Raw genomic sequence first — 72,089 nt, 5'->3', positions numbered from 1 at the left:
CACATCACACTTATCCGGGTTGAACTTTATCTGCCACTTCTCAGCCCAGCTCTGCACTCTATCAATATCCTGTTATAACTTACAGCATCCCTCTACACAATCCACAACACCACTAGACACTGTGTCAGCAGCAATCTTACGAACCCACCCTTCCACATCCTCATCCAAGTCATATTTAAAAGCACAAAGAGCAGGGGTCCCAGAGCCCTGTGGAACACCACTGGTCACCGACTTCCAGGCAGAATACGGTCCATCCACCAACACACTCTGTCTTCTGTGGGTGAGCCAATTCTGAATCCACACAGCAAAGTTTACCTGCATCCCATGCCTTCTGAATTTTTGAATAAGCCCTCCGAAATTAGCCTTATCAAACTTCTTACTAAAATCCATGTGCACCACATCTACCGCTCTACTTCGATTGGAGGATTGGAGTTTGAGGAGATTTGGTATGTCATCAAAGGGTCTTGTAAATTTCCAGCGATGAAAGAGGAGAGCATTCTGACTGTTTGCTGCTACGGAGGCTCCAATGCACAGGGTTAAAAGAGGCTGCAAAGGGTTGAGGAGTCAGACAGCTCCATCACTGGAATAACAACACCCCAATCCACCATCGCGAACATCTTCAAGAGGCGGTGTTCCATCAATGAGGAGCCTCACCGTCCGAGAAATGGCGTTTTCGTTACTACTATCAGGAATTATGAATATCCTCACTCAACGATCCAGGAACGGCTTCTTACCCGACGCCATCAGATTTCTGAACGGTTCATGAACACCACATGATTGTTGTTTACTTTGTGTTATATATTTATTTAATAGATTCTCGCAGTTGTATGCCTTTGCACTGTACTGCTACAGCAAAACAACAAATTTCACGGCATATAGGACGGTGATGATAAATTGATTCCGATTGCGAAGATGTGTGCCATCCACCGTGACTTGTCGCTCGTATTCAGAAGTGGCTTGGCCAGAGAATACAGAGGGTACCAATCGATTGCACTTATTATGGTTGCAGTTCTTTGACTATTGGCGTTTTCGAGGGACTGGACAGGGTCCTACGCTCTTTGTTATATAGCAAAATAACCGGAATGAAAATGTGGATGGGTGTGTTAGTAAGTCGGCAGCCGATACAAAGATTAGTGATGTTGTGGATTTTGTTCAAAATTGACAAAGTATGCAGTAGGAAATATGTCAATTGTAGATATTGGAGAAGAATTGGCAGATGGAGGCTCATTAGGTCACATGATCAATCGTCCTTCGTCAATCGTGGAATTGAATTTAGGATCCAAGAGGTAATGTTGCAGCTGTATAGTTCCCTCGTCAGACCCTATTTGGAGTACTGTGCTCATTTCTGGGCACCGTACTACAGGAAGAATGTGAAAGCCATAGAAACGGTGCAGAATAGATTTACAAGGTTGTTGCCTGGATTGGGGACATGCCTTACGAAAGCAGGTTGAGTGAACTCGGATTTTCCTCCTTGAAGCGACGGAGGATGAGAGATAACAGGATAGAGGTGTATAAGATGATGAGAGGCATTGATCGTGGGGAGAAGAGGAGGAGGGGTGGAGATACTGGTCAGAGATACCATTACAGCTGCAGAAAGGGTGGATAATGTGGAATGATCCTCTCTGGATTCAGTATGGGTGGAAGTTAGGAACAAGCAAGAAGCAGTTCCTCTACTGGGAGTATTCTATAGGCCACCCGGTAACAGCACGGATTCTGAGGAACAGATTGGGAGGCAGATTTTTGAAAGATGCATAAATAACAGGGTTGTTATCATAGGAGACTTCAGCTTCCCAAATATTGATTGGCACATGCTTTGTGCCAAAGGTTTAGACGGGGCAGAGTTTGTTAAGTGGGTCAAGGACGGATTTCTGTCACAGTATGTTGGCGGAAAGACTAGAGGGATTCCATACCAGATCTAGTATTATTGTAATGAACTGGGTCAGGTTACAGAACTATCGGTGGGTGTGCATTTTGGGGACAGGGAACATTGCTTCATAACCTTTAGCATCGTCATGGTCAGCGATAGGAGCAAAGAAGACGGTCAGAGAGTTATTTGGGGAAGGACAAATTATGAGGCTATAAGGCTAGAAATTGAGAGTGAAAATTGTGATGACATTTTTGAAGGGAAATGTACTTAGGAGATGTGGTCGATGTTCAGGGATCTCTTGCAGGATGTTAGGGATAAATTTGTCCCGGTGAGGCAGAGAAGGAATGGTCGTGTGAAGGAACCGTGGGTGACAAGGGAGGTGGAACCACTAGTCAGGAAGAATACAGCAGCATACATAAGGTGTTAGCAGCAAGGATCAGACAAGGCGTCGTGATGAATATAGAGTAGTAAAGAAGGAAATTAAGAAGGGGCTGAGGAGACCGAGAAGGGGAAATGAAAAGGCTTTGGCGAGCAGGGTTAAGGAGAATCCCAAGGCTTTTTTTCTCGTACGGGAAGAGCAGAAGGATGGCGAGAGTGAAAGTAGGTCTGATTAAAGACAAAGGTGGGAAGATGTGCCTCGAAGCTGTAAAGTGGGTGAAGTTCTCAATGAATACTTCTCTTCAGTATTCACCAAGGAGAGGGGTCCTAATGACGCTGAGGACAGTGTTGACAAGGTTAGTGTTCTAGAACATGTCGATATAAAGAGACAGGACGTGTTGGAGCTGTTAGAAAATATTAGGACAGATAAGTCTCCGGGGCCTGACGGAATATTCCTCAGGCTGTTTTGCGAGCGAGGGAGGAGATTTCTGAATCGTTGGCTATGATCTTTGAGTCCTCGTTGTCCACAGGGATGATACCGGAGGATTGGACGGTGGCAAATGATGTCCTCTTATTCAAAAAAGTTAGTAGAGATAGTCCAGGGAATTGTAGACGAGGGAGCCTTGCGTCTGTGGTGGGCAAGCTGTTAGAAAGGTTTCTTGGAGATAGGATCGATGAAAATTTACAGCATCATGGACTGATTAGGGACAGCCAGCATGGCTTTGTGAAGGGAAGATCTTGCCTCACAAGCCTGATAGGGTTAGTGAGGAGGTGACCAGGAATATTTATGAGGGTAGTACAGTAGATATGATCTACATGGATTTTAGTAAGGTGTTTGACAGGGTTCCACATGGTAGGCATTCAGAAGGTAAGAGGCCAAGGGGTCCAGGGAGGGTTTGCCGGGTGGATTCAGAATTGGCTTCCCTATAGAAATCAGAGTTTTGTGGTGGAGGGACTGCATTCAGATTGGAGGGCTGTGACCAGTGTTGTACCACAATGATCGGTCCTGAGACTCCTACTTTTCTTGATGTTTATTAATAACTTGGATGAGGGAGTGGAAGGATGGGTGTGCAAATTTGCAGACGACACAAAGGTCTGTAGTGTTGTGGATAGTGTGGAGGGCTGCGAAGCTTACAGAATGATATTGACAGGATGCAGAGCTGGGCTGAGAAGTGGCAGACGGAGTTCAATCCAGAGAAGTGTGAATTGGTACACTTTGGAAGGAGAACTACAAGGTGGAGGACAAGGTTAATGGCAGGATTATGGGGAGTGTGGAGGAGCAGAGGGATCTGGGGGTTCATATCCACAGATCACAGAAAGTTGCCTCGCAGGTGGATTGGGTAGTTAAGAAAGCTTGTGGGATGTTTGTTTTCATAAGTCGTGGGATCGAGTTTAAGAGCCGTGATGTCATGATGCGGCTCTGCAAAACTTTGGTTCGACCAGACTTGGAGTACTGTGTCCAATTCTGGTCGCCTTATTATAGGAAGGATGTGGAAGCATTGTAAAGCATGCATAGGAGATTTACAAGGATTCTATAGTTCTATAGATAGTCAGAGTTTTTTCTCCAGGGCTGAAATGGTTGCCACAGGCTGACACAGGTTTAAGGTGCTGGGGAGTAGGTACAGAGCAGAGTTCAGGGGTAAGTTTTTTTTTTACTCAGGGAGTGGTGAGTGCGTGGAATGGGCTGCCGACAACGGTGGTGGAGGCGGATACTATAGGGTACTATAGATGACTTAGATGAGGGGGTGGAGGGCTGGGTTAGTAAGTTTGCGGACGACACTAAGATAGGCGGTGTTGTGGATAGTGTGGAGGGCTGTCGGAGCTTACAGAGGGAAATTGATAGGATGCTCAGCTGGGCTGACAAGTGGCAGATGGAGTTCAATCCGGAGAAGAGTGAGGTGGTACACTTTGGAAGGACAAATTCCAGGGCAGAGTACAGGGTAAACGGCAAGGTACTTGGCAGTGTGGAGGAGCAGAGGGATCTGGGGGTTCATATTCACAGTTCATTGAAAGTTGCCTCACAGGTGGAAAGAGCAGTTAAGAAGGCCAATGGGATGTTGGCTTTCATAAGTCGCGGGATTGAGTTTAAGAGCCGCGAGGTTATGATGCAGCTTTACACAACTCTAGTTAGGCCACATTTAGAGTACTGTGTTCAGTTCTGGTCGCCTCATTATAGGAAGGATGTGGAGGCATTGGAGAGGATGCAGAGGAGATTTACCAGGATGCTTCCTGGATTGGAGGGTATTGAATATGAGGAGAGGCTTAAGGTGCTAGGGCTTTATTCACTGGAACGGAGGAGGATGAGAGGAGATATGATAGAGGTATATAAAATATTGAGAGGAATAGATAGAGTAGACAGTCAGCGCCTCCTTGCCAGAGCACCAATGCTCAAGACGAGAGGTCATGGCTTTAAGGTTATGGGTGGGAGGTTCAGGGGAGATGTCAGAGGGAGGTTTTTCACCCAGAGAGTGGTTGGTGCATGGAATGCACTGCCTGGGGTGGTGGTGGAGGCAGATACATTGAACAGGTTCAAGAGCCTGTTGGATAGGCATATGGAGGAACGTGAGATAGAGGGATATGCGGGAGGAAGGGGTTCGGTAGTGTAAGGTGGTCTAATGGACGGCACGACACGGTGGGCCGAAGGGCCTGTTTTGTGCTGTATGGTTCTATGGTACCTTCTCCCCATGTCTGCGTGGGTTTCCTCCGGGTGCTCCGCTTCCTCCCACATTCCAAAGACGTACAAGTTAGAAGCTGTAGGTATGCTCTGTTGGCGCCGGAAGAGTCCCGACACTTTAGGGCTTCCTCCAGAACACTGCACAGAATATGCATTTCACTGTGTGACTATAAAGATACCTTATATAATCTTATCTTTTCTTTGGCAATCTGCAGCACTACCCACACCAACAATCATTGTATCGTCTACAAACTTATTAACGCGCCGGTACAATTTTTTTCATCCAGGATATTTTGATATTTCACAAACAGCATTGGTTCATCGACTGAGCCCTGCAGAATACCACTTGCCAACGACTTCCAGAGAGAAAAAGTTCCATTGACCACGACCCTCTGTTTTTCATGGGCAAGCAAATTCTGAATCCAAACAGCGAGGTCACCGCGTATGGCACGCATCGTAATCTTCCGGATGAGTCTACCCTGAGGGACCATGTAAACGTCTGACGAAATTCCATGCAGATACCATCAACATAGAACCATAGGACAATACAGGCCCTTCGGCCCACCATGTTGTGCTGTCCTTCAAACCATACCTAAGACTATCCAAACCCTTCCTCCCACATATCCCTCTAGCTTACAATCCTTCATATGCTTATCTACCAATCTCTTGAACTTGACCAACATGTCAGCCTCCGCCACCACCACAGGCAACGCATTCCATGCAACAACCACTCTCTGGGTGAAAAGCCTCCCTCTGACATCTCCCTTGAACTTTCTACCCATTACCTTAAAGCCATGTCCTCTTGTTTTGACCAGTGATGCCCTGTATAAGAGGCGCTGGCTTTCCACTCTATCTATTCCTCTTAATATCTTGTATACCTCTATCATGTCTCCCCTCACCCTCCTTCTCTTCAATGAGTAAAACCCTTTCTCATTTATCATCCCTACCTTCATCAGCAAAATACGTCACTTCCTCCAAGAACAAAATCAATTTCGTGTATACGTCTTTCCCCGCACGAAGCTGTCTGTCCCTAACTAGGCCAAGCTTCCTCAAATGCTCATAAATCCCATCCTTAAGAATCCTCTCCAATAACTTCCCTACCACTGACGTGAGACTCACCAGTCAGGAGTTACCAGGAATATCCTTATTTCACTTCTTGACATACGGAACAACATTCGCTCCTCACCATTCCTTGTGCACTTCGTCAGTGGCTGGTGTGAAGTCGAAGATCTTGATAAAAACCTCTTCAGTCTCATATCTTGCCTCTCTCATTGACTTGGGATTTAATGCATCAGGCTCTGGGGACTTAACTCATCTGGCATTTGATACTTTCAGCCCAGGATAATGACTATCTGGATGATCTCTGCCTCTCATAACTTGAGACATTTCTATCCGATTGCCCTTTAGCCTCCAACACTCCAGATAAAACAATCCAAGTTTGTCCACCCTCTGCTTGTCGCTATTACTCTCCAATCCAGGCAACATCACGCGAATATCTTCTGCACAATCTCCAAAACTGCCATATTGTTCCTGTAGTGTGACCACCAGAACTGCACACTATACGCTAAATGCGACACAGCTGATGACTTAGACAGCTGCAACATGCCTTTCCAACACTTTCACTCACCGCCACGACCGCAAGCATGCCGTACGCCTTCTTTAGCACCCTATCTGCTTGTGTGGCTACTTTCAAGGAACTGCACTTGAAGCCCAACATCCCTCTGTACATTAGTGTTGTTAACTTTCTTGCCATCAATTGTGTACTTTTCCCTTGCACTTGAGCTCCAAAAGTACAACACCTCACATCTGTCCGGATGAAACTTCATCTGCAATTTCTCCGCCTGTATCAGTAAATGATCTGTATGCCGCTGTATTCTTAGATAGCCGTCCACACTGCCCACAAGGCCACCAATCTTCGAGTCATCCGCAAAATTACTAACCCACCAATCTACATTTTCATCCAAGTTCTTTCCATGTATCAGAGACAGGAGACAGGAGAGGCCCAGTTTGAACCAGATGACACATCCCCAAATTACACGCAGCCAATGAAAGAATATTTATCTGCATCCAAGAGAAAGGTAGCTGCTGAATACAGTCATGAAACCCTTACCAATGTGAGTAAAGTTGTCTGCAGATGTCTCTGAATTGCACTTCCTTGCAGAAAATGTTTAAGATTGTTAATTTTTTTTCAGGGCCGTCTGGCATTCCGAACGTCATTTGTTGAACTGTTCTGTTTCGCCTGCATGTTTTCTTTCAGTCGCTGACACATGGACACCCAGTTCCTTTTGTACATGAACAGATCTCAATCTATCACTAATTAAATTATATTCTGTCTTTCTGTTTCCCTTTCCGCAGTGGTAATTACATACGTATCCATGTGAAACACTGTCATGCAACTGTCCACTCACGCAGATTGTACAATGAAGATACAAGGGACTGCAGATGCTGCAATCTGGAGAAACAAACAATCTACTGGAAGAACTCAGTGAGATCAGCAGCATCTGTGGGAGAGAAGGAATTATCAACATTTAAGATGGAAACCCTGCATCAGCACTGAGAGTGGAGAGGCGAGATGGCCGGTATAAATCGGAGAAGTTGAGTAGTGAGAGAGGATTGGGGGGTGATTGGTGAACTGAGGGGGTGTGTAACGTGTTTGGAAGGCTGTATCAGTTAGGGGAGGTGAACCCAGGGGACGTGGAAGACATTGGCAGCTCAAGGACTGCCTGTGCACCTGTGTACCCGGTCATACACGAACTTGTGCATATGACAATAAATTCGACTTTGACTTTGCCTTTGGTGTCCAAAATGCAACTTGATCTTCTGCTCAGGTCAATGAAAGGAGAATGCGGATGCTCAGTAAAATAATGTGCCTCCGCATGTACAGATTGGAATGGAAAGTATTTAGTTAAGCTTCCAACTGTTTGATGATGATCTGAAATCCGTGCAAAGTTGATCAAAAGCAGTTTCAGCATGGTCATTGAACTGCAGCCTTTGGAATGGCTCACATCAGCACAACACCCACCTACCCAGCACTCAAAGTGCAGCGGTTGCTGCAAATCTGAAAACGAGCAGAGAGAACAGTGGGAGCAGTTCGCAGACGAGGCGCCTTCAGTGTTTATATCAAGAGAATTACAGAATTTAATATTCAGCTGCGTAATCATTCCCCAGGTCATCACAAACCACCTCTCACATTTGATCCCATTGGATTTGCGGGGACCGAGTGTTCGTTCCCCTCCCTTTCATGGGTTAATCTGAATGGTTCTTCGATGCTGTCATCTGCTTGTGTTTATTCTGCAGTATTGCAGACACTGACAATGACCTACTCCTGGACTGAGAAAGTAATAACACGAAAGGAAACAGATTGGAGGTAACTTCAACCAGTTATTTACATCATTCTTCACGATAGAGGATTCATCAGGCAGTAAGTTAACATTCTCTAACGAGGTATACGATATTGGAATCATGAATGAGTGTACACGCACAGGCACCTTCGCTCTGTGGGCTAAAAAAAACAGATCAATGGAAAGAAGACCATAATCCTCGACCTCGAAAGATGGCCACGACGACGACGACGACGTACAGAGTTGAGAGTTGATTTGCATCCTTTGGACATGCAAATACATTGTAGCCATGTATTTGCATGTCTAAAAGATCCAGATAAAAGGAAGTTGCCTCACATAAGTGCGCACAGCACTGAGGATCGTAAATTACCATGTTTTGAAGAGCGGCTTTCAGACAGAATACAAAAACAAATGAAAGGAATAATCCTTTTCAACTTGTAATAATGCTGTTCCTGCAGAGCCCAGGTCCTCAATTCAGGACCCTCAATAATTCTGTATACAGTGTAGTCTTGGAGGAGGGGAAAGCGTGTAAGGTTTGTAAATTCACTGACCACGGTAAAGTAGTTGGAAGACAGGCTGCAAAGAGGACTTTTAGACAGCAACTGGATATGGACAAGTTCGGTGAGTGGCGAAAGCTTGGCCAAAGGGTTTTGATGTTAGCATGTGTGAAGGTCTGCACTTCGATGGGGTTATTCATCATATGAATAGAGAGGGATACCAAATGAGTGGAGTAGAAAAGGGAGAAGGTGTCCTTGTGCATGAAACCACGGAAGGTCAGCAGCCAGGTGCACCAAGACTTTAGGATTGCAAACGGCATTTTCTTTTATTATCACAAGGGTTTGGGGATTAGAAATAACAATATATTTTGGAATTGTACAGGTTTCTAAGACCGCCCCTGCATTAAAGTATACCGTTTTGTTCCACTGATTCAATGAATGATATTGTAGTACTGAAGACAGTCCAGCAGAAAAATACTAAACTAATCCTAGGGATGAACGTGTTGTCCTATCGTAAATGCTGATGATGTTAAAACCGTGTTGTTTAGAATTTAGAAGAATTAGTGGTGATCTTGAAAAAGCGTGCCAGATTCTTGGGGGGTGGGGAAGGGTCAGAGAGGAATGGTCGACGGAAAATCGACATCAGAGAAAGGACAACCAATAACTGAAATTATTCGTAACAGCACGCAAGTCAGTGATCCTCTGGACTCCTCCGCACCGGCAGGCCGTGGAGGCTCAATCATTGGACTATTTACAAAAGATGTGCATTTGTATTTAAAAGGTCAAGGGAATTGTGTCTTTGTGAACTGACAAAGACAGGTGCTGAGGACTGCGGCAAAGCAAACGTGATCACATTGAATGAAAGACTTTTCAGAGACAGGCAGGTTTACTCCTCGTATTGTCCTTGTGCTCAGATGAGTGAGTCCACTGGATTGTCCATTCGTGTTAAATCAGCAAAATGATTGGTGTGTCTCACACCATTAAAAACAGCAATCACACGTCTACTTTGGGCACAGCTTCCAATAAAGCGTAAGAGCATACACAAAAGGAGAAAGACCCCGGCACTTTGTAACAGAGAACACTCAATTCACGCTCATCAAGACCTTGGCTAATCTTTCACCAGAGCAGCACTTTCCTGAGATATTTTCCAAAACACTGTTCTCACATACAAATCTACACGCCGCTGCTGCATTTTAACTCAATGGCTGAACACCCAGGAGCCTCTGCGGTGCAAAGACTCACTATAGCCTCTTTGAAGAAATGTCCCCTCACTTGATTCCCTGGTGGACTCTCTCATATTCTGCAACCGTGGGCTTGGTTCTCGAGCACTCAGCCAGGTCAGCGCACACTCTTCTGGCACAAAGAACTCTCGAAGAATGTGTGACTTTCGGTGAGATCTCCGTACATTCACAGACCTAACTGCAGATTGATACCCAGCTGGTAAACACAGATCACTCCCATTTGCAACCCAGCATTTCTGGCGTCAAATGAACCTTTGATGCATCTACTTTATGGAACTAATGTTTTTAAGATAGAAAAAGAACCAGGCGGTACACATAACTCTTGGATCAATCTGACCGAGGCCCTGTAGAGAAGCAAACAGACACCTCTAATACTGTCTTACAACCCTCCCTTAACTCAGGTCAACGTGCGCTTTGCCTCCCTAGCCATATATCGCAGCTGCATGCTTGCTTTATTGACTTTTATAGAAGGGGGCAACATCACTTTGATTGTCAACCTTACCCATTCACACAGCGTTTAGCACAAAGAACAAAACTGTTCAAATGCAGACGAATTAATTTTGATCCTGTGTAATATGCTGGTTAGTTTACACGTGGAGAGACTTTTGTTCTGATCACTTTGGGAAGAACGACAACGTCCGAGCGAGGGTGCTGAAAGATTCAGTAGAATAGTTTCCTTGATGATAGAATTCAGCAGCCAGATTTGATTGAAGAAACGCGCGCCCATGACAAACCTCATCCGCACACAATGTAACATTGCACCGACCCACATCAAGACTGTTAAGTCTATGTTTCCCATTCAGCGGTTTTCATATCAACTGATTGCACGAGACCTCCAGAACTTCACAATGGTTTCTCATTGACAGAGAACGACTGGGTCATTCCCGTAGAGCAGGACCTAAGGGAACAACGGATATGTGAAGGCTAAACCTTTGTGCTGTCTCTGCAGATTTTCTTTAACAAACATTTGGAAATATTTCGTTTCAGAGAATCATTTTCTAATGCAGGACAGTGCGATTGGAATTCCAGGAACAAGTGAGAGACTGAAATGAAACGGAAGGGTCAGCGATGGAGAATGTGAACGTGGAACGAGGATTCGAATTGGCAGCAAAAGGAAATCAGTTCTGTGTCAGGAAGCAGCAACATTACAGCCGCCGATGTGCTGAGAAAAGGTTAATTGAGGGTGCTCCGTGTCTCTGAAACAGATCTTTGATCTCCGATTCGGTTCCGTGAATTAAAATTCCAAAGCTGTGGAGAAATCGTGGTGACTGCAGATAGCACATTGGTTTGGCAAAGATGCAGCAGGGACATGATGGGCCGAAAGTCTCCAACTGTGCATTGACCGTTCCACTATAACGTAACCGATCGGGTTGCTTGCAGGGAGTTTGAAACTGAGTCAAATTTTCTTGTCAATGACCTTTCATTGAGGAAGGAAATGTTTGTTGACAATGCCACGGGACCAGAATCACCCTCCGCCCTTCATCAACATTTTCAGGTTCGGGTGGCCCAAAACATTCAGCACTTTAGTTGTGAGTTCGGAAGCGGACGCAAAGAAGCTACAAAGTTTGGACAAGTTGCTTGACGCATTAATGTATGGCAGAGTCAATATCTCATGGTAAAATGTGAAGGCATCCATTTCGGAGAAGGAAATGAAAGTTTCGATATAATGTAAATGTTGCCAGTTTTGGAACCAACGTAACACCAACGTGTGAACCAAGCTGCCTGGGCACATACACCCACTTAAACGCGCTGTTATTTCGTCTGTGTTTTCTCTCGTCAATTCACTTCCTTTCACATTTTATCCGCTATTTCTATGCCCATTCGTACACTATCTGGTGTTGTGTGACTGTTTGTTTCCTCGCGGTTTACCGCAGCTGTAATTATCTGCCATCCATAGAATGTTATTTTTAACATTTCTACATCCACCTCCGAAATAGCAAGGTGTGTGGAAAATATATTGTGGGGTGCGCTGATTCCTAGGGACATTTTCCTCTCCACTCCCAGGAAGGAAATCCACTTGTTTTCGCGACACACCACGATGTGTCCTTGGTCCAAGCTGGTATCAATATTGTCACTGTATCATTCAAGCCATTGCTCCCACTTTAGCGAAATAACAATGTGTGTGCTCTTTAATCAAGCGGTTGGGTTTTAATACCATGGATCACGTCCAATGCACACCTTTCATCAACTCCCTTGTCAGAAAACTGATTATCCGGTCAATCAGACACGATTTGTGGATAGAACATCAGGTTTGCCTTTTTATCAACTGAAAGTCCCCGAGCTTATAAAATTTACTTCATCAATAATTCCAAGCGTTCCTCCTCCGGCGAGTTGAAACTTACCAATATAACATCCCAGAAGGTGTCAATACACCGTCAGGATAAGGAGTTCCACTTTTCACATAACTCAGTCCTTTTACAGTATTACTTGAGAAGGGAGGATTGGAAGACTGGAATGTTGCGATCACGCACATAGCCGAGGTTAGTGTACTGGAGTCCACTGTGTGACCCCTGAGTATCCTAACTCTCACACCATTAGACATTGATATTGGCCTCTCGTGATTTAAACAAATTTAATTTTTACTTCAATGAGCTGCAACACATCAGCACAATGAAACCCTGCCAGTTTCATTTTGCTGATGTGTTGCAGGTCATTGAAGCCTACTCGGTTCCTCGGCAGATTATTATAAACACCTGTAAAATCACCAGAAAGAGAAAAACAGAAGGATGTGAGGTCATCCCGTGTTTACCTCCTTCTCCTTAATCCGATCTTCAAAACGAGCTGATAATTACACTGGAAATTCTGTTCTTTACTTGCAAGTATTGCCTTTCGAATATAACTTCTGAGCTTCAGTTGACCTGTGACATTATAGAGAGAAATAAAACCAGGAGTATTAGTGAGCTGCAGTTATCTGTAGTTAAGCGCCGGTACGATCAACCCAGCAAGGCAGTCCCAAGAGGTATCCCTTCATATTATAATTTCGTGATGCTTCATTTTCCAATGTGGCATATTGAAGTAAGTTCGGGTGTTAAGTATTTGCTTCAGTAAGAAGATCCACTGCGCGTAAAGCAATGGAGTAATAGACTTATAGACCAAGGAAACGTGCTCTTGCGTCCAACTCGTCCATTCCGACCAATTTGCCGACCTGATCTCGAACCACTTGCCTACATCTGTGCCGTATCTATCGAAGCCTTTCCTGTCCGTTTAAATGTCTGAATGGCTTTTAAACTGTGGTTGTGCCCACCTCTACCACTTCATCTGGCAATTCATGCCAGGTACCCACCAGCCTGTGTGTGAGAAGGTTGGCCTCTGAACTTAGACGTTTGCACTATAGTTTTAGACTTTCCTACCCTGGGGATAAGACTGTGACCATTCACTTTATCTATGCCCCTCATAACTTTTTATATCGCTGCGATGTTACCTCTCAACCTCCGACGCTCCAGGGAAAATAATATTTCCTGTCTCTGCTTGTGTCGATGTTCAAATATTATCTGAATGTGAAGGCGTGGATTGGCACTGCTTCACTGGATCTGGAAATATATGCTGGCTGGTGAATCTTTGTTTCTGATTCTTCCCCTATCACAACGAACGTGCTGACGATTGTAATACTGTCCCGGGGAAAGTGCGGCCTCTCCAGGTGTGTTTCTCGCTACCTCGTGGCCATGGCGGCGGCAGATCTGTTGGTCGTGATTACTGACGTGATACTGTTCGGTATTAATGGTTTATATGTCATAACAAGATACCTTTACATTACACAAGTGTGCTCAGTCCACACGGCGCCGAATCATGCACCCACCGACATCTCCATGTGCTTGACACTCTCTTTCACATTTGATCGATATGTGATGATTTGTTGTCACAAATTGCGGACCAGATATTGCACCGAGAAAACTGCAGCCAGGATGATAGTCACTGTATGTCCACTGTTCTTTTGTAAAAACATCCCGCAGTACTTTGTGTTAAAACCTTCATTTATTCAAAACAATGTACAATGGGACTGCTCTGTAAACTTAGATGACATCATTGAACCCACATGATTAGCATTCAACTGGATTCATCGCTGTTCTACCCCTCTCTTCCCAATGTTCTCGATATCTCTGCTCAGTGCTCTGACCGTAGGACACATTTTAGCGGCCAGTCGAGTCCGCAGGAATCTAAGAGGCAGCAAGAATGATACCATTCGCAATGATGCCGAGATGGAAAACAGAAGGAAGTCCATCATCTTACTCTTTGCGATATCCGGCAATTTCATACTGCTTTGGATGACGTATTTTGTGTTTTTACTCTGGATGCAAATTACTAAGCGCTATTTTTACACTAGTTTCTATGACCCGATATTTATCGCGGATGAAACCAGCTACATGCTCCTGCTCTTAAGCTGTTGCACAAATACTTGTATTTATGCAGTGACAGTCTACGTTCAGGCAGGAACTGAAGAATGGGATGGAATATATGCGGGAAATATTACTTAAATGTGTTGAGGGAAGAAAATAATGCAGGACTTCAGGGCATCGGACTCATCAGCTTTTCATCTCCCGTTACGCTTGGGATAAATCATTTTCCTGTTTCTTTCAGACATATGAATGGGCAACGCCCGGCGACTCCTGCCATATTTTGAATTGTGGACCAGATCGACGGTTTAGCCTTTGTTATCTACTGAGAGTCCGGTTTGTCACAGAACTAAATCATCAACCGATACACAGGTGTATTTGAAAGCCGTGTTTACAGAATCAGAATCAGGATTATTATCACTGACATATATTGAGAAATGTATTGTTCTGCGGCAGCAGTGCAGTGCAACACGAAAAAATTACTCTCAGTTGTAAAACTAAATAACAATACAAAAGAGGAATAACGAGTTAACATTCATGGGTTCATGGACCGTTCCGAAATCTGATGGCGGAAGAAAAGAAGTTGTTCCTGAATCGTTGACTGTGGGTCTTCAGTCTCCTGTACCTCCACCCCAATGGTTATTACTTTATTGAATAGAGCTTGTCCCAGATGGAGAGGGTCCTTAATGATGGATGCCGCCTCTCAGATTGACATGAAATTGCAATGTTGTTTTAGTTCACAGCAAGTGATTGGAGAAATTCTGCGTCAGTGTGAAAGGAAATATTGATTGTCTTTACAAAAAAGGGGGTTGGAAATATGCACGAGTTCGCTTCAGCACAATAAAACATTGAATATGGTAAACCTAACTATTGAATTTACCTTTCTGTTCGCCGCCAGCAATATCGCCATCGGCCGCACCCTATGGTCATTTGTTTTGGTACATTAGTAATTCTGCTTTGCCGTCGCCAATTCACTCGTGTCTATGTGCTGTGGTTCCAGTTATGTGTCAAGGGCGTGATCTGCTGGTGTCAGGGACAGATGTCAACCTTCGTATCCATTTCCTGTTCCACTGCCGGCAGTGTTGGCTTGCACCATCAGTCCTTCCGGCACTGAACACCTCCCGTCCTCCTGACCTATCTCTGCCGCTCGGTTTTAATATCGAAGGTGAGCTTCATGAAATTGTAACATGCCGCTCCCACGTCGTTCTGTCTACACCATTCACTACCCCCTGCTGCTCTAACTGTTGTCCACGGGAACTGTCGGAGATCCCGTGACGGTGACTCTCCCCTCGACTTTTCCAGTCTCCCCCGAGATAGACCAAGCGGAACCAGGGTATGTTATTTTTCATGCACCGAAGTATTGAATTCTGTTTCCCTGCTGCCTAATGGACCGTTCTAGGAAATGTACTTCACCGCAATGATTACAATTTCAAATTCGATTCTTCATGGGATCAGTGTTTCCGAGGAGCAGAAGCTTTGGTGTGGACAGTGAGTGGTAGAAGCTGTGGGACTCAGAGTGAATGGAAGAGGAGCATATCACAGTGTTCTCTGAAAGTGGTCATTGATTTCTGAACGGTCCATGAACCCATGAACACTACCTCATTATTCTCCTTTGGCACTGTTGATTTATTTTTCGAAACTTATAGGAATTGACATGTCCTTTTGTCTTGCACTGTACAGCTGCTTCAAGGCATCAAATTTCACGACATATGTCAGCGATAATGAACCTGATTATGACACCGATCCATTCAGAGAGGTCCTAAGGTAAGAGCCGGGCTGTGTTGTGCTGTGAGTTTCTGCAGCAACAATTTCGGGAGTGAATCATACATCAACCCGCACTTTACCACACCTGAAAATGCAGGGAATACGTATATTCACCTGGACAGTTTTCTCTTTTCAGACCCACGCTGTTCCCGTCGTGGAGTGGGTTAATGAAAAATGCACAAGTTTAACTCTGCATTTCACATGAAGAACAAATTCGTTCTATACCTGACGGTCGGCGGGAGAATATGATAATACTGCATTAGAGTTTACTTCCACTCTTCCCCTGTGGAATTTGATGAGTCTGTGCAGGAAGATCTTCACTCGTTGCTCAAAATAATACAAAATAAATATACCAGCAGACAAGAGCCCTTCTCGTCACAGAACAATGGCCAAGACATTATCAGGACCACTTGGCTGCAGTAACCTCACACTTGTGATTCGCTTCATGACCAATATAATTCCATCACTGACGAAATTATGTTCAGCGAGTGAGCCTCATCAGGTTTCAGGCGGAGAATTCCAAAGATACTCTTCCTGTTGTTGAAGACAATTCTACTCGTCGCCTCTGTCTGGCTCAGCCCTTATCCTCAGACAGTCGCCACTTGATCTGGACAGTTCCAACTTTACCCGACAAGCATATTTAACGTTAAAACACCCCGACTCTGGCCCTATTATGAGTGGCAGAACTGTCCAGGCAGCATTGACCTCTTTTCAACCCGGAATGTATGGTACCTCATGATCTTTGAAGGGATGGTGCAGAAACATTTCAACGGGAACAAAAACACCTGACCACACGAGTTAACGCTGTTTCTGTTCCATGGAGCCGGATAGCACGGAAATACCATTCCACCCACCGTGACCCATAAAATCCCGATCCATACCAAACTCATTTCAACCATGTGTCACCCGGTCATTCATTGCAATCTCATCCCAAGCTAATAAATCTCACCCAAAGCCACTCTGTCTCAATTCTTCCTCGTCCATTGAAGAGCTGTATCATCTCACATCGACTGCCAATTCCGAGACCTTGTCAGCAGTACCGAATGGCCAATGTGGCCTTCAGTGTGTCATTGAGATCTGTGCTGTGGGGAATCAGGACTGTTGGTTCACATTCATGCATTCTGCTGTAGGGCCAAGGTCACTGGACCCCGAGGCTCCTGTATGTTCGCCCGGGGAAACTTTATAATGACCCGCTCTTCAGTGAGATTCAGCTGCTGGGGATCTGGAAGCAGGTGAGCATTCTTTTTGTACCAGGCGGTAGGATGAACTTTCATTCCATTCTGCAACAAACACGTTCCTATTTCCCCCAGGACCACGCAGAACGCCCCAACAGTTTAGAATAAATAATCTGGATCGTCTGGAATCTCAGCCAACCTCTCCTGCCTTACTGAGTCTCGCCGAAGAGGGAGAGGTGTTTTTAATCACCTGACGACTCACATGGAGCTTATTACTAGTTTTTCTCTGATATTCGATAACAAACTGCCTGCAGTTCCGTCAGAAAGCATCCGCCCTCCTGCCTATGCAGAATCTCGCCTGCCTTAAAGATCAATCCATGTTCTTGACTCGTCCGTTTGCAGGTTAGGTCCTCAATTATCGACAGAGAACGCAAGTTGAAAGCGATTGAAGGGCATGTCCAAGCGCGCTGGCTGCTGAACCCAGAGCGCAAGAGATTCCCCACTTTTAAAAACTAACTGTTCACATGTATATTCGGGGGACTCGTTGCAGTAAGACCACATTCAGGGAGACAGTTAATTCCCGCAGCTGGAAACTTCGGTGCTGACAGACACGTCGCTGGCACTTTCCCATTGAACTGCGGTTATAATAGAGAAGACCGAGATATTTGCCTTTGGAAACAACATCCATCGGCCATCCGTCCGTTCGGCGCGCGGCTGGAAACCACTGTCCACAGACCAAGAGTGAATTCGCGACGAGAAACGTAAATCCCAAAGTTCCAAAATAAATGATCCCAGCACTGCTTCTGGAGGCGAGGTAGCTGGCAATAAAAAGAAAGGGGAATGAACATGGGGCCTTGATCAAAATCAGTGCATTATTGCTCTGAAGTGCTCCGCACATGGTTTGCATTCCCCTTCTGTCCAAAATCTGTAAATGTTTCTTTCGCACGGTAACACCAATTCCTCAACGGTCTGACGGTGGATAAGAAGGTAACGTTGAATGTTCAAATCATCCAAAGGTTTTGAATGCATCTGTGTGCAAGGTAACATTTTACCTCCATAACTTGGTCCGATTGCATTTATCTGAGAGGAATTCTTCGATCTTTTTCCCTCACTTAAAACATAGAAAAGTGCAACGTATATAACCGACATTATTTCTTTCCTTGACGTACTCATTATTCTTAGCGGATGTTTGAGCACAATATTCAGCTCCTGTCTGAACTTAGACGGAGTCACTGCATAAATACAGATGTTTGTGCAGCAGATCAGAATGAGGAGCATGTCGCGGCTTCAGTCCGCGATCAACAACGGGTCGTGGAAACCAGTTGAATAATAATGCCTTTTTAATTGGGATTGACGTGAAAAAATACGAAACACGTCATCCAATGCAGCATGAAGTTGCCGGTTATTGCAAAGAGGAAGATGATGGACTTCCATTGGTTTTCCATCTCGGGGTCATTGTGATTCACATCATTCTTGCTGCCTCTCACCCTCTTGCGGACTCTGCTGGTCGCTCAAATGTGACCTGCTGTCAGAGCGTTGAGCAGTGATATCAACAACATTGGGAGCTGAGAAAACAGCGGTGAATCCAGCTGAATGCCACCTATGCAGGTTTAGTTGAGCAAACTAACTTTGTGTCGCAGCCCCATGGTACCTTGTGTTCAATGAATGAAGGGTTCAAACAACGTACCAGGGGATGTTTTCACAACAAAACAGCGTGATCACAGTCCTTATAACTCTGGTTACACTTTTCTCGGTGCAATATTTAGTCCTCAACTTGTGGCAACAAATCGTCACATGTCGATCAAATGTGAACGAGAGCGTCAGCCACACATAAATGTCTGTGGCTGCACGCTAAAGAACCTTATGGGAAAAAAACACACTTGGGGAAGAAACATGGGAAATACGGGTCATTAATCCGGAACAGTATCACGTCATTGTCAATTCATATGGAGGACAATTAAAATCAGCAGTAGTGGGAAAGGTGAAGCCGCTGGAGTCGTCCGAACAGTGAAAGCAGATTTTAATTCATGAGCAGCAGTGCAGGGGGACGGAAGACGAGGGGCTGAAGTGTACCGGGTTTCCAATCATGTTTTCAGTGCGGGGCTCGTGAAATTGACTATCGGAAACTAGTGGCCAAAACAAGGGGATAGGAATCAAAACTGTACGCGCCTGGACTGAAATTCTGAATGGCGAATAATGAGGCCTTTATGGGTGAAAATGTAACGGACAGAGCAGCGCCCGACTCATTGAGTGCGACACCGCACAAAGGTGCCTGCAGACGGATGAGTGACATTCTGTGTTCATCAGTTTAGCACGAGTTGATACCAAAAAGAACAAACGGATTGGTTGTTGACAAATGGTGTCTGATTGACCTGATGATTAGTTTTACCGTAATACGAGATGAAAATCCGCGAGTACCTCACCTCATCCATTTCAACCAAAATATTTGTCGAAGTCGCATTTACACAGTTACTTCGCAATAGTGAGGCCTGTGAACTGAATACGGTAGCGGCATTTTGTCTCCGGGTTGTAGGGAGAATTAGCCCAGCTGCCCGCTCCTTTTTCCAATATGCCCTGTTATTTTTCGAAAGACAGCGTGTAAAATTGGAAACAAACACGCATGGTGGGTGGCGGAGAACGGCATTTCTGGTCAACCCCGTGGTCGTTGACAATCGGACGCAGTGTGTGAGCAGCAGAAATGGCAGACCAGAGGCGGGAAATGGAGGAAGAGGAATAGAGCAGAGAAAACAGAGCACAAATGACACACACTCAAGGGGTAGGAACTGAGGCAACTGGGGGCAGAAGTTCACAGTTGGGTGACAGTGCATTGACATCATCAAAGCTGGGTTAGCAAAGCATCAGTGATTCATGTATTTCCAAACAGTCGGACAGGGATGGAGACAGGTAAACTTTTCTGATCAGTGTATGACCCAAATGGGAGATTCTAATTCATACATAAACTGTGCCGTAGGTTGGGATGACTGAGATAGCACAGAAACTTTGTCCAGCAGTGCCCTCGCCGCCCCACCCACACCGATCCTGCACTAATTCCACTTTGTTCTCTGCTCTATAAGGATTCACCCTGGACAGACGCCACGTGTCATGAACGAATCGCTGACCCAACGACGTCAGGTTAATAATAACATTACAAAAAGTTGTGAGAGAAATAAGTGCGTTTCCAGAGCTCGACTTGTTGCCAAATTAGAAACAGCACAGATTGCAAGAGTGAATGAAAGGCAGCGGAAGTGGGCGAATTGAAATGTCTTCACAGGGAGAGTGGGGTCCGGCAGATTGTTTTGAAGGTTGCAGCAGAAAGTCGGCAGGTATCTAATCAGTTTGGGAAGGTGCGGTTAGGGAGAGGAGTTGAAGATTCATTGGGGAAACGGGTGACGGTAATTCGGGGATTTTACAGATCTGTCAAAATAAGGAATATTTTAAAATACATTGAGATGGAGCACTGTTTGATCAGGGCGGATGAACTTCTTGAGGGCAATGGGTCCAATAACAGTCTTCAAGGTTCTGATCATAAAATTAAAGTGTTTTGCCTTAAGTCACTCGAGAAATCCCGGCATTTGTCCGACGTCGGGAGGAGAACATGGTGGAAGGATGTCACGGGGGAGGGGCCGGGGCGGGAGGTGACACTGATGTGTGAATCAATATCAGGGCAATGTCAGGGAGAGGCTCTGTCATATTCTATCGCACGCTCCATGCAATTGATACCGCCAGAAGTGGTACTCTCTAAATACCCTGGAGTATAACCCATCAGGCACTGGGGACTTATTAGCCTTAGTGTTCTTTAAGAGACACAACAATACCTCTTCCTTCATCTCCAAATTCCCATCATATTTGCACGCTCCACACTGATCTCAACATCCGTTGTAAATGCCGATGTAATGTACTCATTTCTGTCCTCGCCAACATCCTCTGCCGCGAAGCAGATCATCCCTTCTTTATCTTTGAGTTATCCTCTTGTTCTTGATATATGTTTAGAATCCCTTCGGATTTTCCTGAATACAACTTGCCAAGAACATTTCATGGCCGCTCCTGGCTCTCCTGATTCCCCTCTTGTTCTTTTATCGCTTTTCTATAATCTTCAACTGTTCAGTTTAATGTTGGCTTCCCAAACCTGACATTGGCTTCTTTTCTTCTTGATTAAATTAACCAAATCTTGCGACATCCAAGGCTCCCTTACCTGACTGCTTGTGTGAATCATTTCCCAAGATATTACTGTATTCACTTTGCAAGGCCTGCATCCGTTGTCCACAAGTCACTGAGAAGGAGAAGGTTCCTGCGAGCCGTCTTCACGAACCGCTGCAATAATTCAAGTGATGGTGACCCCACGTGATGTCATAGAGGGAGTTCCAGTATATAGATCGGAAGAAACCGACTGAGGGTGAAAGAGTGCCCTGTGTGTGGTCGTGGTGACAATTGTGTTCACTGGATTATCGTGCTGTGGGCCGTGTGGCCTAATGGAGAAGGCGTCTGATTCCGGTAAAGCACATTGGAACAATCAGAAGAGTGCAGGTTTGAGTCCTGCCCCTGTTGTTCGCAGTTCAACGGACATGAATTTGCAGTGTGCTTCGGTTTTAATGAGTGGGGTGTTATCTCACAGTCTTAGGGATGTAGATTCAATCCTAACATCCGGTTCTGTCTGTGTGGAATGTCGGGAGATACATTTCAGCACATGTTAACTGTAGTAAGGGGTGCTCTGTGATCCGGCACTGATCAGCTGGATCGAATGGCCTCCATTTACGTCAAATGAAACATATAATTACAGAATCCTTCCCAAATGGTCGGCTTACAACGAGGAGGGGGATTTCCATGTGCTACGTTTCCCATACACCTGCTGTCCATTTCCCTCTGATCGGTGGTCCAAACTAGAGCATAGTAGATGTGTGGGACCCGGAGAGATGAACGGTGAGGAAGATGAATGAACTTTTTTCTGGTTGTCGGTACATTTCTGACACAACTACCCATTGTGTTATCCATTTTTTCCCCTCAGGCTCTCGGTATGCCGTGTGCATTGCTCTGTAACCGAGTGAATGAAAAAAGAACTGGAAAATAACGTTCCCACCAATACACAAATGACTACATTTCTGATTTTATGCGGGTGGTTAGTGCCGGCAGCCTTTCGCGACAGTTCAGGACGTGAACATCTTCCCCGTGACATCATCACATTGTTAGATCAATTGTTCCCGCAAGAGTTTGGATGATTTAAAAACTAAATGTGTGTTTCCCTTTCCGATGAGCGTGCACTTCACCAATGATTTGTTTCTGAATGAAAACTGTGCGTGTTCTGGTCCACACTAATGCATATCACACAGATATTCTGCTCAGCCCGATCACGCAACGCCGTTGGAAGATACACTTTGTGAAATGGAGTCGACTTCTTCGTGATCTTGTATGGCTTGGTCTGTGAATTCCCGATGGCAGAGAATGGTGCCGTTTGACGGACAGCAGTTCGGATTCACAAATGTCATGGCCGCCATTGGATGCAAGGACATCTTGTGTGGTCCAGAAGGCTGACAATCAGCACTATCATCGGGCAAAGCAGAACCTTGGGGACATTGTCAAATTGTGTCCCAGGGAAATTGGATGCCCAACATTACATTCAATTCAAAGTAGAATTACGTGACTTTAGTTTCCAACGGCAGGGCCTGATTTCACATTGAGGCAGATCCAAGTCAGGATTCCGTGGCACAGAGTCAAGATGATATTTCCTTGTTCTTTTTTTTTAAGTAACGCCATAAACTCCTCCCACCTCGGGTACTTTGGGATCTCTGACGTTCCATCATTCTTTCGCCAGCAGGTGCATTTTCTCTCTTTTGAACCAGCGATGATTCTGTTCTGATGGAAGACTCAATTTTCGTCAGGGACGTTCCATCAGTGACCGGGGTTGCTTTTTGTTCTTCGGAATAAGTGAATATACAGGATTTTATTGCACTTACGTTGTGTTGGTAGATCCAAGTATTGACGCTGGAAAGTTCTTGTCAGGAAATTCCCTCGACTTAACAGCGCAAAATCACAAAATGGCTCCAGCAAGGAAGAATTCATTTTGCCGGCATGTACCGGCTCAGTGTGAGAATAACCCAGCGAGACCCAATCCATTGCATGCAGCGCATCGCCTCAGAATGTACATTCATTTTATCTTTCTTACCAAAGACTGATGCAGATCCTATCTGAACGCTCGGTTTGATTCTCCCTCATTGCTAGCTGACTCATTTGGAAACCAATTTTTCTCCGAGTATAACGTTTTCGTTTTATTTCAGAGCACGGAGAACTACCTTCCACGAATTTTGTGCACCTGTATTTTCGTGTAAAGATAAGAAAATGCTTCTACTTTGCATGCTGTAACCTAATCCATACGGAAGCGCATTGATAATGCATCCCAGGTTTGAGTTAAAATGTAACGGCTGCTCTAAGATATTGAGATGACAGTCATACTATATCAGGGCGGCAATTTTAAAATATTGAGGGATACCCCCACCCCAAATCTTTAATCAGCCATAATTCCAGAAAGAAATCTGCAATGTTTGGTTTGGCCATTGAACCGGCAGGATTGGATGAGGTTTCCTCTGGCTTCTTGATTTGTACATGGTTTATGGGCGTATCTGGTAATTTGCTGCTGTTGGGACTGATTCTGGAGGTAGAACGAATTCTACCGGTTTTTTTTTTTCTCTGTCTGTGAAAAGGTGTTTTCTCGTATTCATTTCCGCTTATTTGCGTCATTCCTCACAGTAAACTCAGACAAAGCGACCTATTTCCCAACTCAGTCAACTTGTCCAACTCACCTCAAATCCTCCGTGAATCCTGCTCACGTTTCACTGTCCCACCCAGTGTCGTGGTGTCTGCAAAACATTCAAATATTGCTTTCTGTTTCCACCTTTATATGTATATTTCTCGGCCTAAGTACTTAAGCCTTCTAAAACCTGCACCCCATTGCCTCTCCCTCAAACTTCTTTTTTTCAAACCTTGTCTGTACATTTCTTCCAATTCCATGAAATGTAATGCTTACACATGATCTGCTGGTGTGAGACCTTAATCAAAGACCATCTGATAATTCCGCTTCTGAGAACAGTATTACAAATGCAAAGTGATGTGCCCGGGAGAGACAACAAGGCAATGTTACAACATATAAATGAGCATGACAATGTCTTCACTCCATCTGTGGACAGCTCAAGCAGTGCACATTCACCCGTTACTGAGTAAATCAATCATCTACTCGTCCATTGAACACGGATCCTCCTTACCCCGTCGGAACCATTTCAACAAAACAATTGCACGTGTTGCGTCAAGGAAAGTCTGGTCTATGAACGTCGTTAATCCGTCTTCTTTCTCAACAGCACTTCATTATTGGCGGGAAGGTCCCTGACCAGAAATGTTCTCTCCTGATGCATCTCAATGGATGTTGATTGACCTGCTCAACATCTGCAGATATCAATGTCGTCCCGAAGGGCATGTTCCTTGTCATGTAATCTATAACACGTCAGTGGAGCAGCGGAAGGCACTCTGTTTTTAAATGAAAGCTAATGATTTTCAGCTGATCTATTAGGTGCGAAAATTCACTTTCACCGTAAGCCTGCTGCGAGCGGTGTACGAAGCAGTGCGAGGAAACCCCAATGGATTTTAAATACAACGCCTTAACCACTCGGCCAGCGCAGCTTCCGCAGAGAGCTCCAATTGATATCACATATCAAGGTGGAAATTAAATATGCAACGCAGGCAGAGGTAAAATATGAAGAATTTTACTTTGGATTGAGGGAAGTTTAACCGTAAAAAGATTTTCCAAGTGTAGCTTGAAAATTCTGGAGGAGATAAAAGAACAAGAAGGTACATAAACTATCAGAAAGTCTGCGAATGTCACTGAATATTTGCCTTTCCATAAATTGGTCCGTAATTCGGAGAAAGCAGCGCTAACTGAACAGCGTGAAGCACTGCGTACAGCACAGCAGAGCCGATACGTTGGTTGATACATGGATCCTGAACGGACTCACGAGGAGATGGCAAATTAAACCATGATGTAGTTCAAGAAAGTTGACTTTGTATTTACATTTAAAGTACGAGGATGTTTCGCTGAGGCGTTTACAGCAATGATACCATTCACTGCGCTGTCGGCGAAACATATTTCCTCTGCGGGAACCCTCTTTATTTGGACTCTACTCATTCTGTGGTAAAACCAGGAAGAACGTTTTAGGCCCCAGATACAGACTTGCGAGAGATGTTCGCACATTTCTATCCAGTCATGTGACGGTGATAAAATAAACGAGCTGTGACCAGAAGGGAAAATATTGGATTTGACGTCACCGATGTTGACAGATTTCTTGTGTTTGGACATTGAGTCTCTTGTCGGAACACCGAAGCAGCGAGTATTTGAAGAACTGCAAATCCATGGGATGTTCCGAAATCCCCGAAGATGTCGCCGGGGCTGGAGCGACTGAATGTTTCGGCTTGTTGATCGGGAGTCGCTCAAGTTGCAGTTTTTTCCTCCACAGTTTAAGGGAAAGAAGAAGGGAAATGTTGGGCTGAACAAGAGGATGTCGCTGATCGGAAGAGATGATGTGACTCACTGTGGAAGTAAAGTTGCAGATGATGTTTCTTTGTCTGTGTAAAGTGTAACTAATGGGAATTGGAGTGGACATGCAGCTCCTCGTAACAGGGAGCTGGGAACCACGGCACGATTGGCCAAGCTGATCATAGATGAGTGAAAGATCCAAATCAGCAATATTAGCTGAGTCAGACATTCAGTCTGAGCTCGCAGGTTAATGCTACTGTGGCAAGAACATGAGTTATTGACCACATGCAGGCCTTCTGGATAGTGATTGAACATTCGACATATATCATCAAGAAAGAGAAAAAATTGAGAGACAGACTCAAGAGAGCCTCGGGTTTCCAGTTCAACCTTATTTTGAGGGTTGCATTCATGACTTCCCACAAACTCATTGTCCTTTGAAGTGACCATCAGTAGCCCACCTTGTTATCCAACTAGTAAAGGCAAGAGAAGCTTCTGCAAAGACACGACAGCGTTACAAAGAATCCCCATCAGCAGCCCAGGGGAGCGATAACTCCACAAAGTGGTCAGTGATAAAACCGTCTGGGGTTCAGCGATAACTCCACCTACTGGTCAGCAGTGCTTTACCTCGACAGCAGCCAACAATGCCTGTGAAGTCCAATTCTGAAGGCTCAATCCAAGGGGACAAGACGGCAGGGTCACCTCCCTGGCTAGGAGAACAACTTTCGTGAAGAGTAGAGAACTCTGAAATCCGGAAGGCCAGCAAAGACATCTGTGATTGCCCACTCATGATGGATGGTTTTCGGGTCTGGATACAGATAGGTGGGGCCTAAGTTAGCAATTGCACGATCAACAATGTGCGAATGTGTTGATAGGACTCTGGTAGGCGGCATATAGAGAACTGCATTCAGTTCTGGTCGCCCCAGGATGTCGAGGCTTTGGAGAGGGTACAGAAATGATTTACCAGTCTGCTGCCTGGATTACTGCGCATGTGCTGTGAGGAGAGTCTTGATGAACTTGGGTTGGATTCATTGGAGCGGCCGAAGCCGACGGGAGATCTGACAGCGGTTTACCAGGTTATGAGAGGCACAGATGGAGAAGACAGCCAGTATCTATTTTCCAAGGTTGAATCTCTAATACCAGAGGGCATGCATTCAAAGTGAGAAGCGGTTAAGTTCAAAATATATTTGCGGGAAAGTTTTATACACGTAGAGCGGTGGGTGTCTGAAATGCGTTGCCAAGGGTTATGGTGGAGTTAAATACGACAGGGCCGTTCAAAAGGCTCTCAGATAATCACAAGAATGTGCGGGGAATGGAAGGATATGGACAGTGTGTGGGCAGAAGTGTTAAGTTCAGCTGGGTATTCAATTACTAATTTAATTAGTTCAGCAGAACATTCTGGGCCGAAGTGCCTGTTTCTGTGCTCTGCTGTTCCATGTACTGGAGTTCCGTTTGCAACGGGATCCAACATGTGTGCCTAGGAAGTATAACGCACTGAGCAAAATGCACCGAAAGACAGGTTGTTCGAAGTGCTCAGAAAGCGCAGAAAAAATACCTCAACCAATCCCCTTCACCCCGGTCCTGTATATTTATCTGGAATCTGGGATGTGAACCTCCTCATGACTGAATGATTAATTTAATGAAGAAAGAAGGTTGATGTTGATACTTATATTTGCCAAGTAAGAAGAAGCGAACAACGTCGCTCCCTTGACCAAGTCCCCTGTGAACACAGGAGATTAAGTGCCAGTCGCTTCTTCTTCTTCTAGGTTGTACACAACATACTTTTCCTTGCAACTGATTTTAAAAAATACTGAAGTATTTCATTCCACTATCAACGATCCTATTTCAAGCAAACACTTCTGATTGAACAGAAGGAAAATGACCGAGTATTGAATGGATAGTTATTGCCTCTCTGCATTCAGTGAAAGTACAGGAAGGAGGATAAAGACTCAGTTTCTGTGTGTGCTTTAGAGTGAACGTTCAGTCAGTTGATCTCCCGAATTTTCTCTCTGCCCTTCATACAGACATGATATCTGTGTGAGACAAATTACTACCAATGATGCAGAGGATGACTTCCTGGGATGTATGCCAGATCAATTTTAGTAACAAGCTCCATAACACACTGTTCAGTGTCATTTGGCTTCCGATAGGAAAATGTTAATAAATTGTCCGTTTGCAAAATTTTCTCCAGGAGTGAGTGACGATGGTAGTATTAAGTGGACGTGATAATGTTCAGTCTGAAACCAGGGAAATCAATCTAACGAAGGAAAGGATGTTTTATCGAACGAGGAACTGGTCGTCTGCCTGTGTAATATTAGGAAGTTATATTCAAATACATGACAACTGTCAGGTGACGGATTGAATTTCAATATTAATTCAAAATATATAAATTTTCTACCAAGTCACAAATGGTTTAAATCATCAGGAGTGATCAATGGTCACATTAAATTGCTTGAAAAGGTTCATTCTACTAAACAAAAACTAAACTGCAATCATGCGGATTTGGAGAGTGCAAGAAATCCGCAAGAAATGGCCAAGAAATTGTCATGGGAAAGCGAAGGGGGAACACAAAATCAAAAACGGGTGAAAAGTGAAAGTAGACTGTAAGAGCTGGAAACTAACTGAGGCCTTCACAAACGAGACGTGGTGGCCGTGTGGTTAAACCGATGGGCCGGTGATTCAACAGGCGTTTCGGTGGGGGGGGGGGGTTGGAATCGCATCCTCGTCGTGGGCGGGCGGGTTCGACTTATGCTTTTCAGGATAATTGAACGTTTTTCTGAAGGAAGTTTGAGAGATCAACTTTTCTCACCGTCGCGCAAGCCCTGGTCTGGTTTGTGCTTTGTGAAAGCACAAGTTGACAAAGAGAATTTGTCACCAGTTTTGGTGGCGTGGGAATTGAATGGAAAGTCAGCAGTCGATGGGGTGACGATCCAGATCGCCGTCCTCTATTCTTTCCAACGTATCTTCCTGTCTGTGTTGTCCACTCAAGTGAGGATGAATAAATCTGGTCTGTAATCCTTGGAATTTACAAGAATAATGTTGACGTCACAGAAACCTCTCAGAAACTAAGGGGATATGACAGGGTAGATGTTTTCTCTTATAGAGTGTCTCCAAAGAGCAGATATAAACTGAGGAGACGGCGCCAGTCATTTAGAAATGAAGTACAGGAGACTGTAGATGGTGGAATCTGGAGCAAAACTAAAACAAATTGCTGGTAAGACTTGGTGGGTCAGGCTGCATGTGTGGAGGGAAATGGAGAGTTGGCGATTCTGGTCGAGACCTTTCATCTGGACAGAGAGATCTCGGGGAGGTAGCCAGTATAACTAGGTGAGGGTAAGGAGTGTGCAATCGATAAACGGATCCAGTTGAGGGTGTGACAGGCATATGAAGGGGGAAGGGTTTAAATAGCCAAAGAACTGAGATGTGATAGGTGGATAAAAAAAAGGCTGCAGATGACAGAATCTGACCGGAGACGAAGTTGGAGAATCGGAAGCAAATAAGGGAGATAGAGTGTACAAATATGAACTATAGGGGGAGGGGAGCCAGTGAAAGGAGTGCGTGGGTGATGAACAAATGGATTGGGGAGGGGAGGATCGAGTCTGGGTTGGGTGTGGGAGGATCTAGGTAGATCAGGAGGTGAATGAAAAGGGACAATGGGAGAGCAGGTTACTTAAGACTGGACGCTCCAGTGTTGACGCCACCGTGTTGTGAACTATCTGGGGAGAATATGAAGTGTTCCTCGAGTTTTTATTTAGCCTCACCTTGGCAGTGCGAGAGGCCCAGGACACCCACCTCGGAGTGGGAATGGGGAGCACATGGGTGAGCTCCAGTAGGCCATGGTTGAGGGAGTGCAGGTGATCGTCAAGCCGGTAGCTTAGTCTATGCTTGGTCTCGCCGATGCAGAAGAGACCACATCCAGAATACTGGTGTAATTCGCAAAGTCGGAGGAGATGAATGTTAATATCTGCCTCATCTGTTATAACTGTACAGGGCCCTCGATTATGTTGAGGGAGGAGGCGCAGGGCAACTGCTGACTGAGAGCAAGGTCGATGACACTTTGGGTCACTCTCTGTATCATTGACGTCAGAGCGAGTATTTCTGCTGTGAGCGTTCGTGGTTGAAGCTGACAGACTCTCGTTAGTCGGTGAGGTGGTGCCGTATCGATCATGTACACTTCAACGATAATCGTTTAAACAGTGAAACAAAAACGAAGAAATACTTCTGCCTATTGTCCATGTTAAGGGAGAAAGTCTTCCAAATGAATGTCAAAGAAGTAGTTAAAAGATGAATTGAGAACGAAATGAAAGAACAATTGATTCCTGCCTTAGTTGGCCCATTTGAAACACCGATGTTATCTGCAACTTAAGGTAAAATTTCAGTGGATTGACAAGGAAGTGTTTTGAGCATAAATTTGTGTCAGAGTCGTGATATATCTCGTGCATTTGGCAGCGAGATATTAACGGAGAAGCCAACTGAGTTGGGCAGTTTGAGATAATCCTACGACAGGTGGTGAAGACAGACAGGCGATCCAGATGACAGGCGGAGAAAATTGTTATTCGTACATGTGGTGATCTCAATGTTATTGAAGTCAGAGGGCGGTTCACCGGTGTCACTTTAGACTGTGTCATTATTACTCCAGGCTTAAAGCGATTAATTCGAACTTGTTTGTTCAGTGACCGTGAACGACATCAGGTTAATGAGTTATAAATGTCCCAATGCTGAGGTTCCCCTTTCCTTTTAATATGGGAATCCATTCCATGTTCCGCGACAGAATTACCTCCGAATTTGACGCAATTATCTCCACAAAAGCTGGAAGATGTCCGTTCTTTTGGAGATCATTGAAGTCATTTATGTAGTAGGGTTGTAAAAGTTTTTAAGTGCTTGACTGGGGTGGTTGGACTTCGCAGGCGCGGGGCGGGCAGCTTAAAAAGTAGGAAAAAACTTCGGAGGCCATTAGTTTCGCTTCGAGGGGAGTTCGGAGGACCTCGGAAAAGCTAAGTGTTTCTTTTATCCTTTTTAGTGGGTTTTACGTGTAGAGCTTAGATTTTAAGATGGGTGTAATTTACTAGGGTTAGTTTGTTGATTAAGGTGCATTTAGTAGGGATGTAAAAGCTCTTCAGTGCTTGAGTGGGGGGCTGGACTGCGCAGGCGCGGGGCGGGCAGCTTAAGAAGCAGGAAAAAACATCGGAGGCCATTAGTTTCGTTTCGAGGGGAGGTTGGAGGACCTCGGACAAGCGGAGTGTTTCTTTTATCTTAGTGGGTTTTAAGTGTAGAGCTTCGTTTTTAGGAGGGATGTAATTTACTAGGGTTAGTTTGTTGTTTTAAGGTGCTTTTAGTGGGATTGTAAAACTTTTTAAGTGCTTGAGTGAGGGGGCTGGACTGCGCAGACGCGGGGCGGGCAGCTTAAAAGGCAAACAGCCTCTAGAGCGGGCCGCGTCGGAGCGTGCAGCGGAGTTACAGGGAAGCAGAGTGGTCGGGCTTTGGCATAAGGGGCTTCGGCACTCAGGGACTTCGCTAAGAGGAAGCCGGTAAGCCTGAGTACGTGCTGCTGAGATATAAGGTAAGGTCTGGTGGGTACTTTTTACCTGGATTTGTTGTTACTAATCTGGGAGCAGGATATGGGGGAGACAGTTAGAGCTGTGATGTGCTCCGTATGCGGTATGTGGGAGATCAGGGTCAGCACAGTTGTCCCTGATGACCACACCTGCAAAAGGTACGTCCAGCTGCAGCTCCTAGCAGACCGAGTTAGGGAATTGGAGTAGCAGCTGGGCGAACTAAGGATCATTCGGGAGTAGGAGGCAGAGATAGATAAGAGTTATCGGGAGATAGACACACCGATAAGACAGGAGGAGAGTAACTGGGTACTGGCAGGAGAGGGAGGGAGCGCAGGCAGAGAGAGCAGAGCACCCCTGTGGCTGTCCCCTTCAATAATAGGTATACCGCTTTGGATACTGTTGGTGGGGATGACCTACCAGGAACTAGTTGCGGAAGTCTGGTCTCTGGCACCGAGGGTGGACCCTCAACTCAGAAGGGTAAGAAGGAAGAGAGGAGAGCGGTAGTGATAGGGGATTCTATAGTCAGGGGGATAGATGGGATATTCTGTGGGGATGATCGGGAATTCTGGATGGTCTGTTGCCTCCCTGGTGCCATGTTCCGGGATATCTCAGATCTGGTTCAGGTTATTCTCAGGAGGGAGGGCGTAAACCCAGATGTTGTGATCCATATAGGGACTAACGACGTGGGCAGGTAAAGAGAGGAGGTCCTGCGTGAGGAGTTCAGGACGTTAGGTGCTAAGTTGAGGGGCAGGACATCCAGGGTAACAATCTCAGGATTGCAACCTGTGCCACATGCGAGTGAGGAGAGGAATAGGAAGATGAGGCAGATTAATGCATGGCTGAGGGGATGGTGCGAGAGGGGGGCTTCAGGTTAATGGATAATTGGGATTTGTTCCAGGGAAGATGGGATCTGTTTCAACGGGACGGTTTACACCTGAACTGGAGGGGGAGTGACATTCTTGCAGGAAGGTTTGCTAATGCTGCTCGGGGGTGTTTGAATTAAATTTACAGGGGGAGGGGATCCAGAATGAGAGAGAGGATAGTGAGATGGAGGGTAGAGGACAGGTAGGAACTACACAATTTCGGTACATTAATACGAATGGAGAGAGGAGAAATGGGTTAAAAATCCGATATCTGAATGCACGGAGTGTCAGGAATAAGGTAGGCGAGCTTGAAGCTCAGATACGAATGTGTAAGTATGATGTTGTTGGGATAACGGAGATATTTCTGTAGGGATATCAGACTGGGAAATGAATTTTCAAGGGTATAAATGCTATCGTAAGGACATGAAGGTGGGCAGAGGGGGTGAGGTAGCCCTGTTGGTGAGGAATGAGATTCAGTCCCTTGCAAGGGGGGGACATTGAATCAGGAGAAGTAGAGTCAGTGTGGATAGAACTGAGGAACTGTAAGGGCAAGAAGACCCTAATGGGTGTTATCTACAGGCCTCCGAACGGTGGCATGGATATTGGGTGCAAGCTGAATAGTGAGTTAATGTTGGCATGTGGCAAGGGTAATGTCACAGTAGTTACGGGGGATTTCAATATGCAAGTGGACTGGGAAAATCAGGCTGGTAATGGACCCCGGGAAGCAGTTTATAGAGTGCCTCCGGGATGCATTCTTGGAGCAGTTGGTACGAGAGCCGACCAGGGAGAGGGCTATTCTGGATTTAGTGCTGTGTAATGAGCAGGATTTGATAAGAGAACTCGAAGTAAAGGAGCCATTGGGAGGTAGTAACCATAACATGATAAGTTTTATCTGCAATTGGAGAGGGAAAAGGGCAAATCAGAAGGGTCAATTTTGCGGTTGAACAAAGGAGACTATGAAGCCATGAGGGAGCAGCTGGCTAAAGTTGAATGGGCGGGCATACTAGCGGAATTGTCAGTGGAACAGCAATGGCAGGTATTCTTGGGAATAATACGCATGGTGCAGGATCAGTTTATTCCCCAGAGAAGGAAAGACTTAAAGAGGGGGAAAGGGCCACCGTGGCTGACAAAGGAAGTCAGAGATAGCATTGTGTTAAAAAGGAAGAAGTATGGCAGAGCCAAGCTGAGTGGGAAGATAGAAGATTGGTAAATCTTTAAGGTGAAGCAGAATTTAACTAAAAAGGTAATTCGGGAAGAAAAAATGAGGTACGAAGGCAAGCTAGCCAGGAATATTAAGGAGGATAGCAAAAGCTTTTTTAGGTATGTGAAGGGAAAGGAGTTAGTTAGGAACAATGTTGGGCCCTTGAAGATCGAATCGGGTGAAATTATTACGGGAAATAGGGAGATCGCAGTCGAATTTAATAAGTACTTTGGATCTGTCTTCACGGGGGAAGACATAAGAAATCTCCCAGAGGTAAGGATGGACAAAAGGCAGAGGGTGACAGAGGAACTGAAGTGGATTGACATGAGGAAAGAAATGGTGATTATGAGACTAATGGGGCTCAAGACTGACAAATCCCCAGGTCCAGATGGTCTGCATCCCAGGGTACTAAAGGAGGCAGCTCTAGAAATTGTGGATGGATTGGTGATCATTTTCCGATGTTCCTTAGATTCGGTGTCAGTTCCTGAGTATTAGAGAATGGCTAATGTTATCACACTTTTTAAGAAAGGAGGGAGGGAGAAAACGGGGAACTATCGTCCAGTTAGCCTAACATCTGTGATGGGGAATATTCTAGAGTCCATTATTAAGGATGAAATAGCGGCATATTTCGATAGCATTGATAGGATTGCGTCGAGTCAACATGGATTTACCAAGGGCAAATCATGCTTGACTAATCTACTGGAGTTTTTGAGGATGTAACCATGACAATAGACGAGGGAGATTCAGCGGATGTTGTATAACTCGACTTTCAGAAGGCATTTGATAAAGTGCCGCACAGGAGATTGGTGGGGAAAATTAGGGCTCATGGAATTTGGGGGTCGGGTATTAACATGGATAGAAAACTGGTTGGCGGATAGTAAACAAAGGGTAGGGGTGAATGGATGTTTCTCAGAATGGCAGGCCGTGACTAGTGGGGTGCCACAGCGCTCGGTGCTGGGACCGCAGCTGTTTACGATCTATGTTGATGATTTAGATGAAGGCATTGTGAATAACATTAGCAAGTTTGCTGATGATACAAAGTTGGGTGGCAGTGCGACATGTGTGGAGGAAGTTAGGAGAATTCAAGGTGATTTGGATAGGTTGGGTAAGTGGGCAGATACTTGGCAGATTAAGTTTAATGTGGATAAGTGTGAGGCTTTACAATTTGGGAGCAGGAACAGGAAGGCGGATTATTATCTGAATGGTGTGGAGTTAGGTAAGGGGGAAATACAAAGGGATCGAGGAGTCCTTGTTCATCAGTCACTGAAAATAAATGAGCAAGTGCAGCAGGCAGTGATGAAGGTTAATGGAATGTTGGCCTGTATTAACAAGGGCAATTGAGTACAAAAGCAAAGAAATACTTTTGCATGTGTACAGGGCCCTGGTGAGACCACTCATGGAGTACTGTGTACATTTTTGGTCTGCAGGGTTAAGGAAGGATATTCTGGCTATAGAGGGCGTGCAGCGTAAGTTTACGAGGTTAATTCCGGGGATGTCGGGACTGTCTTATGCTGAGAGGTTGGAGAGACTGGGATTGTACACGCTAGAATTGAGAAGATTGAGAGGGGATCTGATTGAAACACACAGGATTATTAAGGGATTGGACAAGATAGACAGGAAATATGTTCCAGATGTTGGGAAAGTCCAGGACCAGGGTGCATGATTTAAGAATAAGCGCTAGTCCATTTAGGACAGAGGTGAGGAAAAACTTCTTCTCCCAGAGGGTTGTGAATTTGTGGAATGCACTGCCTCAGAGGGAAGTGGAGGCCAATTCTCTGCGCACTTTCAAGAAGGAGCTTGATAGGTTTCTTATAGATAGGGGAATCAAGGGATATGGGGACAAGGAAGGAACAGGATATTGATTGTTGAGGATCAGCCATGATCTCAAAATGGCGGTGCAGACTCGAAGGGCCGAATAGTCTACTTCTGCTCCTATTGTCTATTATCTATATCGAGAAGATATACTATCCAATACTGGCTGCCCTCGGGATCCCAAGTAAGTGAATAAATCGGCCGTGTGCGCTATACATTACCTTCAACTGTGCGTCTGTAATATCCAGTTGGTCCCACAAAACCGAGATTCGATTCATCCAGCACCTACTCTCAGTTGAGGTGAATAAACACGCGGCAGTTTCTTGCTCTGATCGAGCAAATGAACAGAAAAGTATGACACGTTGTTCTTTTCTCATTGCCAAATGATATAATGGACATCAGCCATTGTTGGGGTGGACTGCATGTTCGTGTTGAGACTTGTTTTTCGGATGAGTCTGGTTTGTTTGTGTGTGCACTGGATCAATGAACGTGGTCATGAATAGGGACGCAACTGCGTGGACCAGTTTAAAAGGGAAGTAGGATATTGAAAATAGACACCCTGAACAGGAACCAGTTACACGTTGCGCCACTAGAACATATATCTGCTGCTCAGAAGCAGCTGCTTTCCTGTGCAGCTCACACAGGATTTCAGTTCTCATTACAGATGCGTTTTACTTGCCTTTCTTTTTATTGTTTCCTGGATTGTTTTCCAATTGTATTTTAGAAGAGATCAGGCTTTCAGGAAGACTCGGCACAGCTGGGGAATGCTTTATGGTGAGACTGCAAATGGCTCTGTTCCAACCTCGGCTCCATCGCCGTGCAATTTGATGTCTTTGTTGTTATTCGAATCTTGCATCATTTTATCGATACAAACATGCTTCATCTCATGGATACATGGTCTAATTTCAAATGAAGCAGGGCACCATGTCAATTGGGTCAGACGTCCAATCAGAGTTAAATCATCGAAGCTAGGCGAGACCTTCTTGTACGTAGAAAGGCACAATAATATCTCCAACAGTTCTCAGAAGTTATGCTCGTGCCCAAAATACGGAGATCATCTCAACAATCAACAGTCAACAACGGTAACTTGAGTGAATGCATTCGCTCGTCTCCCAGTTCAAAGCAGGTGTCAACGTTACTTGGTTTAGACTGACTTCAGGAGCGTGGTTGACACAAATAAATCCAAAAGAAATCATATCCCGTTCGGTTCAAATCTTCAAACCACAACCGCAGAAACTACAATTGCACAGCCACGGATGGATTAAACTTTGGTTTTGCTTTCGATTTGAGAGCAGGTAATATAATGTGTGATTCGACAAGGGCGAGCATGATACCTTCTTAACGCTGTTGCTGGTAGGCACGGTAATTTAATTTTATCACAGGGAGCTTTGTTTGTTCAAGATCTTTATTCCATGAATGCTGATACTGCACTCATTCTGACCTGCTAATTTGCCTTGTTCGTTTTGCTCACAGTTAACTTGGTGAGGATTTCAGTCTTGTCTCGGGGAAAGTGCGGTCATTCTTGATGTGTTACCCGCTACCTGGTGGCGATGGCGACGGCGATGGCGGACCTACTGGTCGTTATCTTTAGCTAATATTCCGATTGCTCATCACATGGCTTTTGTGAGCTCCATCCGCGCGTGTAATATCCACGGCGTCCTGCTTCACGCCGTCACGGACTGTTCCGTCTGGTTCACCGTCATGTTCACCTTTGATCGATTTGTCGCTATTTGTTGCCAAAAACTGAAATCTCGCTATTCCACCGAGAAAACGGCGGCTACGGTTCTGGGAACGGTGACTGCGCTCAGCAGTATAAAGAATGTTTTCTGGTATTTTATGTACACACCTTGGTACAGGTTGGTGAATACTCCTTGGTTTTGTTGTATGGATGTTCGTGTAATGATGTCAATGTCCTGGGCAACAGTTGAGTTTCTTCATTATATTCTCACCCCGTGTGTCCCCATTGGTTTGATTCTGCTTTTCAACGCTTCAAAGATCGGACACATTTTAATAGCCAGTAGATCCCGCAGGAGACTCCGGGGTGAGAATAGTGGGGAGACTCCGAGACACCGAGAGATGGAGAGCAGAAAAAAATCTATAATATTTTTATTTGTAATCCCGGGAAATTTCATCCTGTTGTGGTCAGTGTTTACGGTGTATTGTGCAGGTTGTGGAAGTTGGGGTATGATGTTGTTTATCTCCACGTCTTTGTATCTGAAATAGGTTTCATGCTCCAGCTTCTGAGTTGCTGCACAAACACTTGCCTTTATGCTGTGACACAGACTAAGTTCAGGAAGCAGTTGAGGACTGTGGTGACAAATCAGTTTCGTATAACTGCAAAATTAATTAAACTCATTTCAGAAATGAACTCTCCCCAGCAGCAAGATTTCTTGCCACTTTCTCTTCCCCCAGTCTCCACCGGAATCTGTGATGCGGATCTATTTCAGTCGAATCTATTTACAAATTTACTATGTATTGTACTTTTTAATGTTGCCTCTGTGTGTGTGTTTTTGTGTGTGTGTGTGTGTGTGTCTGTCTGTCTGTCTGTGTGTCTGTGTGGTATTGTGTGTATCTGTCTATGTAGCCGTCTGTCCATGTGGGAGTGTGTGTGTGTGTGTGTGTGTGTGTGTGTGTGTGTGTGTCTGTATGCCACGGAGGGCAGTGTTTGATAAGTTTTCTTGGAGAACAGAGTTGTTTTTTCATGCTCTTAAATAGTTAAACAGTATAATTAAAATCAATAAAAGTTAAAACTCTTTTAAAAAAGTGGCGTAGGACCAAGAAAACAAAAGCAGTAACTTCTCTGTCCCGCCCTTCGCGTCTCACCTCGTTAGGAACTGGAGAAGCACAATATCTCACCGCTCCCCCTTCCTGTCTAATAACTTAAACGTCGCTTTATCGTAATTAAAGTTCCTTCCCACAACGTACGGGTGGGTCAGCATGGACTTCTCACAGACACAGACTGATAGACATCTGGTAAAGTATCAGCAGGCCACATGGCATTGCAGAGTTTGAAATCAGTTGTGCATTCGTAGAAGCAACGCAAAAATGAGAGCAACGAATGACTTGAAGTATATTCTGCACACATTCTGGTGCTCCCTTATGTCTTGACTTGGATAACACAAGCTCACAGTTACTCTCAGGATCGACGTGTAAATGGGGCGTGTAAGTCCAGAGCCAGAGTGTCCAGACCACTGACCTCATGTGTCCCTAGTTAAAGTTTTCAATCCAAGTGCTTTCTTATGCTTTTCATCGAGGCACTTGATTCTGTCTCTGTGGCGCAATCGGCCAGCGCGTTCGGCTGTTAACCGACAGATTGGTGGTTCGAGCCCACTCAGGGACTTTGAGATGAGGTTTTCCCCCGACATTCACAAGATCACAAGATCACAAGATAAGGGAGCAGAAGCAGGCCATTCGGCCCATCGAGTCTGCTCCAAGGAAAAGGGAAAAAGAAATGGGGTGGGAAAAAAAGAGAGAGAAAAAAAAAACTATTCTAATCCCATTTGCCAGCCTTATCCCCATATCCCTTGATACCCTGACTATTTAGATATCTGTCTATCTCCTCCTTGAACACCCCCACTGATCTGGCCTCCACTGCTGTGCGTGGCAAGGAGTTCCACAATTTCACCACCCTCTGGATAAAGAAACTTCTCCTCATCTCTGTCTTGAAACTGTACCCTCTAATTCTAAGATTGTGCCCTCTGGTCCTGGACACGCCCACCAAGGGAAACAGCCTAGCCACATCTACTCTATCCTTACCTGTCAACATTTTAAATGTCGCTACGAGGTCCCCTCTCATCCTTCTGTACTCCAGCGAGTACAGTCCAAGAGCCGACAAACGCTCATCGTACTTAAGCCCTTTCATTCCTGGAATCATTCTCGTAGTTCATTAGTTATGGGGGCGCGAAACAGGAATCCACTATTCGCTCAGAGGTGAGAGCTTGAAATGGTGTTGACCTTGGAAGCGGCTAAAACATTACAGGTATTTTAAAAAGCTACGTTAGTGCAGTGGTTAGCATAACGTTATTACAGCGCCAGCGACCCGGGTTCAATTCTCGTCACTGTATGGTAGGAGTTGGTACGTTTTCCCCGTGTCTGCACTGGTTTCCTCTGGGTGCTCTTGGTTCCTCCCACGTTCTAAAGTCATGTGGATAGGAAGTTATGGGCATGCTATGTTGGCGCTGGAAGGGTGGCGACACTCCGCAAAAGATGCAATTCTCTGTGTGTTTCGATGTACCTGTGACTAATAAAGAAATCTGCTCTTACTTTGATAACTTAGAATTACCCAGCTCTGCCGCCTTATTTTCACCATGAACACCTCTGTTACGCATCAGCAAAGACTAAGAGTCGTCTGCCTCCTTCTGGAACATATATCGAACCATTTCCTCACCACCAACACTCTCACCCGCTTGTCAGAACTTACACGAACAGCTTCGATTTTGATTCCCCTCACATCGTTCAAATCACAAGTGCAGCCATTGGCACTGGAAGGGACCCGAGCTACGATCTTCCTTGGCTCCCTGAGATAGTCCATGTTCCCAACCTTCTCTGGTACTATTTCCCGAGCCTCTTTCCGCTACCTCCTCGACCGAATTGGTACTGCGACCTCCACCGGTGCGGAACTTGTCAATTTTATCAGCTTCACTGCTGACGTACACCCCGCCATCAAATTAGTTTGTACGATATCTAACACGTCTCTCCCCTTCATGTTCTATCCATCTCAGAAGCCCAACCATCCACAGACATATCCTGCAAACCCACTGACCCACACTGCTGCCTGGAATGCACTTTATCCCATCTTCTCCCCTGCAACGGCTCCATCCCAATATCTCACTTTCTCCGTCTCCGCTACATCTCGAGATGACACTTTCCGTTACACGACATCTGAAAAGCCCTCATAAATCAGTTTCTCCTCTCCTACGGCTGACAGATTGCTGACCCGCATCTCCTCTATTTCCCGCACTCTGCCCATACCACAGGCAGAACAGGAATAGAGCTCCCTGGTTCCTCACCTTTCACCCTACCAGCCCCTGCATCCACCACATCACCTCTGCCATTTACTAAATCTATTCTCCTGAATCTTGAGGTTATGTTCCATAGTTCTTGACTCACCTACCAGTGGAAACAACCTTCCTGCCTCTATCCCTTTAATAATTTTATATGTTCTATAGGATCCCCTCTTATTCTTCTGAATTCCAGCGAGTGTGGCCTCACCAGTACCCTGTAGTGTTGCAACAAACCAACCTTTTGCGATTCATGCGCAAGCATTCCTCAGTCCCTCTGCACAACAGAATGCTGTAATCTTTCACCATTTAAATAATAATCTGATCTTCTATTTTTCCTTCAAAGTGGAGGACTTCGCATTTACCAACATTGTACTCCATCTGCCAGACCCATTACTACTCACTTAACCTATAGATATCTCTCTGCAGACTCTCCGCATCCTCTGCTACATTCATTACTTGGTTTATTGCCTGTGCCATTGTAATGTTATTATTTGGTGACCTATAGATAACTCCCACAAGTTATTGTTTTCCTTTACTGTTCCTAAGGGCAGGCACAGTAGTGTGGAGGCTGGCCTAGCACTATTGCAACGCCAGCGATCCGGGTTCGGTTCTGGATGCTGTCTGTGGAAAGTTTGTACGTTCTCCCCATGTCCTCTGGGTGCTCCGGTTTCCTCCCACATTCCAGAGCCGTACCGGTTAGGAAGTTGTGGGCATGCTATGTTGGCGCCGGAAGCGTGGCGACACTTGCGGGCTGCCCCCAGAACACTCGACGCAATAGATGCATTTCACTGTGTGTTTCGATGTACATGTGACTAATAAAGAAATTTTCTCTTGTCTAATCTTGTCTTGGTCCGGCGGCATCGCACCATCACTCATATCTTTTCCTATCAACCCTTCCTGCTTTGGCAAGATCACCCGTCTCTCCAACCGATACTCCCTGTCCATTAGCACTTTCCCCGAAATCGCAGGAGGTGCAACATTTGTCTCTTCACCACCTCCCTCACCAAAATCCAGGGACCTAAACATCACTTCTCGGTCAGCGGAAGTTCCAGGTGCATGTCCTTCAACCTCGCCGACTGCATCCGATGCTCCCGAGGTGGGCTGTTCTACTGCAGCCAGTCCACGCTTAGACCAGTCGACGGTTTTGCGACACCTGCCCTCTGCCCACGATGACAAATCTGAGCTTCCTGATGCATGCCATTTGAAGCCACTCACCATCCCCACGCTGAGGTTTCTGCCCTGGGCCTTCTCCACTGCTAGGGCGATTCCAAAAATGCACTAAAAGAATCAGCACCACAGACTCCGCCTATGTAGTCTACATCTTAATGCCATGAACAAAGAATTCCCCAATTTCAGGTGAATCGCACCGCCCGCTTTCACTTCTGATCCACACAGGTTCTCCAAAACCTCCCGCTTTAACCAGTTTCTTTGCTGTTCACCAGATCTCCTATGTGCAACACACACTCACTTAACCCACTGTGTCTCCTCTTCCCTTCCTCACAGCTCCCACCCGCCCATCTTCTCTCCCATATCAGATTCCACTGAAAATTTAAAAAAAAACACCAACTCCGAAGGCACTCGGCAGAATAATGCTGACGGAGCAGTTTCTGGTGCGCTACATTTTTTTGCTGATTGTTGAGAAGGCAACGGAGGGTAAACGGTATTAAATCATGAAATCTTCATAAAATGTGTTTCGGCTAATATTGGACGTTTGTTCACATATCTGTTGTCGCACTTTGGAACCTTTGTGAATATCCCAGAGACGGTTGAGCAGAGATTTTCGAAAATCGTACCCAATGTCAGTGATTTCATTTGCAATGTTGGGCTGAGGAAGCTGGGACTTCTTCATCTGGATGAAGAACATTGAAGGGACACTTTATGGACCTCTTGGTGTACATGTCCAAATGTCGCTTGACGTGGCAACACAGACACATAAGGTGGTGTTCACTCTTTATTTCCGCTGGAAATGTGTAAGTTTAACCCTACAGACTCATGTCGAACCTGAGATTATTCATGAAAATTAGCGTCCCTGCAGTGGCGTCTGGGGCGGCCAGTGGTTAACACATTGCAGTCTGACGTGACAACCCTTTAGCACAGCACTTTCCAGTCTGTTTTAAAGAAATATTGGGTGGGTTGAGAAAAGGGAAAGCGCATAAATACTCAGACACAGGATCTGGGAGAAACAATTTCAAAACCTCCATGATTAACATTTTCAAACGATCAGCGCAATTGAGTAAAAAATGAAAAGGAAAAAAAGAAACAGATGGAGCCTGCCTTCAGCACACGGCAATTCACCCCATAAATTAAAGGCTCTGCTAGGAGTTGAACCCAGGATCTCCTGTTTCCTAGACAGGTGCTTTGGCCAGTTAAGCCACGGAGCCCTCGCACGGCCCAACAGCTGTTGTAATGAGATGCAACTTGCATTAACTGCTCTTCTTCGTCTGCTGGTGGGGGAATTGCTTCATATTTTGCTTATTTCTTCAGATACACTGCTCCACCCACTTCCGACCATTGTATCACCGGATCAAAGAACGGATTCTCCGCAGTGCCAATTCCGCCTCATTTACTGAACACTTCCTCGCCTCCACTCGCACCTCCCTCAATCCCTCTCCCGCCACCTCACCACAACATTCAGCTCTTTATGTCTGATCGCAACACAGCTTCAGAATAGCCCTGATAGGTCACATAAAATGAACAAACTAATCAATTGGCATGTCTTTCAACCTCCTTAAATGGGAAGGACCTCGAAAACAATTGTTCATCTTTCTGTTGAACGAGACAAGAACAGTGAGTACCGGCAGGCAACCGTCATGAAATCGCTTCCAGCGAGGGAGGTGACTGATTATTCGAATTTATTCACCTTTGCGAACACATTTCTCCGCGCATGACGCAGGCAAACACAATGTATTATGACCTCTGGCTATCAAGCACGTCCAGATATAAACCCGTCCGGTTCTGCACCGTTACCAGAACGGAAGAGTTGAACTCCAACGTTCACTAATACTATTATGACCGTGCTGGGCTTGGACAACGAGACTTCTGCCTCGTATGACGCTTTGAATGAAGTGAAATCATGTAACTTTCCTCGGGACTGACGACGCGCTCTGATTAGCGAATGTGACGAGTCCAAGCTGTCGCAGCCACTCACATCCCATCGGCAATTTAAACAAAACCGAGTTTCAATTTTACCTCAATTTCTTTCTGATGTACGATGTTACCAATTTGTGTGCGAATTATTCCGCGTTAACGGCAGCGGCCTCTTTTGGTGAAGAGAAAATATTTCAATGTGCGAATTGTTTTGTCAGAATCAGTTTCTCCGGAACTGTCTGGTCATCCTCAAATAACAGAGTGTTGCGGCAATGATCTCCATTCAGGTTGTTGTTTCTACTGTGTGTGAGAAGCGAGAAAGGACATTTGAAGATCCTTAATCACTATACAGTTTGCATTTATCGGTGTTCTTTAGATTTGTAACAAGGTTGTACAATAAGGATAATTCTACTTCAAAGTTTGATCTCGTTATCTTCTTTTGGTTCCATCTTCTCTTCTTCTTCTATATTCTCTGTATTTACTTCTCTTATTTCAGAAAAGAAACGGATTCCTAATTCTTTGCTGTTCCTGATGATGATGGCTGATGACGGTCAGTATTGAATATTCTTCCTCCTTCTGTTCACTCTTTCCGTGTTGAGTTCAGTCGGATGCTACCCACCATATGGAGATTGCAATCATTATGGTAACATGGTGAAGTGGAAAAAACCTCCAACAAACACAGAAACCTAAGGTTTGAAATCCCATAAAATATCTCTGCAGAACTCCGGAGTAGACCTTCTGGAACCCGTATTCAACCGTGATGTTCGGCGCCGTCTGCATCAGCTTTGCACGTTCTCCCTGTGGCCACAAGTATTTCTGCTGGATGTTCCGTCTTCCTCCCACATCCCAATGATGTGCAGCTTGCAGGCTAATTGGCCAGGGTACAATGTCACGTGTGCAGATGAGTTTCCGAATCTGGGGAAATCAGTGGGAACGTAGAAAGGGTAAAATGGGATGTGTGTAGTATCTGTAAAGGTGGATAATTGATGAACGGTGTGCATTCGGTGGGACCAGTAATCAGTGTCTGGACTGTATGGTTCAATTGCATCAAACTTAATCGTCACCTCTGACACTTCCTAACTCCACAGGAGCTGTCTGACGTGAGTATTTGTATGTTCGGCGTTATTAAGACCACAACTGGATGCTGAATAAAGAGATACTGCATCTGCCACGTATTTGCCCACCCGCACATGTATCAATCGCCTCACAGTCTCGTTGCATACTCTTTGGAACACACGATTCCACCCATTTTCGTGCTGGAGGCGTATTAAACAATCACGCATTTGGTATCTTTCCACAAATCATTGTGGAGCACAAGCACTATGAACCTGTGCGAAAGATCAATTTGGTCAGTTAATGTAAAACAACGATAATCTATCTGATGATTTTATGAGATACGGGGACAAGTTCTGTACAATGCAGTAGAATGATGGACAGGGCCTTAACCCCATCAAGTCTTCTAGACAACTAGGCCAAATTAAACGAATTCCGTCTGCTTTCACTTGCCCGTTTCTTTCTGTTCTCCCCCTGTCATCGGTCATTAAAATATTACGTGTTTCTAAAATGCAGCACTGAGCTGAAAAAAATCTTTGTTCTTAACGACCTCACGCCTCGGAAATATACCTTCATCTTTTCATTGACTGCAGCAGCGAAGTTAACCATATCGATATCGAATTCGTCAGGATGGCCGAGCGGTCTAAAGCGCTGCATTCAGGTCGCAGTGTCCGCGGGAGGCGTGGGTTCGAATCCCACTCCTGACAGTTAAACATTTTATGTCTTGATTCTACCCCTCTTTGGTTTCACTGTTTTCTTCAACTGGCCGGCAGTCTTGCCTCGCTCATTCTTCGCTTCTGCCATTGAACAACCCTGCCCTTCCACAGATCGTGTCTTCCCCATGTCTGTTCTTTTATTTGTCCTATCGCCCTTCGCCAATTTCTGCTGGTCCCTCTCGTCTGTCAGCAAGATCATGGTTCATCCTCTTCCCACTCTCCCGTTCCATCTCCAGATCCGTAACGTTGCATGCAGTCACAAGTCAGATGGAGAATGGTGAGTTGGACAGTTGAGGAATGAGAATGCTTGTGTGAGCTGAGTATCGAAAGAGACTGAAAAACAGATAAATACAGACAGTGCAGCAGTGGAAGTGATTTACGGTGAGGTGACGGAACACTTGCAGGTTAAGCGAAAAGACGATGGAGGTAACTGAGGGAACGTGGGACGGAGCTGAGCCAGTTGTTCCCAGTCCGAAGTCTTCTTCTGGGCCGTGTATCCAAACCCCTCTATGCCTTGATCTACCAAAATATCATACACCTTCACTTGAATTAATTCTGATGATCAAGCTTCTTCCTCCGGCCGCGGCGTGGAATTCCAGTGATTCCCTGTCCTGTGCAGGAAGAAAATTATTAGGAACCTAGTTTTAAATGTCCGGTCCTTCATCTTAGTGTTCTGTCCCCTTGTTTTAGACTGTCCCGTTCTTAAAACATAAACATCCCGACGTCTGCCCTGTCAAGCTCCCTGAACGTCTTATTCTCTGAACAAGGTCACGGCACATGATTCTAAACTCCAAGAAATACGGGCCCAACATAGATCGACAGCAACAGCCACAAACAGCAACAGAAATGACAGTGGGCTTCCAATAACTAAATTGGAACTGTTTCATTGTGTAATTGTGTCACAATAGTGGGATGTGGGCTCGATGGTCTCATGGTATGATTCTCGCTTCTGGTGCTGAAGGATGACTAAGATACAGATATCAGCAGGTCCAATTTGCCTGTGTTCGGCCCATACCCTAAAATTTCCCAGTCACGCACTTTATTGCACAATCCCTTTCCAAACAAGAAGTGGTCATCCTTATTGTATCTTTCAACAGTTCGTAATTTTCAACTGCATGACACTATTTACGTTTCATAAAGGCCAAATTCGTGACTTTCTTCCCAATATATCACTGCACGCACACTGCAGCTTTGCCTTATCCCTCATTGTACTGAACTTGGAAATGGCCTTGTGTTTACCCAACCGACAATGCGAAGTGTGACCTGATGCACTTCAGCACAACGCAGAAGGGGAGACGCTATAACCTGCACGTCACAGCTCTTGGACCGGGGTCTCGGGGTCTTCAATATTCAGCTCTAACCTGGCACCGGATTTCCATCTGAATTGAAGGTTTCATTCGCCAGCAGAAGGAATGTTGAAGCTAACTCTAATAGCAAATGCAGCAAAGGAAGACATGCCGGAAGCAGTGGCGATTTGTCTGGGAAAAGTTGGGAAACTGCGTTGAATCTCATGACAATTGACAGGTCGCGGTATATATTTCAAATGAAATATATGGATGGCGAAGCACTAAAGCATTGGAAAAGCAATTAAGCCCGGATTGATTGGGGATATTAAAGATCACACTAAATCGATAAAGACCGATAATCTAGAAAAATCTCTAAACTTTTGGGATTCGGAACGGATTAAAATTCTGATAAAGATGGCCAAGAAATGTAACTTGTAACATAATATAGAACGTGAAAGTTAATACGTGGGACATGGAGAATATTGAATGATGTGCAAAACAGTGGCCGATCATTCGGAGCAGACGAGGTGACCAAGAGGTTAAGGCGATGGACTGCTGATCCATTGTGCTTTGCACGCATGGGTTCGAATCCCATCCTCGTCGTGAGTTGTTGCTTTGTGTAACGAGCTTTCAACGCCTTCAAATAAAAAATTCGCAGACTCCAAATTTACCCACCGTCACACGAACCGTTTTGGTTTGTGAGTCATGAAAGGAAAAGTTCGCAATAAGAATTTCTCACGAAATTTGGTGGAATGAGAAGGGAATGAAAAGTCCAGATCAAATGGTCCCACTCTTTCTACCTTTCTTCCTCTGTCCGCAGCAGTGAACACTGAATGGATGTTTTCTAGGGAGAATTCTGAAGAGGGAACAGAGCACACGATTAGGGAAGTTGTTTCATTTGAAACCTTCCTGCAGAGGGGAGGTGAGGAACGATTGAGTACAGATCGGGGCAGCTGAATGTCCGAAGCCACAGATTTTGGACCGAAGACAGATCGATCCGGCAGTTGTCCAGGTCATGATATACAAGGGACTGTGGAAGAGCGGGTCAGAGTTCGGACTGAAGAACACCAATCATCAAACGCGGCCAAAAACGGTCCACATTAACATGGAAAATGCTGTGTGATGAAATATTCCGCACGACTTCATGAACGCTGTGTGAGAGACAGGTGAAACTGCTGATTCTCCTGCATATTTTCCTTAACTTCCGACAACTAGCATTCAGTTTTGTTTTCCATTTTCTCCTGTTCTGCTGTCTCAGGTTACACTTCTGCTGATCTGGTTGCACCTTCAGGAGCAGACGTTTATATTCATTATGGGAGTGCTGTATTATAACTTGTCATTGCCGATTAAACGGAAGAAAGATCAACATAACATTGCAAAAGATAGTCCTGGTTGTCCTGGTGAGGAAGATAAAAGCTCCAGAGGATGTTAATAAGGCCGTGGAGGCACGACGGTAACCGTAGAATGGTCGGGACTCACTTGGATGGAAGCAGCACTCTGTGCGTTCAGCCTGGTGATGCAGGTAAGGTAATAAATGGCATTTCTCGGTGCAGTTAAGATGCAGAGGAACATTGCAGTTGCCGAATGATTGGAGGGACAGAATAATTCTCGAATACACATGGACTGGAAAGGAGGAGGGATCAGACAGCAGGTGGTTTACAGTGGATACATCCCCACGGTCTCATTCCGGCAGACTCTTGATGACTTCGTTCAGGTATCACCATTATTGTTCCGCAATTATTGTTCTGCATGAACGCATGATGTTCCGCAAATGAGTAAATCTTGCACTGAAACCCACCGATATCTATCAAAAATAATAGCCCCAGTTCTATCTCCAGATGTCGTGAGATCGTGCATCCTCCAGTCTCGAAACCAACCCTGACCCAATCTCCCTGCCCTTCAACATGTTCATTGTCCATGCAGCACTGGACCATTTCATTGCACTGGACTCAAACCTGTGTGGACACTTCTTGCGCTGCTAACAACCTACCATGTGATGCTCTGATTTTTACTCAGTTTAATGTTTCATTTTCTCTTTTACAACAAAATGTTTCATTGAGTCTTTAGCAGTTGATTCATTGTTTTCGACTTTCCGCCAATCAATCAGAAACTGAGTGAGGAGTAGATCTGAGCCTTCATTTTCCTTCAGGTTGTTGTTTGGCCCCAGAAGGCAATGATTATATCTGTGAATATTGCCAGCAGGCTGCTCCCAAAGGAAATAACATTGACATCTGTACAGCGGTGAATCATCCCGACCGAGGAGCTCAAGGAGGACGGCGAAAACTTTGCCAATGACACCAGGTATCTTGCTGTTCATTGGGACTTCGATATTGAAATAATTAACAGAGAATATTTATACAGTGGGGTGAGTGCAGTTCGATAGAGGTAATTTATCGGGCCTTTCTCATAATAATTTATGAAATGTTTCATGTCACATGCAGACAAACGAGATCTTGCTCGATATTTTAATCTGCTTCTACATGCAAAACGCTGGAGTAACTCAGCTGGTGAGGCAGCATCTATAGAGGGAAATGTCCGGAGCAGCACACAAAACGCTGGGCTGACATTTCGCTTCATAGTTGCTGCCTGACCAGCTTAGTTTCACCAGCTGATTTGTGTGCTGCTCCAGATTCCAGCTTCTACAGTCTCTTGTATCTCCACGGTAATCTCATTTCCCAACTTCCAACCTGTCGGCCTGTTGGCGACATCACTCTGCACTTAGTTTCAATGAGGAGCTGCAGTAGCACGACTGAACCTTCATGGTCCGGATTCTGGATCCCACGGATATCTGGATGAAATGGTGGGGCAGTCAATTCCAGAGTTTCACTGTTCTCATTTACTGTAATTTTCAAACGATTTTTCAAGTCCGTTGAAAGTGTAACTGCAGACAATTAAAGACAATGATTTCTAGTTACTGACACATCGCTTAACCTTCTGTGTGCGGCAATTGTCAACTCAACACAACTCCACATAGATGTCGAGGAATGATTAAGGTAAACTACTTTCCCTCAGTTACTGTCAGCAAATGAGAGTAACAACAACAGGCTAATTATGGAGCGTCGAAAGCAACCCAGCTCATAAAATGTGTCATTTTTCATAATGCTGTGAACCAGGACCCTGAGTACGTTATCGTCACAACACTGGTGATGTGGATAGGGGAAACCGTGTGGTGCCTCAGATGACCCACAGAGAAGGGAACGTCATGTCTGCCTCAGGAAGTCTGCTTCTTTCGCAATTGGTCACGACACTGAAACAGCTCGCCCCACACATCGCATCAAGCTAGCGTGTAACCTATACATCTGTCAGCGGAAAGGGATGAAACAGGGAAAGCGAGCTCCCTAAATTTCGAGCGGAATGGAAAACGCTGCCGCTTCTCCGAGTTCTCTCAGTTCCGTCACGGAAACATTCGACATTTCAAAACACGTCACACCGACGAATAGTCCGTGTGCTTGAAAATACGCCCTTCCTTCTTCTCACTTTCTGACAGACCGCCGGCCCCATCATCATTCTCAATTCTTTCTTGAGAATACTTCAGCAAGAATGGACCGTGTGGCTTAATGGAGCAGACGTCTGACTTCTGTGTTCGATATGCAGTCATCAGAAGATTGTCGGTTCAAGTCCTGCCACGGTCGTTTTATCGACATTAAGGTTTTGTTTCCATTCTTTCGCTCACTCTCTCCACCACATCGCTCCGATCTCTTCCAAACACCCTTTCGAAACGCGCCGGTTTCGACCAGTTTCTTGCGCTGCGTGTACTCCGGTCACGACCCTCATAGACAACATAACGTTATCTGGCCCCGTCATTGCTCACAACATTTTATTGTCTATGCCTTCTTTCTATGTATTTCCACAGGCACCTTCAGAACTGTCGAGACAGAAGAGATTTTGCATATGTTGGAATCGGGAGCAACACAGACAAAATGTTTGTGGAAATCAATAGGGCAGGCAGCATCTACAGCGGGAAATGAACAGTAAAGGTTACGGTCGAGATTATTCATCAAGACTGGAAAGGAAGCGGGGGGAAGTCAGAATAAAAAGGTAGGGTTGGCGAAGTATCACAAGCTGCCAGTTGATAGATGAGAAACACTATGATGCTCAAGGAACTCAGCAGGCCAGGCAGCATCCGTGGAGAAAGACAGACGGTCAAAGTTTCGGGTCAGGACACTTCTTCAGGACTGAAGATAGGAAAAGGGGACGCAAAATATATTGGAGGGAAAAGAAGAACAGTGACAGGTGGACAAAAGAGTAGAGGCGAGGTAGGCACGGGGAGGTGATAGGTAAATGCAGGTAAGAGATGGCGCCGAAGGTGCGGGGGAGGAAAGATCAGATACACCGCGGGATGCGTAAAAGGTAAGAAGAAAGAGGGGGGAAGCGCTAGAAAAGGGAAGAAGAGAAGAGACATGGCGTAGGGGGTGTTGTGGGGAAGGGTGTGGGAGGACTTGAAGTAGGAGAATTCAATGTTCATGCCGTTCCACTGCAAGGATCCAAGATGGAAATTGAGGTGCCGTTCCTCCTATTTGTGCTTGGAATTCCCCTGGCAGTGCCGGAGGCCGAGGACTGACATATCATTGATAGTGTGGGAGAGGGAGTCGAACGGAAAGATGCAAATCGCGGTTACGGACAGAGCGCAGATATTCTGCGAAACGGTAACCTCGCCTGCATTTGGTCTCACACTTGGAGCAGCGAATGCAGCAGACTATATTAAGGGATGTGCAGGTGAATCTCTGTCTCACCTGAAAGTACCTTTAGGGTTCCTGGATGGAGGTGATGGAGGTGGGCTAGGGACTGGCGATGCACCGATGGCAGGGGCAATGGAAGGTTTACGGGGTGGGAACGGGACGTGTGGGAGTGTGAAGAAGTCAACATAGGAGTCGCAGAGAGAGCGATCTCTACGGAAGGTATGAAGGAGTGGGAAGTGGAAGATATGCTTGGTTGCAGGATCCCGTTGGATATGGCGGAAGTGGCGGAAAATAATGTGTTGGAATCGGAGGCTGGTGGGATGAAATGTGAGGACAAGGGGAACCCAATCCGGTAGGGTCTGTGAGGGGCGGGTGTGACAGCGGAGGTGCGGGAAATGGCAGATATCAGCAGTCAACATTACCGGCCGAGACCTTCGAACAGAACTGGAAGGAAAGACGTTCAGAAGCCAGAACAAAAGTTCGGGGGAAGGTGAGAAGCACAATATGAGAGGTGATAGGTGAGCCCAGAGATGAGGGGGGGGGATAGGTTGGTGGGGGAGTGGAGAGAGACAATAATCAGAAAAATGACAGGCAGAAGATGCAAAGGGCTGAAGGAGGAATGGGGTAGGAGAGGGAAGTAGACCGTGGAATAAAGGGAAGGAGGTGGGGAACAGATGGGCAGGTCATTAAGTCGGGGATGAGGAAAGAGAAGGAGCGAGGGGGCCACATGAATGAGGGAATCAAAGGTGGGAGGTGGAAATCTTCAGCATCAGTTTACAAAAAAAAGCCTGCAAATTTCCACTCCCAATGGCTGTTGTGTGACGGGGAGAAGGGGTAAGTCAAAAACTGTCGTGCTGTTAACCCGAAGTATTTGACAGGAATCCAACAGGTCGCTTGGCAATCAGTCGGACTGCTGATCTTTTCAACGTTTGGAATTTCTGTTACACACCTGAGGCTTTGTCAGTCCGATCGGCTGAAGAAACCCGGCAGCGTTAATTCTCCGCACAAAGTTCCCTGTTGCGGACGTCGCATCCTCACCACCTCCAGCAGCAGTCGATTGACACAAACGGGAAGCTTCTCAGACGATACCGCCGGCATAGGTGGTCGCACCTTGCGACACAAGAGCAACATTCGGGAACATCATCAAAGCCGGCCGCAATGAAAATGAAATACATACCTCCTGGTTCATGACACAAAGTATCGGAGGCCAGTTACTCTCCCGCAACTTCTCGCGGTGAAACAACCAGGAGGTTCTTTCTCCCAGCGTACAGTGGCGGAGTCAGAGATAGAAGACCAGGTCCCAGCCTCCCGTCTGCTGAATCAGGGCGGGTGAACACGTTGGCGTGTCCCCACCTCAGGGTCTGCGATTCAGGGGCATTTTGTTCTGGGACATTGTTCCAACTCACCGATACAGTTTTTGCTGATGTGATGTCGGGAGGAGCCACTGCTGGGAAGCCTGACTGATGTCGGTGAGAAGTCTGTGGCACATTCAGCAGGTTGGATCGCAGGGGAGGACACTCCAGCTGTGAAACTTCACACCGACTACGGAAGGAACTTACTATCTGAGATAAAATAGAAACCGTCATCATGACATTGAATCTGAAAGTACCTTTATGACCCCAGATAAATCTTCCGCGTAGACAGTGCCGTGAGGAAGCGATTTTAAAGAAAATATAAAAGCTGCCGAATCCGGGGATTGAACAGAGACGTTTCGATCTTCAGTCTAACGCTCTCCCAACTGAGCTATCTGTTCTCCTGCTGCAGGCACTACCCGCACTGATGAGGAGGCCAACGGGGCAACGGCAATAGTGTCACGAAAATGGAGAACCTGACCGTGGACCAGAATTGGGTTCATTATTAATCATGGAAATTGTATCCCAATCCATTTTAAAAAGAAAAGCCGGACAGTGGGAGGAGATTATGTGGTAGCGAGAAATATTCAGAAAATCCAGCCAGATTAAAGAATCTTCTTTTTCGACGATTCGCCGGTTCTCGTTAGGCACCAAGTAGTTCAACAGTCAGGGGTCCAAATAGTCGGTTCAGGCGAAGCAGAGAGTCAACATTCCAATCCAGTGTACTGAATTCGGAGTTCACATTGGAGAAATTAGAAGCAGATCGATTGATCGCTTTTCAGAGGACCTGCTTTCAGTCTGCAGTGGTAACGCTGAACTTCCAGTTGCCCGTAACACTAATTCAACATCCCACTCTAACACGGATCAATCTGCCTGTGACCTACTGCACTGCTGTAAAAAAGCCCAATGAATGATTGAACAACAAGACCTCATCTTCTACCTGGACGCGTGTTGTCTTTATGTCTGCAGTCGGAGTGTGGGGCAATCATGGCCACCAGCAATCCTCCCCAAATAAAGTCATCCTGCACCGTCCGTCAGACCTCCGCGAGAGGCACTCAAATGCGAAGGCAGTACGTGTAACCAATTTACTGAGAACACCCGAGCAGATCTGTAACGTGGAACGTTTGCTCTAGGATCAGCCGGATATTTTTGTTGTCTTCAGGTTTTTCGTTTCGGCCTTTGTAGATGGTGGACCGATCACTGTGGATGTGTGGATATTATTAATTTTAATACAGTATACTTTATGGAAAGTTGAAATTAAAAATATTCCAAGATACACAAGATTAGTGGAGAAAAGAATACGTATATAAGAGGATAAGTACGGAATACATGGAAGGTTCCACCTTGCTAACCCCAATGGTTGGGTAACAACGACAATGTTGTGATCTTTTATGTTTACTTTATCTCAGTAAAATGTAAAAGACTTGAGCAGAATTGAAAAAGTAAACATACTCGAATGCCTGCATAGATGACAGAACTCGCTTGCAAATTAAACTGTTGAACGAACCCCTTCCCCCTTAGAAGATACGCAATAACTACGAGGAACAGCGGGAGGTTGGCAGAAGTTGTATTTCTCCTGCAAAGTGTCAGTATGTCCCCGATGGTACAATGGCCTCAGTTCCAATGTAGTACTTCCGTGTTTCCGTTAAACAGAACCTCGACAGCAATTCCGGGTTAAAATCGATTTCTTTTTTTCAGTCACTTTTCCCATTCACCAAAGTGACATTCTGGAGGTCCGGACAGATGGCACATTGATCATGCAACCGGTTTATATTGAAATCTGGAAAGAGTTATCTCCGTGTTCAAAAATGTGAGCAGCAACGACAAGCAATGCCGAGTAACCAAAATCATCGTTTCATGCAACAAGTGCATTGATCACAGAAATTAGTATTTTAATATAAAAATGCGCGCAACCAGTGTCTTCCCTTCTCATTGTCCTTATCATTTATATGTGTCAGCAATACGCTTCCTTCTGCGCCCTGTTGTTATTTTCTTCAATTTAGTATTCTACAAATGCTTTCTAAGTTGCAATGTCTGTGTGTGTCTGTGTGTGTCTGTGTCTGTGTGTGTGTGTCCCTCTGTGTGTGTGTGTGTGTGTGTGTGTGTGTGTGTGTGTCTGTTTTACAGTATATGTCTGTGTGTCTCTCTGTGTGTATGTCTTGTGTGTGTCTGTGTGCCTGTGACTGTGTCGGTTTGTGTACCTGTGTGCATATGTTTGTGTGTCTCTGTATGGATGTCTGCGTCTCTGCGTGTACGTGAGCACGCTCGTTGTGTTCTAATTGTGGACTAGCATGTGCGTAGACTTGAGTGTGTTCCCTTGTCATGATGTGGCATTACTCTTTACCTATCTGTGTGTACAGCAAGAGTCATTCGTTCTGTGACATCCCGCTGAAATCTGAAGGAGCTCTTGATTATGTGCATTCCTGTCCTTTGTTCAACTACCTGCCGGGTGTGACTCAGCTCATCTCCCTGGTCCAGCTGTGATACCTTCTTTATTATTCTCTTGCTGTCCTCCGCCAGATCCTGTCCAGCCTTCTCCATAAACGCAGTGACTGTGATACAGGAGCCCCTGGCCTATATGCCCTGGCCTATCAATGACACGAATTGCAGAACGGTGCTCTACAGTATCTCCTATCCAGACATTCGTAGAAGCTCCTGCGAGATGCTGCTGAGGGTAAATTATCGCGCAAATATCGACTTTCGTTCTGCCTTCAGCTCCTCGATCTCGTTCCCAACCATTGAACCGAGTGTCTTAAGGGTATCGGAATCTAATCGAAGGGAGGTACGGGAAGACGAAATGTAATAGGACAACAAAGGAATGTCACAAACAAAAGCCGACACGTGGTTCTCCGGAACCTGCAAACGGACGGGCCGCTTCAAGGCAGGAGTTCCACCTTTAGCACCTGCGGTAGTTTCCCGAGGTCAAACTTATCTCGATACAAGGTGGATATCAGAAATATTTGTACGGATTCCAGGCCCTCATTTTGGTCCGCCCAGTGGAAGAGTTCCGGGGTTATTCCAGTCCTTTCTTCACGTCGTACGGGCTTTCTTCTCGCAGTTTTACAAATTAAAGATCAGAGTCTATTTTATTTCGCACTAAATAACATTTATTCTTCTGCTCCTGAATTTCCTTTTTCAGTTGTCATGTATTTCTTCAAACTGAGCACCACTGAGGACAATGCAGCAATGCGACTGTATTTGTGAAATGTTGTACTCTTCAAGTAGGCATCGGCTTCAAAGTTGCTGCCAGATCCCAGGGAGCTCCCACATACTGTCTGCATCATCGCCGGAGAGCTGGTACTGTTTTGACTCCATTCCTGCTTCCTTGTCAGCCGCTGACGCCCGACTTCCATTGACGTTTTGCGCGCCCTGATCATTGAGGAAGGATGATTTCCAACCACCCGACTCTCCCATCACTGCGACGTCATGTGTTGCATGGGAGAGGGGACGGGTGTGACACGGCAGACGGCAGTTAGAGTGGGGGATGTTCGGCAGATGGAACATGGTGGATGAGGCGAAGATGTGGAGTCTGCGCACAACAGCTGGAGGTGAGGGGTGGAAATAGACAAAGAAGTAAAACAAGCATTTGGGGGCAGGGTGAAGGCTGGGAGGGCGGTAAGCGGAGAAACAAGAGGAGAAAATGCCTGATTCTGTTGAGTAAGGAGGGAGTGTGGAACCAGTTCAGAAAGGACTCAGGAGCCGCTAACGGATGAGACATGGAGGGATGATTGGTGGATCGAATAAGTGGGGGAGGCGGACAAAACTGGCCAACGTGATAATAGAGGGGATGTGGATAAAAGAGGGTGGGAGGAGAATTGGAGAGAAGGAGAGGGAAGGGAAGAGACGGGGAAAGGGTTACTTCAGTTGTAAAATTCAAAGTGTATACAAATGGGCTGCAGACACACCACACGCAATATGAAGTGTTGTTTTCCAGATTAGCGGTTGGTCTCACAGTGGCAGTGAAGAAGGCCGAGGACGGACAGGTCAGAGTGGGAATGGGAATGGGAGTTGAACTGACGTGCAACTGGGAACTCGGGATGGCCATTATGGACAGAACACAGTGGCTCTGCGAACCGATGGCCTGGTCTACGCTTGCTGTCGCTGATGTAGAAGATGTCACCCCCAGAGCACCGACTGCAATAGACGAGGTTGGAATTGGTGCATTTGAAACCTTTCCTCTCCTGGAAGGGCCGTTTATGTCCTGAGATATTGGTGAGGAAGGAGGTGCAGATACAAGTTTTGCACCTCCTGCGATTGCAGGGGAACGTGCCACGGATCATGAAGTGTGGGTCTAGAGGTATTAGCGGATAAGGGAATCACAGAGAGAGTGGTGTTTGACAAATGCAGATGGGGAGGGAATGGGAAGATGTTGCTGGTGTTGGGTTGCAGTTGCAGAAGGCGGAAATGACGAAGGATACAGGGTTGTGTACGGAATCTTGTGTGGAGAAAAGTTACGAACAAGAGAATTCTATCTCTGTTCCGTGTGAAGGGAGGAGGCGTGACAGTTGAAGTCCGAGAAATTGAGAAAATGCGGATGAAAGCTCCATCAACCGCAATAGGGTGAGGGGAGGGAATTTCAGATGTCCTGGAATGGAATTTTGATCTGGAGAGAAACCGAGAGAATTGTATGACGTGCTTACGAGGGTTAGGGTGGGAAGAGATGTAGTCAAGGTAACTGTGGGAGTCTGTAGTCTGTGGGGGTTTATAGTGAACGTCGCTGGACCGTTTGTTTCTTGCGTGGTAGCTCGGAACGAAGATGAAATCAAAGAGTTGTGAAGTGGCACCGGAGAAGGATCGGAACACGGACTGTTCCACGTTGCCAACAAAAAGACAGGAACATTTTGGCCCTAGGCGACTGCCCATTTGTACACATTTGGTTTGTGGAAAGTGAGAAGGGTAAAAGGGTAGTTGGTCAGGGAAAGAACATGTTTAGCCAGGCGGATTACAGTGCTTGTGGAGGGAAAGTGGTTGCATCTTTGTGTGGAAAGAAGAGGAGAACTGTAAGATCTTCCGCGATGTCGTGAGGGAGATCTCCCCTTGTGCTGCGGTCTGTGACAGTGCGGGACACAGTAACCTGTTGTTCGTTGGTGGAATCCTGGTCCAGGGATAGGTATGAGGAGGGATCGGAGTTCGGCTATCTGACATTGGAAGGTAAAGGACTGTCCGGAAGAATACAGCTTCAGCGACCTTGTCTGAGGGTTTGATGACTCGGTCGAGATTGCTGAAAAATTTATGGAGCGCTACGCGTTCAGAGGTGAGGATGGAGTGGGAGAGGGGATTGGAAAAGTCGAGGCGGTTTATATCGCCATGGCAATTGGAGATGGAACGATCGATAAGGGACAGAAGGCCCGAAAGCGTGGCAAAGGGGATTGTTGGATAAAATTATCAGAAGGGATAATCAGTGGGTTCGGGGGCGGGGGATGTGAGGACTCGTGGTCAAGGAAACAGACACGGAGTCAGAGGCGACGGACAAGACCCCGACATCAAGGTGAGCCTGGAACTCGATGAGCTGCGGCTGAGGACTGTCTGCTCCAGCATCAGGCAGGGGTGGCGGGGGTTGGGCGGGGTGGGTGTATGGTGAGGCACGGAAGGATTTGGAGCTGTCGCAAGATGTGGGGTCACAGGAGGAAGACGAGTGAATTGAATGTGAGGGGGAGTCGGGGAGAGATGGAAGTATGGGTTGCAGAGTGAAAAGTGGGAGTGGAAATTGTGGTGTAGGGGCTGATATAAGAGGTCAGAATTTGTGTCTGGGGTGACAACAGCGGCGTAGGATACAGAGCGAAGACCCAGAGAACCGTTGGGAGCTTAGGGACGGGCGGGAGAGCAAGATTTTACCGGCGGAATGTCGGGTGTCCAAGTCGGTTGCACTTAGCCCTGTCCACCCGCCTCTCCCTGACCCCTGGAACTTGGTAATACAACTGCAGAGGTGAAACTGGTTTTATCACAGCTCTTCCGTTACCACCATTCAGGAACCTAAACAGCCCTGCCGCATGCCATTTCAATTGCCCTTCGCATTCCCAGACAAATCTGTCCATCCTCAGCCTTATCCACTGTTACTGTAAAGCTAAAGAAATGAGATGAACGACGCCTCGTGTCCCGCCTGATTAGGCTACCACCTGGTGGTAAAGGCAGTGAATCTCCCAATTTCCGGTCACCCTCACCTCCAGTGTGTTCGCCACACCCCTCTCTCTCCCACCATCCCCCGGTCCTTCCTTTATTGTCCCGTTTTCCATATCTCTGTGGATCCCCATCATTCATTGTCATCCTGCAGGCCCTCCTAGTTCCGTCCATTCCTACACTCAAATTTGACACACAGCTCCCCCCACGACAGGTCCTGGTTCCACCTGCCCTTCACCTCTCCCAGAATGATTCCCATTATCACCTTCCTCCCTTGTCATATTCCAGCTCGGCTCGACATTGTGTTCGTGTTTATCACCATCTCAGCCGTCTTCCCGCTCACACCCCCAAACCGGCTTCATCTGCCACTTTCTCTCTGTCTGCATCTATCTTCCACCTGCCTTTGTCTCCCACTCCACCCCTCTCCCTCCCCTATCTGGCTTCATCTGCCCGCCACCATTCAGCCACCTTCGGAACAACAGTCACCCACTGGCCCGTTTCACCGACCCTTCTGTTCGCTCTACACTGCCTCTCTTCCCTCTACGACCTTAGTCCTAATGCAGAGTTTCCACCGGAAACGTTGAGAATTCCTCTCAACACCCCGTCCTCCCAACCCAGATGTTTCGATCACTGATTTCCTCCGGGGATTGCTTGAAGGTCAAGATTCCAACCTCTGCAGTCCCTTCTGCTACATTTCTGTTCAACTGCAGTTTTCGTCGGCGACAGAGCACCGAACCGGGACGTCCCTGTCATCGTGTTCGCTGAACTGGTTGGGGAAACCAGCACTCAGGAGACAGGCCACCTGAAACATCGCGGGTCATCACTCTCTCCAGAGCATTTGCTGCAGGAAGAGCTAAGTTCACAGATGCATTCAATCCTCTGATAACAGGCAACATCAGTGTTGCTGGACACGCCCCAGACACCTCAACGTAAAATTACTGTTGTGATGGGCAGGCCACATATTTGTCACTGGAAACAATGTTTGTCCGTCATAAGTCGATTGGACGCAAGTCTGGAAACCATTATCCGCAGAGCGGATTGAATTGGTAACGAATTAAAACGCTGCTGCTGACCGAGAAGTTATTGACAATAAAGAGAAAGATGCAATAAAAATGCGACCTTTACCATAATCAATACTTTATCTACTAAACACAATCCGTACACGTTTGAACTTCCCTTCCTTTTTAAAGTCGTTAAATATCTCCCATACTTGGCTGTTCCTACAAAGAATGGAGAACACAACAGTGAATTATCATATTTGTCTATCTGCAAAACAAGGCTTTGATCCCCTGAGGAAGTAAAGGGTTAATAAACTGTGTGACTCTAACTATACATAGAGCGGGTGGAAATTTTCCCCACAAGCAAGAGCATGTAAGCTACTGAGTAATGGATAAGTGATAATTACTGTGTCCCGAACTTTGGTTGCAGACCAGTTATGCGAGACAATAAGGGTGGTGGGTGCAATGAAGAACGAGGGGGAAGATTGTCCTGAACAATGAGGGGTGATAACTGTTTTTGAGTCTCTTGATTATAACTCAATTGTGTTGGACAATAGGTGCGATGTCTGTCTCTGGATCTTTGAGACCTGAACGAAACTTGCGGGGCTGCATGCATTTAGTGTGCGTGACAATATCTGCCTAAATTTCCGTCTGCTCCTTTGTAGAAGAGAGACCTCATGAATGAAACTCAAAGAGTACTGAAAAGACCTTTTCTTAGCAGTATACTGCAAATAAACGCGTTTTAAATAGAGGGCTATGGGTAAGACTAGTAATATCCATGGTTAGGACATGTTCAGCACAGCTTTGTGGGCCGAAGGGGCTGAATTGTGCTGTATTGTTTTCTATGTTCTAACCTTGTGGCACTGTGTTACTTTGCAGCGGACAGAAGTTGGAACTTAAAATCGGGACGACATCCCCAGTTGTGCTGAATTATGATGTAACTCTCTGAGCACCTTTGTCACTCCGCATTTAATTTAGGTGAGGCGAAATGACCAATCTTGTTCAGAAACGTAAATTATGGACAAACACAGGAATCACCGGAAGACGAATCTGAAGTTTGGTCTCAGGGAAAAAGGGAGGTGAGATGCTGCTGAGATCTAATGCCCGGAATCCCTGCGTTGTTTTCTTAACTTAACGCATTTTAACATCATTATCAGCGGAAAGTTTAGTCCATTCTTCAGCTGCGTTCTGAATTTGGACTGAGTCACTGCATAAATACAAGTGTTTGTGCAGCAGCTCAGCAACAGCAGCATGTAGCTGGTTCGGTCCACGATAAACATCGGGTCACTGAAACCGGTTGGATAATAGCGCTTCATAATTTGTATTAAAAGAAAAACTACAAAATACGTCAACCAAAGCAATATGAAGCTGCCGGATACAGCAAAGAGTAAAGTGATGGACTTCCTTCGGTTTTCCATTTCGACATCATTGTGGCTTGCATCCTTCTTGCTGCCTATCAGCCTCTTGCGGACTCTACTGGCCGCTATAATGTGCCCCATGGTCAGAGCATTGAGCAGCAATATCAGGAACATTGGGAGCATAGGGGTAAGAATGTAATGAATCCATCTGAAAAGTATCCATGCGGGATCAGTATAAAATTCTAGTTTCATTACACAGCCCCATGGTACGTACTGTACTGTAACTTCAGGCTGATTTGCGAAGTACCAGGGGATGTTTTTACAACAGAACAGCCGACACACGGCTCCTATAACCCTGGCTGCCGTTTTCCATGTGCAATATTTAGACCTCATTTTCTGGCAAAAAATCATCACATATCGATCAAATGTGAAGGAGAGTGTCAACCACACGGAGATGTCTGTGGCCGCATGACGAAGGATCTTATGGGAGGAGCACACTTGGGTAATGAACAAGAAACTTACTGGGAAATAGAAATCATTAATACGGAAGAGTATCACGTCAGTGACGACGACCAACAGATCAGCCGCTGCCATGGCCACGAGGTAGCGAGAGACACATTTGGAAAGACCGTACTTTCCCCGGGACAGGATCACAATCGACACCACGTTAGCTGTGAGATGGGAACAATTGAAGACACTGATAACAATACATGTATGGTGTCATTTGCACAGTGCGTAACTTAATGACTGACTTCACTCCAAACTCCGGGTTGAACATGGACATTTCACTTGTGGTGCTTCTGTTCACTGAAGCAAATATTTAACACCCAAATGCAATGCAATATATCCATTATAAATCGGAACAAAGAGTAACAAATGAATGAAAGGCTGCACCAGTGTATTTCTTTGGTTATTCGCCCACATCGCCGCTGAACTGTTGGGAAGTCCGCGAAAATTCTCGGCAGATTTGAGGAAACGCTCCGTCGCCAATTGCTGTGGAGGACCATGAAAATCAGCAGAAGTACTTTGGGAAAGGTGAAGACACTTGTGTCGTCCGAGGAGTTAATGCAGATTTGAATCCGTGAGCAGCAGTGGACAGGCATGGAAGGTGAGGAACTGAAGTGTTTCGGATTTTACTTGCTGCTCTCAGTGCGTGGATCGTGATATAGATTAATGGGGGAACCTGTGGTCAAACTGGGGGTCAGGAGTCAAAACTGTACCCGCCGAGACTGAAATTTGGAATTATGAATAATGAGAGTTTCCAGAGTAAAAATGTAACGGACAGATCAGCGCCCAACTTGTTGATGTCTGAGACCGCACAAAGGTGACTGTACATGGATGGATGACATTCTGCGTTCACAAGTTTAGCAGGAGTTGATGCCAAACAGAACAAACGGATTTAATGATGAGTTTTACGGTAAGGTCGGACGAAAGAGCCGCGGAAAGTTCACCTCATCCTTTGAATCAAAATACTTGGCAAAGTCGCATTAACACAGTTACTTCATAATGGCGAGTCCAGTGAGTGACCCAAACAGGAGATCCCATTTCATACATACACTGTGCCGCAGGTTGTGATAACTGAGATGAAGACACCCAGTACAGAAACGGACACTTTGTCCCACAGTGTCCTCCCCGCCCACATCCACACTAATCTTGTTCTATTACATTGCATTATCCCCTCGAAAAGGATTCGTCCTGGACAGACACAACCTGTGCAGCGAACGAATCGATGACCCCAGGACGTCAGGGTGAAAATAACATTACAAAATCTTCTGAGAGAAATAAGTGTATTGCCAAAGCGAGAAGTTGCCAAATATGAAGCGGCAGAGATCGCAAGGGTAAACAGAAGGCAGCGGAAATGGGAGGATTGGAATGTCTTCAGAGAGACAAGTGGGAATCCGGCAGATTCACTTCTTGGTTATGGCATCAACTCCGCAAACATTGAAGCAGCTTGGAAAGGCGCGGTTGGGGAGCGCAGTTGAAGAGTCATTAGGAAGAACGGGTGAAGGTAATTGGGTGTATTTTAAAATACATTTACATGGAGCAGTATTTCAGCAGGGTGGAGAAACTTGTTGAGCGAGGTGTGCCCACTATCAGACTGCATGGTTCTGATCATGAAATGGAAATGTTTATCTGAAGTAAAGCGAGAAATACCGGCATTTGTTCGACGTCGGGACCAGAAGTATGTCAAAGAAGGAAGTCACATTGATCTGCGAAACAATGTCAGGGAAGTTTCACGCCGAGGCTGTGCCATGTTTCAATCGTTCTCTCTGTTAGATTTATACCGTCAGCAACAGTGTGTTGGAGAGAATGTTGCAGAAGGCAGCTGTCTGCCACCGCTCGAAAGGGGAAATGTGAAAAGGAGTATCATAATCCTTTAGGAAATGAGGCTGAGAATCTTTGTTCCTTCACGGAGTGTACACCCACCTTTCGCAGGGCTTACGATGACATTGAATAATGTTAGGCACTTCATTTTAAAACAGTTAATATATGCTGATATGTGGTACTGCAGTCGCTCTCCTGACGACGCACAACTCTCAGACGCGTGTGCAGGCACGAGCGCTGGCGAGATACTTATGTGAACCATGTGGAAATTGGTCAATTTTGAAATTGCAGACGAGGTTTTGCTGACGGGATATTATCGAGAGTAACGGAAAGGAAGGGGTGATCAGTTGATACATGGAGAAGATAAAGTGAATATCACCGGTTTTACAGACTGCATTGGTTTACAATCAAACGCAATTTCCTGGAAATGTGTGAGAAAGCAAAATTATTGGAAGATTCTTGCCGTTAAAATAGATGTCCAGGAAAATCAAACGAACAGGTAGGTCAGGAATAATCGCCCACTGCTCCCTTCGCCTTTCAATTGATTTGCGGGTCCAGAAAATTAAAAATCAGCCTGTTGCCAAGATAATAACGGAGAACCTTTCAATAGCCGTTTCATAACTTTTCTACTTCGATGTAATAACTTACCAAGAAGCCCAAAGGCTGCTATAATCGGGAAGTAGATTAATTCTACCTGTATCATTGGAGGCAGCACGTAAAATGGATAAGCGCTGGGTGGAACATCCATCCTGGCGGAGATGTGATGGAGGAACTCTGTCCTCTGTGCTGCAATTGTACTGACAGCGGGTTACAGAGACAGACTTCATATGTATTCGGGAGACTCTTCCCCTGGGATCAGAAAAGAAAAACAGAAACATAAACATTACTTCCAGGCACCTGAGCAGCGCGACAACAACTTTCACAGTTACGTTTGTGCTACATCATATTGATACACTTGTGAAGTATAATATTAACTTTATTTCTTTCCAGTTCTACGCCAAATGCTGGTATCGGTGCATGGCTGTAACATGAGAAACTGGCACAGCCTCAGTTCTCCGATTTTGGGAAACGTTTCGCCACTAACGTTGTATAAGATTAATTCGACCTGTGTTCCACCTTTCAACGTTTTGCTCAGTTCCTTGTTCTGCAAACATGTGCAACACAATCCAGGAGATTAGGCTTGTAATTTGTTCAGCGATTTATGAAGGATTTAGGTTCTTAAACTAATACACCCTGAATACTGTGAGTTCAGTATTCCGTATTATTGGTTCATGGTCTTTAACTATTCAATAGCTTCTCCACACTTGTGTTATACTTCCTCTTACTCGATGGTGAGAGAGCCATTGAAATAAAACCACTACTCAGGGATTAACTGCATGAGGTAAATATGGGTTTGAAACAGACACTGGACAGGGGAGATGAGTTAAGAAACTAAAATCCACGCTGAGTGACCACAGCCCCTTACTAAGCAGACAGTAAGAAAGGTGGAAATATCGAGAGCATAAATGTAGGACTCGGTAATTAGGGCCTCGATGTCAGTGCATATTCCGGTTCAGTTCCCATACCATTCAGGCATTTGTGTCCAGTAATCAATCTGATGACTACGCAAATATGTTCGGCCATTTGGTCTCCACAGCTTCCTGTCGTGAAAATTCCTGCATATCTATAGCCCTCTGAGAGAAGAAATTTCTCCTCATCGCCATCGCAGCTGGAGCGCCGCTGATTCTCAATAAGCATTCCCTGGTTCCAAATACCTTAGCCACGGGTTTCTCCTCCCTGCAGAAAGTCTGTCGAGACCTTCCAGAACGTTGTACTTTTCCATGTCTCCTTTCGTTCCTATAAACGCCTTGAGTAAATTCATTGGAGACCAGATATCTCTTCACAGTGCAGGTCCAGCATCCCTTCAATGAGTTAGGTCAACCGTCGTTGCATTCGTTCGATGGCAACAATTCCCATTGTTTTCAGATAATGCGACCGAATCTGCACAAAATCCTGCAGGTTCGGTGTTTCACTGGTGCTCTGTGATTGTAGTCGGATATTCGTGCGCCTGTATACAAAATCTCTTTCAGTGAATGTCCACATACCCATTGTCTTATCAACTGCCTTCACTGACGGGTGTACAAGAATACCAGGAGCCACTTGTCCACCAGTGGTTCCAAACCTGGCAACATTTACATTATATCGGATCTTTCATATCGTTCTCCGAAATGGATATCTCTGCATTTATCCACGAGATGTTGAATCTGCCGTGCATGAATTTGTCACGCAACTTTTCCAAACTTTGTCGCTTCTTTGCCTCCGCTTCCGAACTCACAACTAAAGTGCTGAATATTTTGGGTCAACCTGAACCTGAGAATATTGATGAAGCGCGGCAGCTGATTCTGGTCCCGTTGCGTTGCCAACAAGCATGTCCTTCCTTAATGGAAGGTCATTGACAAGAAAATTTGAACCAGTTTTAAACTCCATGCATGCTGCCTGATCCGTTAGGTAATAGTGGAAAGGTCACTGCACGGTTGGAGACTTTCCGCTCATCATGTCGCTGCTGGATCTTTTCCAGACCAGCTTGCTTTTTACAGTCACCACGATTTCTCCACAGCTTTGCAATTTTAATTCACGGAACAGAGTCGGAGAAAAAAAGATCTGTTTCAGAGACACCGAACGCCCTCACTGAACCTGTTCTCAGCACATCGGCGGCTGTAATGTTGCTGCTTCCTGACACATAACTTATTTCCCTTTGCTGCCAATTTCAATACTTGTACCACGTTCACATTCTCCATCGCTGACCCTTCCCTTTTCTTTCTGTCTCTCACTTGTTCGTGGAAGTCCAATCGTACTGATCTACATTACAAAGTGATTCCCTGAAATGAAATATTACCAGATGTTTGTTAAAGAAAACGCAGAATCCGCACTAATATTTAGCCTTCACAGCTCCTCTATTCCCTTAGATCCTGCTCCATGGGAATGACCCAGTCGTTCTCTGTCAATGAGCAACCATTGTGAAGTTCTAGAGGTTTCGTGCAATCAGTTGATATGAAAACCGCTGAAAGTGAAACAGAGATTTAACTGTCTCGATGTGGGTCGGTGCAACGTCACATTGTGTGCGGATGAGGTTTGACATCGGCGCGCGTTTCTCCGATCAAATCTGGCGGCTGAAATCTATCATCCACGGAACCATTCTACTGAATCTTTCCGTACCCTTGCTCGGATATTGTCGTACATCACAGCGTGCACAGAACAAAATTCACAGGCTCAAAACAAACTGGTTTGCATTTGTATATGTGTGTGTGTGTGTGTGTGTGTGTGTGTGTGTGTGTGTGTGTGTGTGTGTGTGTATGTATATATATATATATCTTATATGTATGTGTGTGTATATACCAAATGTTCTCTTGACGCTAGAAATGCTGGTTTGCACATGGGAGTGATCTGTGTGTACCAGATCGGTATCCCTCTGCAGTTAGTTCTGTGAATGTACGGAGGTCTCACGGAAAGTCACAAAACTCTTCAAGAGCTCTTTGTGCCAGAAGCAGACAGAGCGCTGTGCTGGCTGAGTGCACGAGAACCAAGCCAACCGTTGAGGAATAAGGGAGAGTCCACCAGGGAATCAAGTGAGGGTACATTTCTTCATCGAGGGCATGGTGAGTCTTTGGAGTTCTGTACCTCAGAGTTTCCTGAGTGTTCAACCATTGAGTTAAAATGAAGCAGAGGCTGGGACACCAATATGTGAGAACAGTGTTTTGGGGAATATCTCAGGAAAATGCTGCTCAGATGGAAGATTAGTCAAGGTCTTGATGAGCGTGACTTGGCTGTTCTCTGTTACAACATTCCGGGGTCTTTCTCCTTTTGTGTATGTTTTATGCTTTATTTGAACCTGTGTCCAAAGTAGACGTGTGATTTATGTTATTAATGGTGTGAGCAACACCAATGATTTTGCCGATTTGACACGAATCGACAAGCCAGTGGACTCACCTATATGAACACAGGGACAAAACGCGGAGTAAATCTGCCTGTCTCTGGAAGTTTTTCATTCAATGTGATCACGGCTGCTTTGCCACAGTCCTCAGCACCTCTTTGCAAGTTCACAAAGACACGGTTCCTTCGATCTTTTAAAGAAAAATGCACATCTTTTGTAAATAGTCCAGTGATTGAACCTCCATGCCCTTCTGTGTGGAGGAGTCCAGAGAATCACTAACTTGCGAGCTCTACGAAATAACTTCAATTATTATTTGTCCTTTATCTGATGTCGATTTTCCATCGACCATTCCTGTACGACCCTTCCATACCCCCTTCGAACCTGAAATGCTTCAAAAATATCACCCGAATTTCTGCTAAATTCTAAAGAACACGGTTTTAACATCAGCTGTCATGATAGGACAACACGCTCATCCCTGGGATTAGTTTAGTCATGGTCTGCTGGACTATCTCCAATACTACAATTTCATTCATTCAATCAGTGGAACAAAACGGTATACTTTAATGCAGGGTCGTCCTTAGAAACATGCACAATTATGACATATATCTCTATTTGTAATCTCCAAACGCTTAAAATAAATTTAAAAAATGTCATTTGCCATCCTAAATTTTTGGTTCACCACCCTGCTGACCTTCCGTGGTTTCATGCACAAGGACACCTCCTCCCTTTTTTACTCCTCTCATTCAGTATCTCTCTCTATTCATATGATGAATAACCCCATGGAAGTGAATATCTTCACACATACCAACACCAAAAACCTTTGGCCAACTTTTCGTTCGTCGCTGAAATTGTCCATTACCAGTTGCCGTCTAAATATCCTCTTTGCAGCCTGCCTTCCAACTCCTTTCCCGTCGTCAGTAAACTTGCAGATCGTCCACGCTGCCCCCTCCTCCAAGACAACAATGTACGTAGAATTATTGGGGGTCCTGAATTGAGTGCCTGGGCTCTGCAGGAGCACCCTTATTCTAAGATGGAAAGGATTATTCCTTTCATTTATTTTTGTATTCTGTCTGAAAACCTCTCTTCTCAACATGGTAATTCACGATCCTCAGTACTCTGTGCACTTAGCTGAGGCACCGCACTTTGATATCGATCTTTTAGACATGTAAACACATGGCAGCAATGTATTTGCATTTCCAAAGGATGCAAATCAACTCTCAACTCTGTACATTACATCCTCGAAAAGATTTGTCAAGTGCAATGTTCCTTCCATAAAACCACGTTAACGACGTTTCATGACATGAAGCTTCTCCGAGTACAGGAACGTTCATTCCCTCCCAGATGACACACCCAGGTACAATGCAAACAGAAGATTTCCAGCGAACTGATCTGTAGCTCTTCGCTTTCCATCTGCTATTTCCTTGAATAAAAGCGTGTCACATTTTGAATTTTGTAATTCCTAGGCACACTGCAGGTACGATGTAAGTTTAATAAACAAAGACCGGGTACACTGATATGTTTCTGTCGCCACGTCCATAAAAAACCCTTGGATGGAGGACGATGTTTCGGTGGCTTGTTAAACGTTATACTCATTCATGATTCCAATACCGTATACCGAGTTAGAGAATGTTTAAAGTTCTAACTTACTGTCTGAAGTATCCTCTATCACGAAGAAAGATTCAAATATCTGGTTTAACTTACCTCATATTTTTTTTTCATTTCCTGTTATTATTTTCTCAGTCTCACTGTCCAGGAGTCCCACATCACAGGAACCAACTTCTCATTTCCTGTCCCGACAGAAACGTGGGCTGTTGTTTCCATATTACCTGCCAGCTATCCCTCTCTCCTTGTTAGATATTCAATTACTCGAAGCTGTTTCCTGAAAATAAAATCCAATCTTCTGATCTTTCACCAGTCTGTGACACTTCGTATGCTCTAGTTTTTGAATTATTACTTCCCATCACCTCCCTTGCAAATTACACGTGGTTCGTTTTTCTGAGAGGGACGCACGCACATCTTACATACTTAAATAATCGTTTTCCTGTCCTGTTTGGACCAAATCTTTGGGGTAGTCTGGAGTGGAATAGATCTGCGGAATTCCACACTGAGCGTGGGTGAGTAAGTGGTACACGACGTCAAGTTTGATTGCACTTTCCGTCACTCTGTTAATCATGCCCGGGAACCTGAGTGTGCCTGTTGTGTGTCAGACAAAGGTTGACGGTTCGAGGCTGACAGAATATCTTCTGTCAGCGATTTCATCCAGTGCATTTTCTGCACACATCAACAGGGACACTGTTAACACTTCAATCTGAGCAACGATACTGACCACGTCATAAACATTCTCCATGCCAAGAGAGGATTTCGTTTGTGAACATCCAAAAACGAGACAAAAGTTGGAAAGAGAGACATTGAGGGAATTCAAAGGAAATTTACACGGTCCGTTGTTTGGACAATGTATCGGGTCGCAATTATCTCTGACGTGAGGAGACCTTTTCAGTGGAAAGTCGGACTGTGAACGAAGAGTGTTGAGTGGGCCATTGTAGTGGTGTCGAGGCAGATTTATTGGCATCTGCAACTAATTTACAGGGGAGTGGCCAACGTAGTTGGGTGGTCTGGACGACAGGCCGTGAAGGCAGACACTTGGGTACACATTGTTTGTCGACCATGTATTGCCTTCAATATTCGGTGGATCAACGATTACAATTTCGATCATACCATAAATATCCCAGGCCGAAAAGGATTAATCGAGTCTTTTTGCTCAGTAACTCTGAACAGCAGCGGACTAATGCGGCCCAAATGTCCCACTGGAGAGGTTCCCTTCTCGATTAGTATGGGGAACATTTCCATGCACTACTCCACTGTCAGAGTGAAAATTACCTCAGGAATCGACGGCGATCATCTCCACGAAAGAAATAAGATACATTTTGATGTCGAGGTACACATTGTCTTTAATGATATCGATAAGATGTATTATCCTACATTGGCTGTTTTCGGGATCCCTGGTAAGTAAGTAAGCCGTCTGATTGTGCTGTAAATCATCATTAAATGATTAACTGTACGATTATCATTTACCTTTGAAGTCTCGAAACACGGAACGCAGACTCAAACAGTTTCTCCTCTTAACGCCACGCCATTCCTGACCCAGATCAGTGTATTCACCCGCAAATAGGCCATGGGATAAAGAACAGAAAACGGACACTTTACCCTCTTTTCCCTGTGATATGACTTGATTGAGATCAACACTTGTTGGGTTGCATTGTATGATTTCGCTGAATCTTTGCATCCGGTCGGACAGGTGTACTTGCGTGTCAGTGAACACGGGCGGGACTGGCACTTCGACTGAGCGCAGGATACCAGTTCATAAAGAAAGTACAGATTGACAACGCTCAACCAGCTCCAGTACCAGTCACAATTGGTACCAGTGGACCCGGGTATCTCCAGTACTGCATCAGCTGATGTTCCCTGAAGTTAACAAAGCATGAGAATGTACATCCACGATTTATTCTATTGCCTGTATTGTAATGGTTCTCTCTATATTTTTTAATTGCAGTTTGGAAGTGGACATGCTGCCGTGATGATTACGGACAGATGGGGAATACATTTTTGGTAAGACCACAACTCGGTCTATTCATCTCCCACTCTATCGCTCTGCAAGCGATCTCATTTATTTACACGTGAATACATTGAATATTTGATACGTTTATTGATGCAAGCGCTTTTCATCACATAGATTCGTGGTCAACTGTCCGCTGCAGTGGTGCTGCACGATAGGGTACATTGGGTCAGGTCATTACAACAAATGTCAGCAGCTGTGGGATCCCCAAGATATCTCCTCTTTTTGTTCTTGCACAAACACGGTAAAACCTCCAACTGTTGTGAGAATTCTATGTCCGTACCCACCTCGCTGAGAACATACTTATCATCGGCACTCACCACTGCTGACCAGAGTGCATGTTTGATCTGATCTTCATGGAGACAGACAGACACTTGAATCAAGCAACCAGTTTTCCAGGTGCGGAGTAATTGTGGGGACGTGGTTGGCAACAGAATCTGTGATTCAATACAGAGGAGCATGAGCTCCACGTCACGATGTTGCTGAACGTTGGAGCGGAATTGAAATGACAGCAGGGTTATTTAATTTTATCTTCGGACTCTCTGTTTGTATAAGATCTTTATTCCAGTACCCAACGGAAATCTCGACATTGCCCTCATTCTGTCCTGTTAACATGCCTCTTCCTTCGTTTTCCCCACAGTTAACCTCGCAACGATTGGGGTCCTGTCTCGGGAAAAGTGCGGTCTCTCCAAGAGTGACACCAGCTACCTGGTAGCCATGGCAGCGGTGGATCTACTGGTCATTATCTTTTATGAAATATTGCGGCAGATTTCGATTGTTCATAACATGCATTTTGTGAAGTCCATCCCCATGTGTAATATGCTCGCCGTCCTGTTTCACGCTGTCACGGACTGTTCCGTCTGGTTTATTGTTGCGTTCACCTTTGATCGATTTGTAGCCATTTGTTGCCAAAGCCTGAAACCTCATTATTTCACCGATAATACGGCGGCAACTGTCCTGGGAACGCTGACTGCACTGAGCAGTAGAGACAGAACGTGCAAACTCCACACAGACGGCACCGATGCTCAGAATTGAACCCGGTACTCTGGCGCTGTGAAGAAACGGCTCGAAAAGTAGCGTCACTGAGCAGAGATTTTGCTGTATCCAGTGACGCTGGCAATAAACAGATTTCAATATATCCAGTGGTCCTCGCACCAAACAGACATTTAATATCTTCCATTTAATCTGGCCACGAGAACTTCAGTGTTCTTACCAACAGCAACCACCGGTCATATATTGCCCTACTGACTACGTTCTGCTTTGCACAGGGGCCGCTCTCTCCAAATCTGTACGGTTCATTCATCCCATCCTGTCCCCTGGCATTTTCCCATGCAAGCCGAATAAATGTCAACATCTGTCCCCGCTCCTCCTCCCTCGCCACCTT

General features: G+C 45.5%; 4 non-coding genes across 4 annotated transcripts; 3 read left to right on the top strand and 1 right to left on the bottom strand.

Annotated features, from left to right (window-relative positions):
- Positions 1–38,474: 38,474 nt before the first annotated feature.
- Positions 38,475–38,548, top strand: trnan-guu (transfer RNA asparagine (anticodon GUU)). The gene has a single exon. It is a non-coding gene; the product is annotated as a tRNA-Asn (tRNA).
- A 3,970-nt stretch (positions 38,549–42,518) lies between these two features.
- On the bottom strand, positions 42,519–42,592 carry trnap-agg (transfer RNA proline (anticodon AGG)). Its single transcript has one exon. It is a non-coding gene; the product is annotated as a tRNA-Pro (tRNA).
- A 2,383-nt stretch (positions 42,593–44,975) lies between these two features.
- trnal-cag (transfer RNA leucine (anticodon CAG)) lies at positions 44,976–45,058 on the top strand. Its single transcript has one exon. It is a non-coding gene; the product is annotated as a tRNA-Leu (tRNA).
- Positions 45,059–46,874: 1,816 nt separating this feature from the next.
- Positions 46,875–46,956, top strand: trnas-gcu (transfer RNA serine (anticodon GCU)). The gene has a single exon. It is a non-coding gene; the product is annotated as a tRNA-Ser (tRNA).
- Positions 46,957–72,089: the final 25,133 nt, after the last annotated feature.

Source organism: Pristis pectinata, chromosome 14 (assembly GCF_009764475.1).
Source record: "Pristis pectinata isolate sPriPec2 chromosome 14, sPriPec2.1.pri, whole genome shotgun sequence".
Lineage (NCBI taxonomy): Eukaryota > Metazoa > Chordata > Chondrichthyes > Rhinopristiformes > Pristidae > Pristis > Pristis pectinata.
This window is presented reverse-complemented; position numbering and strand designations above follow the sequence as displayed.